The 52,796-nt window shown below is 36.5% G+C and overlaps 7 protein-coding genes and 2 pseudogenes across 7 annotated transcripts; 3 read left to right on the top strand and 6 right to left on the bottom strand.

Moving 5' to 3' along the window:
- Positions 1-1,735: 1,735 nt before the first annotated feature.
- LOC134301200 (GATOR1 complex protein NPRL3-like) lies at positions 1,736-14,396 on the bottom strand. The gene is made up of 7 exons (XM_062985803.1): positions 13,969-14,396; positions 12,206-12,275; positions 8,795-8,833; positions 7,995-8,127; positions 6,290-6,364; positions 3,700-3,853; positions 1,736-1,833 (listed from the first exon to the last, which is right to left on the bottom strand). The coding sequence occupies exons 1-7, from the start codon at positions 14,156-14,158 to the stop codon at positions 1,736-1,738; spliced, it is 759 nt and encodes a 252-aa protein (XP_062841873.1). The 5' UTR covers positions 14,159-14,396.
- An 8,933-nt stretch (positions 14,397-23,329) lies between these two features.
- On the bottom strand, positions 23,330-24,992 carry LOC134330977 (uncharacterized; annotated as a pseudogene).
- A 1,358-nt stretch (positions 24,993-26,350) lies between these two features.
- Positions 26,351-27,157, bottom strand: LOC134330973 (hemoglobin cathodic subunit beta-like). The gene is made up of 3 exons (XM_063012298.1): positions 27,023-27,157; positions 26,658-26,880; positions 26,351-26,565 (listed from the first exon to the last, which is right to left on the bottom strand). Exons 1-3 carry the CDS (start codon positions 27,112-27,114, stop codon positions 26,437-26,439), a joined length of 444 nt encoding a protein of 147 aa, XP_062868368.1. The 5' UTR covers positions 27,115-27,157; the 3' UTR covers positions 26,351-26,436.
- A 1,317-nt stretch (positions 27,158-28,474) lies between these two features.
- On the top strand, positions 28,475-29,185 carry LOC134330991 (hemoglobin cathodic subunit alpha-like). The gene is made up of 3 exons (XM_063012311.1): positions 28,475-28,600; positions 28,680-28,887; positions 28,970-29,185. The coding sequence occupies exons 1-3, from the start codon at positions 28,506-28,508 to the stop codon at positions 29,096-29,098; spliced, it is 432 nt and encodes a 143-aa protein (XP_062868381.1). The 5' UTR covers positions 28,475-28,505; the 3' UTR covers positions 29,099-29,185.
- A 2,522-nt stretch (positions 29,186-31,707) lies between these two features.
- On the bottom strand, positions 31,708-32,534 carry LOC134330946 (hemoglobin cathodic subunit beta-like). Its single transcript, XM_063012248.1, has 3 exons — positions 32,389-32,534; positions 32,024-32,246; positions 31,708-31,931 (listed from the first exon to the last, which is right to left on the bottom strand). The coding sequence occupies exons 1-3, from the start codon at positions 32,478-32,480 to the stop codon at positions 31,803-31,805; spliced, it is 444 nt and encodes a 147-aa protein (XP_062868318.1). The 5' UTR covers positions 32,481-32,534; the 3' UTR covers positions 31,708-31,802.
- A 1,108-nt stretch (positions 32,535-33,642) lies between these two features.
- Positions 33,643-34,365, top strand: LOC134330953 (hemoglobin cathodic subunit alpha-like). The gene is made up of 3 exons (XM_063012260.1): positions 33,643-33,779; positions 33,860-34,067; positions 34,150-34,365. Exons 1-3 carry the CDS (start codon positions 33,685-33,687, stop codon positions 34,276-34,278), a joined length of 432 nt encoding a protein of 143 aa, XP_062868330.1. The 5' UTR covers positions 33,643-33,684; the 3' UTR covers positions 34,279-34,365.
- A 1,733-nt stretch (positions 34,366-36,098) lies between these two features.
- LOC134330941 (hemoglobin subunit beta-like) lies at positions 36,099-36,924 on the bottom strand. The gene is made up of 3 exons (XM_063012233.1): positions 36,774-36,924; positions 36,465-36,687; positions 36,099-36,334 (listed from the first exon to the last, which is right to left on the bottom strand). The coding sequence occupies exons 1-3, from the start codon at positions 36,863-36,865 to the stop codon at positions 36,203-36,205; spliced, it is 447 nt and encodes a 148-aa protein (XP_062868303.1). The 5' UTR covers positions 36,866-36,924; the 3' UTR covers positions 36,099-36,202.
- A 1,028-nt stretch (positions 36,925-37,952) lies between these two features.
- On the top strand, positions 37,953-38,754 carry LOC134330961 (hemoglobin subunit alpha-like). Its single transcript, XM_063012272.1, has 3 exons — positions 37,953-38,100; positions 38,220-38,427; positions 38,526-38,754. Exons 1-3 carry the CDS (start codon positions 38,006-38,008, stop codon positions 38,652-38,654), a joined length of 432 nt encoding a protein of 143 aa, XP_062868342.1. The 5' UTR covers positions 37,953-38,005; the 3' UTR covers positions 38,655-38,754.
- An 8,289-nt stretch (positions 38,755-47,043) lies between these two features.
- Positions 47,044-51,819, bottom strand: LOC134301192 (hemoglobin cathodic subunit beta-like; annotated as a pseudogene).
- Between the last annotated feature and the right edge of the window lie 977 nt (positions 51,820-52,796).

Here is a 52,796-nt window from a genome sequence, read left to right as displayed (position 1 = left end):
ACTCCATTCTAGCAACTTTATTTTCTTTCTCTGAAACCACTTGAGTTTCCTTGGCTGTGTGTTTGGGATCATTGTCTTGCTGAAATGTCCACCCTCGTTTCATCTTCAGCATCCTGGTAGATGGCAGCAGATTCTTATCAAGAATGTCTCGGTACATTTCTCCATTCATCCTTTCTTCAATTACATGAAGTCTACCAGTACCATATGCTGAGAAACAGACCCATACCATGATGTTCCCACCTCCAAACTTCACTGTTGGTATGGTGTTTTTGGGGTGATGTGCAGTGCCTTTTCTCCTCCAAACATGGTGTGTGCTATGACATCCAAAGAGTTCGATTTTGGTCTCATCTGACCAGACTATATTCTCCCAGTAATTTATAGGCTTGTCCAAATGTTGTGCAGCAAACTTTAAATGAGCTTTAACATGCTTTTTCTTCAGAAATGGAGTCGTGCACGGTGAGCGTGCATAAAGGCCATGGCGGTTGAGTGCATTACTTATACTTTTCTTTGAAACAACTGTACCTGCTAATTCCAGGTCTTTCTGAAGCTCTCCGCGAGTGGTCCTTGGCTCTTGGACAACTCTTCTGATTATTCTTTTGACTCCTCTGTCAGAAATCTTGCGAGGAGCACCTGGCCGTGGCCGGTTTATGGTGAAATTATGTTCTTTCCACTTCCGGATAATGGCCCCAACAGTGCTCACTGGAACATTCAGAAGTTTAGAAATACGTCTGTAACCAATACCATCAATATGTTTTGCAACAATAAGGTTGCGAAGGTCTTGAGAGAGCTCTTTGCTTTTACCCATCACGAGATGCTTCTTGTGTGACACCTTGGTAATAAGAAACCTTTCTGTACGCCATCAATTAGGACTAAACCAGCTGATATTAATTTGCACTAATAGGGGCAGGATTGCTTTCTAAATACTGACAGATTTCAGCTGGTGTTCTGGCTTTCCATGCCTTTTTCCCTTTCCCTTTCCTTCATGTCTTCAATACTTTTTCCCTGTGTCATTTCACTTTATTACACATAACTTAATTTTTGGACTTATTTGTTTTGACTGCTTTATATGTGTGGATTACTGGGTTGTTACCAACATCTGGTGAAAATTTCATGTCAATAGTCCCATTAGAAATACATTTATTGAGAAAAATGTTGATGCGTTCAATACTTATTTCCCCCGCTGTATGTTGTAAGCCATGGATGTCAAACTCATTTTTACCAAGGGCCACATCTGCATTATGGTGGCCCCCAAAGGGCCAATTGTAACGTATCCTGCTGTGATTGCAGTCTGCCTTTTAAGTCTTGGACAATTTGTTGTTTTTCTTTGTGTTTGATGTCAAAATGCCAAATTTATACCGTATATTTATAATGTATATCTACATTTATATTGTACTCCTTTACCACAGACACGGCCTCATAACACTGCTTTAATTTTCTAACATTTTGGGATTATTTGTAAATATTTCTCAACATCATTTGTTGGAAAACTGCTTAAGTTAAACGCTGATGTGGAAACACTGCCATCTAGTAGTGGGATGCGGCCACTTTACGGGTCACAAACTCGACATGCATTGTCGGAGATGCAGTTTGTACAATTTACAGTGTATTTTAAGACAATCATACATCTTTTAAAGCTCTCGCGAGCCACATACCATGATGTGGCAGGCCGGGTTTGGCCTGCAGGCCTTGAGTTTGACACGTGTTGTAAGCTGTAACATTAATATAACATGACCAACTAGATGAATTCATACCTGTCATAGGCTTCTTTTAGGTCTCTTGCCAGTTTACACTTAGGGAGGATGTGTCGAAAGGGTGACTGCAATGTTCCATCCGCTGTAATCATAATTTGGCATGAGTATTTCAGAATGATTTTCACTTTTTTGTGTTATCTAAACAAGTAATTAAAATTAATTTATTAAGAACGATAAAAATGTATAGTGTGTCCTTGACCCAAAATCATCTACACCTTTATCATAGTTAAAAATGCTACTAATGTCCTTTTGTCATCCCAAAAATGCGAACAATGTTGTTTTTTCATCATTCCATTATAACTATTCATATCATTTAATGGTATTATTTATTTTATAGATGTAATTTACATTATGTATATTACATTATAGATGTAATTTTACAAAGATATTGTTAGCACATATCTAGCAGACGGGCTTAATAACCATCACTATATAATTCTCCCATTTCCTGGGATATTGGTATCCTTTATTAATCAGAATATCGATTGTAATTATAAGGGATGTAAGTTATTGATGTCAATTAAGCAAAACATTCATGCTCCCTGCATCTTTTTTTTCTTTTGTAAGTACTGGGCTTGTTTTTTAACTGTGAAAAGTTATTGTATATTGCATGTCTCCAAGCACTCAGCAACAGTCCTAGTTCTCTCATGAGTCCTTATTAAAAAGTGGAAGAAAATTTATAAAAGGCTAACAACAGGAAACCATTGCTATTTAAACTAATATACGTGCGCTGCCAAAGAAGTAGCTGGATGATTCCCAAATCTTTGAGGATAACGTTCTATGAATAGAAATGTAGTTTAAACTATGAAATGGAGTATTGACCCTTTGAGCCCACCTTAAACATGTCTCATTTAAAACTGTTTTACAAAAAAGTGTGGACTAAAATTATTCCACATCAATGTAAAAGACTAATATCAGATTATATGTAGTGTTTGACTGCAGTCATTGCTGCTAACAATTGTGCAAACAGGTGTTAAGAAAAGGGGGCAATTACTTTTTCACAAGAGTAATAAAGGTGTTGGGATAACTTATTTCCTTAAGTAAATGAGGATGTTTTTGTTTGTGTTGTTTTACTTAAGTTCCCATGGTAAAATACAATGTTTTGTTTAGTAATTATGCAAGGGCCGAGAGGAAAAAAAGAGATCATGAATTGTAAGTCACTATAAATAAGCAAGCCATTTAAAATCAAGTTTTTAAGTTTAAGTTTTTAAGGACCCGATGAATCTTGTGGGGCTGTGGGAAAGGACTTAACAATTACTTTTACAAATACCACACAGATCTGGTTTAAATGCAGTGAAAATCATGCATATGTTGTTAGCCAGAGGTGTCAAACACATTTTCAGCGAGGGCCACATCTGCATTACGGTGGCCCTTAAAGGGCTGATTTTAACGTATCCTGCTGTGATTGATTCTTGGAGGCAAATTATGTGTTTGATGTCAAAATGCCAAATTTATACTGTATATTTATAATGTATGTCTACATTTAAATTGTACTCCTTTACCACAGACACGGCCTCATAACACAAAAGACGTACCGGTTGTATTCACTTTCCAATCTTTCATTAAATTATCTTCTGTCTGCTTCAATTTTCTCTTCTTGTACATTTTGGGATTATTTGTAAATATTTCTCAACATCACTTGTTGGAAAACTGCCCAGTGAAACGCTGATGTGGAAACACTGCCATCGAGTGGCAGAATGCGGTCACTTTGCGGGTCACAAAATCGGCATGCATTGGTGGTGCAGTTCATGTACGATTTTACAATGCATTTTAAGACAAGTTTTTAAGTTCATGCGTATAAAATCATAAAAATCATCAGGCATTATCTAAATCATCACACATGACCAATAGAATAAAGACAGTAGGAAGAACCAGTAGGTGAAGGACTGGAAGATGTCTGAATATTAGAGAGGTTAAGTAGTGCAATGTGTATGCTGTGCAGTCTTACTCTCAGTCATGGTGGTGAGCTCATCCTGTACAGCCAGCATCAGTTTGGCCTCTCTAGTGAGGTACTGGCAACGGCGTTCCTCATGCTGCAGGGCAATGGCGAGACGTCTTGACAAGTTGTGCATGCAACTGATCACGGATGGGTCTGCATTGGCCTGCATTGGGGGGTGGGGTTAGAAAAGGCTAAAATTATTGGTTACAATTACAATCATGCTCACGATTCATTGTCTGAATACTGTATCAGGTGAAATATTGTAATACAACCTTTATTATGACCTAAACGCTATACACCGATCAGCCATAACAATAAAACCACCTCCTTGTTTCTACACTCACTGTCCATTTTATCAGCTCCACTTACCATATAGAAGCTCTTTGAAGTTCTACAATTACTGACTGTAGTCCATTTTATGTCTCTACATACCTTTTTAGCCTGCTTTCACCCTGTTCTTCAATGGTCAGGACCCCCACAGGACCACCACAGAGTAGGTGTTATTTAGGTTGTGGATGATTCTCAGCACTGCAGTGACACTGACATGGTGGTGGTGTGTTAGTGTGTGTTGTGCTGGCATGAGTGGATCAGACACAGCAGCGCTGTGTTTTTAAACTGGAGTTTTTAAACACCTCACTGTCACTGCTGGACTAAGAATAGTCCACCAACCAAAAATATCCAGCCAACAGTGCCCCGTGGGCAGCATCCTGTGGCCACTGATGAAGATCTCAAAGATGCCCAACTCAAACAGCAGCAATAGATGAGTGATCGCCTCTGACTTTACATCTACAAGGTGAACCAAATAGGTAGGAGTGTCTAATAGAGTGGACAGTGAGTGGACACAGTATTTAAAAACTCCAGCAGCGCTGCTGTGTCTGATCCACTCATACCAGCACAACACACACTAACACACCACCACCATGTCATTGTCACTACAGTACTGAGAATGATCCACCACCTAAATAATACCTGTTCTGTGGGGGTCCTGATCATTGAAGAACAGGGTGAAAGCAGGCTAAAAAAGTATGTAACGAAACAGATGGACTACAGTCAGTAATTGTAGAACTACAAAGTGTTTCTATATGGTAAGTGGAGCTGATAAAATGAACAATGAGTGTAGAAACAAGGAGGTGGTTTTAATGTTATGGCTGATCGGTGCATATACACTATATGGCCAAAAGTATTCGGACATCTGACTATGAGTTTCTTGGACATTTCATTTTAAAAATGAATATTATTAGTGATCTTTTCAGCTCCAACAACAGCCACTTCTCTGACAAGGCTTTCCACGACACTCTGAAGTATGTCTGAGAAAATTCATGCCCATTCAGTCAAAAGAGCATTAGTATGGCTGAGCACTGATGTAGAAAGCCTCAATTAATGTTCCAGTTCATTCCAAAGCTGTACAGTAAAGCTGAGATCAGGGCTCTGTACAGACACTGGAGTGTCTTTAAACCAAGCTTTTCTTCATGTCTTTACAGACTTTGCTTTGTGCATGGGGGCACATGTATGGTGGAACAGGAAAGACACTCCCCTAAACTGTTGCTAAAAAGTTGGAAACATACAGTAATTTATTTTATATAATTGCTTTATTACACCTGTGAGTAATTGTTGTGGCTGAAACATTAACTCAACGATTAGAAGATATAGTGTGCATATGAAACAAATATGACTAGCTCTGTAAAAGCCTTTTAACAGTATTAAATTACATTCTAGTTTTGACTGTCTTGCAGAACAGCTGCAGACTATTTAAAAAATGACTAAGCATATAACGTTTTTTTATACACACACTAATATTACATAAATATGGTTACATAAACATGAATTTATTTTTTAAGATATGTATTCCCATATAGTTAGTCCAGTTATCATGTTTTATAATAAATAGTAATAATAATGTAAAAAAAAAAAATTACACAATTTAAGTCCATTAATGTTATTATTTACTGTAGTAATAATAATTATTATACTATATCATTATTTTATGCAAATTTATTATGCGATTACTGCACAAAATGGCATATATTTTATTTTAAATAATTATCAAGAATTTTATTTAAAATACTAAAATATTAATATCTAAAATATAAATTTAAAAACACAATTTAATTGAACAGGCTTGCAGTTATGGGGTGTTTTTGCTGAGTCACTGTTGGCGTGGTACATAAGGGTGTGGTATGAGGCAGGGGACGAGGGCATGCAGGCCTTAGATATGGGCATGGCTGAAAGTTTTGCACAGTTGTCCAAGTTGAGTAAGCACTATATTCTGCTGAGTCAAGGTGGCACAGTTGGCATGAATGAAAACAGGTCAGCATGACTGAGCAGGGAATGCAGTTCTGATAGAAGTCTGCTGGGGGCTTATCAAAATCCACTCCCTTTCTTGGAACAGACTTCTGATCCCAGAAGTAACTTGAGTAAAAAAAAAAAAAAGCTGATAATTTTAAGTCAAAAGGCGCAATTAAAGTTGTATCAAAAATATGCACATACATTGAATTCTAAACATATACATGAATAAAACTGGGCTGATCTAAACAAGTTACATCAATCTTTTGAAATGTATTATTACCATTTAACAATGTGTCATAATGAAATTTCTTACCCTTAATGCGAACACAACACTAAACAAGATCATGGTAGGCATTTCTCTTTTTGGCGAAGGGTCTGTTTTGGAAACCTAAAAAACGAGAATGCAATAACAGTTTTGTAATTAAAAATGATTCCAGGGCTATATAATTCTGTCAGATTAAAATGTAGTAGTTTTTTTTACTGTCCAAAACTATTCAGAGCTAAGTACAAATACACTGTCCTAAATATATTTAATAACATATTACTTAACAGTACATAAAAACATTTAAAAGTAATGTAATGACATTTAAAAATAGTGCATTCATGCTACTGGCAGGCTTTGGGTGGGTGTTGATATTTGGGTGGGTGTTGATACATTTCTCGTTAACACAGCATGCATAAAGGTTGAGATAAACAAAATAAAAAAAGTGCAGTGCATTGCTGTTAAAATACAATTATCTTTAAACAGATGTTAAAACAGCATCCAAAACAATGACTATGCCACTGTGTTAATTACATTTCGAACTGTCATTTCTAGGGGCAGTTATCTCTAACCACCTTTCAGTTTTTAAATTCCTGTAGGTGGAGCTCTTATGCTGAACATTCTTTTGCCTCTCCAACAGAGGGTTGAGGGTAAAAGACTATTAAAATATAATAATATTAATATAAATTCTTTTAACCCTTGTGTGTTGTTCGGATCAAACTGACCCGTTTCAAATTTTTACAAAAAGAAAAATGGTACAAGTATACATCCTTTCTACCTGAAACTCAATTGCCTTTGCCTATTTTCTGTGATAAACATGTACAAAAATAATTTACCACACATGCTACTGTACCCCACACATTTACATCCTTCATATGGTCTTCGGGTCAATTTGACCCACATACACAGAGACAGACAGAAACATGCCAGAGACACACAGAAACATGCCCACAGACACAATCATGTTTTACATTCATGACATGACAGGTCGTTACTCATTGCACAAGGTTCATCAGTTCACAAGGTTATATCAAACACTCTTGTACAATTTAGTGTCTCCAATTCACCTCACTTGCAAGTCTTTGGACTGTGGGAGGAAACCAGAGCACCCAAAGGAAACCCACGCAGACACGGGGAGAACATGCAAACTCCACACAGAAAGGACCCGGACCGCCCCACCTGGGGATCGAACCCAGGACCTTTTTGCTGTGAGACAACATAATTTTACATTTTATGATAATCTATGCACAGAGAAGCTGCTTGCTCTCACTTTACCGTCTGTAATGTGTCCACCTGCAAACCACATCAAATATTTTCTCGCACTATATGCCTAACACCTGCACCTCAAGGGGGTGGGACAAAAGAGATAAATACCTCTGCATTATAGTACTGTCTTTTTCCCAAGCACCGCCCCTGTTGCAAGGACTATGCCTCAGTTGTTCATTTGCATTTCATAAGATAAAAGTGAAAAAGTTCAAAATAATAAATGTTAATGAAAACATTGACCCACTTCATTTTTTCCAGGATAAGCATGATTTATGACACCCAAGTCTTGAGTATAGTGGATTTATAACATTAATTATAAACTTATAATTCAAACTTATGACAAAAAATAATCAACACTTCCATTGTTAATTGTGTTCTAGTAGAGATCAAAAAATCAAAATGTCCCGGGTCAATTTGACCCGAGGGATACCAGAGGGTCCCAAAAGTAAAGACCGCACAAGGGTTAAAAAGGCTATGTCTTTTCTCTAACCTGAATGGAGTGTGGGGGCTGCAGGAGCGTTGGGTGCCCCACAAATCTCACATTGTCGATCTTCAGTTCAAACTTTTTTCCACACATATCTGACTTAGTGGCCAATATGGTTGCAAGAATAATGTCTGAAAATCTGTGGGAAGGAACAAATAAAAGCATTAAGACAACAGCAAACAACATCACAGGTGTAAACCTGAAATCCATTTATCAAACAGGAAATTAAGCCCATTATTTAGACCTTGAAAAATATTCATTCTGGCAATGAGAGAAGTCTAAAAAACACTGAGCAGAGAAGAACCGTGCATGCTCTGCTCATGCTCTGTGCATTAAAGATATTTAATTAAGAAGTGATTTAAACCCCAGAAAGACTCAAGGGTGCAAAAAGACAACAGCCCCATGTATACCTTAATTGTCAGACTGTGCATGGTAAAATTGAGAGATGATCTTTAATAGATTTTTTTTTATTGATTGTTTTTATTAATTAGTGGAATATTCAAGTACAAAATGTTTAATCAACATAAATTACATAGACATACACCTACATTCAAACAATTTGGAAAATTCATTTTCATTCATCTGTTTTATTAATTAGTTTAAAATTATCAGCAGTCACTATTAAACACCATGATTTCTGGAATTGTATTTGACTGGGTTTTGTCTGTAACACCCTCAATTAGACATGTGTACTGTGTACAAAACTGTATATGCACAACTAGATGACAACAGAGATGAAGGGTAAATTAATAAAGACAGGGTGTTCTAGGAAAAAGAAAAAGTGGTTTAGAATAGTTTTATCTTACCCTGCTACCAACTGTTCATCAGTTAGTGAAGTTTGTTCTCTGAAATTGGAATATGGCCATAAAAAATAAAGACAACAAAAAGGAAAAAAAACAGTTGACAGTATGCACAAAAAAGAATGAGAAAGGTGCATTTGGGTACAATTTAGTTGTTACAACTACTGTGTAAACTACTGAGACAATTAAAATAATTTGTTAACTTATGCACCCCACGACACTGGCCATTTAATTAGAATATCCAACATGTTTGTATTTGATGAATACAGGGTCTTTGGGGGACTGTGATTACTGACTGAAGGGATGTAAACACAACAAGGACTTCAGCCAGTTTCTGTGTTTGTGATGTCTCAGGCAAACAATAAACTTGCTTTAATTTAATTGTTTTACCAGTTTAATGTTTATCATTTTTAGACATGTTTACATTATTTGTAATAAAAAAACAGCACAATTGATAACCAAATTCATTAAAATTGACTTACAAGGACATGTAATTAAGTAATCACTTTTCCAGTTTGTTTTTTGGTCCTCTCTTCCTGTAGCTGCTATTTAGTACTACTATTACTACTACTATTATTATTATTAATAATACAGTAGCATAGTAAAATCCTGCTGATATTTATCTTTAACAATAACTACCTGTTGCATTTTTGAGGTTTGTATCAGTTATGCAATACTGACATTACAATAATTAAAATACACCAAATTGCCAAGTACATGTCATGGACATCTGACCATTTACATTTTCTGCATTTAGCAGACGCTCTTATCCAGAGCGACTTACAGAAGTGCTTCCATAGTAAACATTTCATTTCTCAAGTTTAAGTAAACAACAGTCGAAGAACACAAATCTGCTGAAACCTGTTAGAACCAAAGTGGGGTTTTTTTTCTTTTTTTTTTTGTCTGGAAATGGAGAAATGTTAGTAAATAAGTACAAGTCAGCTCAAGTGCTTAGTAAAAAGGTGGGTTTTTAATCGTTTTTTAAAGACAGCAAGAGACTCAGATGTTCGGACAGAGACATGACCATTTCAAAACAAATTCAAAGTTGGCCCCCATTTCTGAGGCTATAGTCCTTACTGTTCTGGAATGTATTTTGGAATGTACGTCAGGCAATGCTGTTAAATGAGAAGGCCTGGCTCACAATCAAGGTTTGGGTTCAAAGGTGTTAAGATCAAAGCTCTCTATTTGAGCCAATGGAGTTTTACCATATCAGACTCGTCATACCATGTCTTTAATGTCATTGCGCTTAATGACAGTCACATAAGTAAAAAGCTTAGACACAAATACAGGCACGAGAAAAAAGCACAACTTGCTTCAATTCTGTTTTTACAATTGGCCTTAGCAAGGGCTACAAACAAATAATCTCAAAAGACAACTATAAGAAAACAATACATTTCAATATGAAGTAGTTTTCTTTACACAGAGTAAACCAACATTGAGAATCTGGGTGGGGAAAAAATAATTACACCCTATAACTCAGTGACATTAAAAACCTCCTTTTAGTAACAATAACTTGAAGTAAACTAGCGGTAAAGTGTAACAGTTTCTCTTATAATTTAGGATACATTTTCCATTTAAAATGAGAAAGCCTTAAATCACTTTTCTTTACAATATTGCTTTACAGTTCATTGATGTTTATGGGCATTTGTTTATGCACCGCTCTCATAAGATGCAGTCACAACATCTAATGAGATTGATGCTTGTGTACTGGGAATAATTGTACTGTTTCAGAACCCAATTTTGACTAATCTTAGACTGCTGCTTTAATAGTATTCTGGAATAAAGTGCAAAACAACTCCAAATCACTGCCCCCTCCACCACTGTGCTTGACAGTTGATTTCACAGGCATGGAAAATCTACTGACTAGAGACTAGAGAAACATTGTGCAAAATTGAAAATTGATTTAAATAGATAAATATGGTACAGGGTGATAAAGTACACAAAGCAACAAATGAGCCATAATCAGTAATTGCATAAATCACAAGTTTTGTTGATTTTCTGATTGATAATAAGCTCCCTGCAGGGAGCACATACACATTACACCAATCAGCCATAACATTAAAACCACCTCCTTCTTTCTACACTCACTGTCCATTTTATCAGCTCCACTTACCATATAGGAGCACTTTGTAGTTCTACAATTACTGACTGTAGTCCATTTGTTTCTCTGCATGCTTTGTTAGCTCCTTTCCTGCTGTTCTTCAATGGTCAGGACTCTACAAAGACCATTACAGAGTAGGTATTATTTAGGTGGTGGGTCATTCTCAGCACTGCAGTGACACTGACATGGTGGTGGTGTGTTAGTGTGTGTTGTGCTGGTATGAGTGGATCAGACACAGCAATGCTGATGCAGTTTTTAAACACCTCACTGTCACTGCTGGAATAAGAATAGTCCACCAACCAAAAATATCCAGCCAACAGCACCCCGTGGGCAGCACCCTGTGACCACTGATAAAGGTCTAGAAGATGACCAACTCAAACAGCAGCAATAGATGAGCGATCGTCTCTGACTTTACATCTACAAGGTGGACCAACTAGGTAGGAGTGTCTAATAGAGTGGACAGTGAGTGGACACAGTATTTAAAAACTCCAGCAGCGCTGCTGTGTCTGATCCACTCATACAGCACAACACACACTAACACACCACCACCATGTTTGTTTGTTTGTTTATTAGGATTTTAATGTCATGTTTTACAATTTGGTTACATTCATGACAGAAACGGTAGTTACTTATTACACAAGGTTCATCAGTTCATAAGGTTATATCGAACACAGTCATGGACAATTTTGTATCTCCAATTCACCTCACTTGCATGTCTTTGGACTGTGGGAGGAAACCGGAGCTCCCGGAGGAAACCCACGCAGACACGAGGAGAACATGCAAACTCCACACAGAAAGAACCCAGGACCTTCTTGCTGTGAGGCGACAGTGCTACCCACTTAGCCACCTTGCTGCCTCACCACCATGTCATTGTCACTGCAGTGCTGAAAATGATCCACCACCTAAATAATACCTGCTCTGTGGTGGTCCTGTGTGGGTCCTGACCATTGAAGAACAGGGTGAAAGCAGGCTAAAAAAGTATGTAGAGAAATAGATGGACTACAGACAATAATTGTAGAACTACAAAGTGCTTCTATATGGTAAGTGGAGCTGATGAAATGGACAGTGAGTGTAGAAACAAGGAGGTGGTTTTAATGTTATGGCTGATCAGTGTGTTTATACAGCATAAGAGAGTGTAAATCTTCTAATCATTTTATAAAATGTAATACCAAAATCCCTTATATAGTATGTATGAACATGAACATAGTTGGTACTAATTTAAACACATTTTTGTTACTCTGCTACAAATTTTAATTAGTTTTTTTTTTTATGTATAAAAAAAGAAAACAAAAAGCAGTCAGTTTAGGGTGCACTACCTTGAGTCTCCATCTTGGTCCTCTGTAGCATCACTTGTGGTCCTTAATGCATATGCACTTCTCTGTTTCGCTTTAAAGATCAACAAAAAACAATAATCAGGTTTTAGTTGTTAATGTTACAGTCACTGTGACCAATGTTCTGCTATGTTCAATGGTAATACACAGTCATTTAACATTTAATAATACTTAAATTATAATACCTAGAAACCCAAATCCCAAAAAACACTTCTTTTGTAAACTAATATACTTCTGTAAGAAACATAACATTAACCCAAAAATAGGTCTACTTTGGAAAACCTTTGTCAAAAAACGCACTTTATCTACACTTTTAAGTTAAATTAAGGCTTTACTATGCGTGGTGAAAGCCATATATTAACAACATCCAGGACCACTGACAGCTTTTCTGGGCTTAATCTCATTTGAGATTAATTAATGTAAAGTCGAAGTGTATGCTAGGTCCTTCTTCCTTCTTTTTTTTGGAAATAAGTGACACTGTGTTCTCTGGTCCAAGAGAAAAGCACCATTCTAATTGTAACCAATAAAACCAAAAGTCAGCATCTGTCATGGTATGGAAGAGGGTTAAGTACCAGTAACATTTGTCACTTGCACATCTTTGCGGGTACAATTAAAGCTGAGGGGCACGTACACATTTTGGAACAAGATATGCAGCTGTCTAGATGCCTGTTTAAGCTGGACAATGCCATATTCTGTAAAGTGATAGGTTGTGTCCACAATCGCATATTAAACGGTACGTACTAGATTCGAGGCAGTATGCACTGTTCGGCAGGTAAAGCAGTAAGCTCTTTCAGTATGCAAGTGTGCAGTATGCACACAACCTTGTACATACTGCGTCCGCCATCTTACCAACGTAACGTGATGCATGACGTCTCATCGCCACAGTTATAACAATTTTAAAATCAAAATTAATTTTGTCGTTCTCCACAAAGCTACTAATAACGGTATTCAGGGTTGTACTAAATCACAACACTTTTAATGTTTGTCTTACTCTGCTTTTCCACCTCCTTGTTTCTACACTCACTGTCCATTTTATCAGCTCCACTTACCATATAGAAGCACTTTGTAGTTCTACAATTACTGACTGTAGTCCATCTGTTTCTCTGCGTGCTTTGTTAGCCCCCATTCATGCTGTTCTTCAAGGGTCAGGACCCCCACACAATCACCACAGAGCAGGTATTATTTATGTGGTGGATCATTCTCAGCACTGCAGTGACACTGACATGGTGGTGGTGTGTTAGTGTGTGTTGTGCTGGTATGAGTTTTTAAATACTGTGTCCACTCACTGTCCACTCTATTAGACACTCCTACCTAGTTGGTCCACCTTGTAGATCTAAAGTCAGAGATGATCGCTCATCTATTGCTGCTGTTTGAGTTGGTCATCTTCTAGACCTTCATCAGTGGTCACAGGACGCTGCCGGCTGGATATTTTTGGTTGGTCGACTATTCTCATTGCTGTGTCTTATCCACTCATACCAGCACAACACACACTAACACACCACCACCATGTCAGTGTCACTGTAGTGCTGAGAATGATCCACCACCCAAATAATGCCTGCTCTGTGGTGGTCCTGACCATTGAAGAACAGCATGAAAGGGGGCTAACGAAGCATGCAGAGAAACAGATGGACTACAGTCAGTAATTGTAGAACTACAAAGTGCTTCTATATGGTAAGTGGAGCTAATAAATTAGTAAGTGAGTGTAGAAACAAGGAGGTGGTTTTGTCAGTGTGTATGGTTGAACTTACTTGCAGCTGATGAAGTGTTTTCAGACACTTTTAGAAATGGATATCTGAAGAGCAACTTGTTACCGCGGCTCCCTGAACTAACCAAAATCACGCTTATTGGACTGTTTTTCTCTCCATTTTTATGAAAAGTAACGTCTGGTGGCTTGCACATTGTCTTGGGATCCAAGTCTATTGAGGACTGTTTGTACATTTTGTTATAGAACCGTAAGGTCTAAATCAAGCATACAAATCCCCGTTAGTAAAAACAGTCTTGCCATCAGAACAATCCACCGGTAACCTCCTGGCTAGTGCAGACTCGTCATTTAGGAATCGTAATTTCTAAAGACTAAATGCCTACAGCATGCGAATATACATGATATGAAAATAAAAGCCAATGAAAGACAGCAGACTGTCTTATATATGCTAAGAAAAATAATTTACAGGACGAACATTTTGATCTCCGTTAAGCACGTTTCACGAGCTGTATTCTGACTACACTTAGCACTAGCGTTCCATGCTAAATGTTGTGAGTAACACTTTAGCGTGATGTTGGAGTCACAAGCATCAAACATTAGTTCCACTAATAACGTTCCGCAGCTTAAATTCACATTTTTTGTAAATACAGTACTGACGTACTAAGATAATTTCGAAACATTAATTTCAATAAAATCACCCTATTAGACATATTTAGTTACATTAATTTAATACTTATGCAAGTCTATGAAACTGCAACTCTATTAAAAACTCGTGTCCTTGTTCTCAGTGTATCACAAAAGTGAGTACACCCCTCACATTTCTGCAGATATTTAAGTATATCTTTTCATGGGACAACACTGACAAAATGACACTTTGACACAATGAAAAGTAGTCTGTGTGCAGCTTATATAACAGTGTAAATTTATTCTTCCCTCAAAATAACTCAATATACAGCCATTAATGTCTAAACCACCGGTAACAAAAGTGAGTACACCCCTTAGTGAAGGTCCCTGAAGTGTCAATATTTTGTGTGGCCACCATTATTTCCCAGAACTGCCTTAACTCTCCTGGGCATGGAGTTTACCAGAGCTTCACAGGTTGCCACTGGAATGCTTTTCCACTCCTCCATGACGACATCACGGAGCTGGCGGATATTCGAGACTTTGCGCTCCTCCACCTTTAAAGATTTAAAGTAAGATCAGTCAAATGGTTGAGCATACCATTAAGGCGTTAAACAACTGTAAAGCTTTCTATGTTGTATCTTCTGAAGACATTGAAATCATTAACACCTCTTTTTCATGCGCCTAGAAATAAACACATTTACACATAAAACATATACATTTAAAGGGTAAATTAGAGGTTGCCTTTTTTCATACTCTGTTTAGTCCATTTACCTCTGGTTGAGTCATTAAGCAATGTTGAGCAATGCATTCTGCAGGCCAAGAAACACCTCACCAATTAATAGAAAATATGTTTGGCCCATAACCCCAACCCACCCTCTCACACACCTTTTTTTAATTAAACCACAGTCTATTCCTTCACTATCTTTTATACTTTCACATATCATTATTTTACATTAATTATTTAATTCATTCATTCATCTATTTATTTAATTCATTAATTTATCCATTAACCATTTATTTTATTAATTCACTCATTCCTTTATTAATCCATTATGTACAGATGATTATTTCTACCAGATAGCACAGTCACAAATGGGAAAACATAATCCTTTCCCATACATTAAAATACATAGGGTAAGACGATAAGGTTAGTTCTGAATAAGAAGAACATGCGCTCACTCTGTAAACCTTAATGTCTTACCATATGTATTAATATCTTATATTCTTAATTCGACAAATGCAACTACATTCACATAAATACATTAAAAAGTCCATTAAGAACTACATGTTTAAAGCACTTGACATTTTGAATGTTCGTTTAACAAGATTAATGTAAACTGTCTGCTTACATGGCGTTATGACCATCCTTTAACTGCGTAGTCACCAACTGTGTAGTCACCAAAAACTTCACTTCTACCACACGTCTAAAGGTGTAGTTGGAACTACACAGTTGCAAACGATCGGTGGAACTATGGTTTTGAGAAATAACGCATAACGATGTTTTGAACTATTAAAGTTACCAACGTAGTTACCACAGTAGTTCGAACTATGGTTTTGGGAAACACTTGCATCGCAACTGCATCGTTCCAACTATGTAAATTGCTAACGTAAAATGCTTTTTGGAAACGCACCCCTGTTATGCCTAGTTCACACACTGCGGTAAAGTTAGTTTTATATTCGACATTCGTTTAACATTCGCCATTCCGATCTATATAAATGGTTCAAAAAACACCTAACACCTACTTATTTTACGATTTCTTGCACAGATTTAAGTGTACTACATACTACAAAAATTATTATTTTATTACAAAGGACATGGATTACTGGAACCATGTCCTATGGTCTGATGAGACCAAGATTAATTTGTTTGGTTCAGATGGTCTCAAGCATGTGTGGCGGCAATCAGGTGAGGAGTACAAAGATAAGTGTGTCATGCCTACAGTCAAGCATGGTGGTGGGAATGCCATGGTCTGGGGCTGCATGAGTGCAGCAGGTGTTGGGGAGTTACAATTCATTGAGGGACACATGAACTCCAATATGTACTGTGAAATACTGAAGCAGAGCATGATCCCCTCCCTCCGGAAACTGGGTCACAGGGCAGTGTTCCAGCATGATAATGACCCCAAACACACCTCTAAGACGACCACTGCTTTATTGAAGAGGCTGAGGGTAAAGGTGATGGACTGGCCAAGCATGTCTCCAGACCTAAACCCAATAGAACATCTTTGGGGCATCCTCAAGCGGAAGGTGGAGGAGCGCAAAGTCTCGAATATCCGCCAGCTCCGTGATGTCGTCATGGAGGAGTGGAAAAGCATTCCAGTGGCAACCTGTGAAGCTCTGGTAAACTCCATGCCCAGGAGAGTTAAGGCAGTTTTGGGAAATAATGGTGGCCACACAAAATATTGACACTTCAGGAACTTTCACTAAGGGGTGTACTCACTTTTGTTGCCGGTGGTTTAGACATTAATGGCTGTATATTGAGTTATTTTGAGGGAAGAATAAATTTACACTGTTATATAAGCTGCACACAGACTACTTTTCATTGTGTCAAAGTGTCATTTTGTCAGTGTTGACCCATGAAAAGATATACTTAAATATCTGCAGAAATGTGAGGGGTGTACTCACTTTTGTGATACACTGTATATATATATATATATATATATATATATATATATATATATATATATATATATATTACAGTGTATCACAAAAGTGAGTACACCCCTCACATTTCTGCAAATATTTTATTATATCTTTTCATGGGACAACACTATAGACATGAAACTTGGATATAACTTAGAGTAGTCAGTGTACAACTTGTATAGCAGTGTAGATTTACTGTCTTCTGAAAATAACTCAACACACAGCCATTAATGTCTAAATGGCTGGCAACATAAGTGAGTACACCCCACAGTGAGCATGTCCAAATTGTGCCCAAAGTGTCAATATTTTGTGTGACCACCATTATTATCCAGCACTGCCTTAACCCTCCTGGGCATGGAATTCACCAGAGCTGCACAGGTTGCTACTGGAATCCTCTTCCACTCCTCCATGATGACATCACGGAGCTGGTGGATGTTAGACACCTTGAACTCCTCCACCTTCCACTTGAGGATGCGCCACAGGTGCTCAATTGGGTTTAGTCCATCACCTTTACCTTCAGCTTCCTCAGCAAGGCAGTTGTCATCTTGGAGGTTGTGTTTGGGGTCGTTATCTTGTTGGAAAGTTTCGAAGGGAGGGGATCATGCTCTGTTTCAGAATGTCACAGTACATGTTGGAATTAATGTTTCCCTCAATGAACTGCAGCTCCCAGGGCCAGCAACACTCATGCAGCGCAAGACCATGATGCTACCACCACCATGCTTGACTGTAGGCAAGATACAGTTGTCTTGGTACTTCTCACCAGGGTGCCGCCACACATGCTGGACACCATCTGAGCCAAACAAGTTTATCTTGGTCTCGTCAGACCACAGGGCATTCCAGTAATCCATGTTCTTGGACTGCTTGTCTTCAGCAAACTGTTTGCTGGCTTTCTTGTGCGTCAGCTTCCTTCTGGGATGACGACCATGCAGACAGAGTTGATGCAGTGTGCGGCGTATGGTCTGAGCACTGACAGGCTGACCTCCCACGTCTTCAACCTCTGCAGCAATGCTGGCAGCACTCATGTGTCTATTTTTTAAAGCCAACCTCTGGATATGACGCCGAACACGTGGACTCAACTTCTTTGGTCGACCCTGGCGAAGCCTGTTCTGAGTGGAACCTGTCCTGGAAAACCGCTGTATGACCTTGGCCACCATGCTGTAGCTCAGTTTCAGGGTGTTAGCAATCTTCTTATAGCCCAGGCCATCTTTGTGGAGAGCAACAATTCTATTTCTCACATCCTCAGAGAGTTCTTTGCCATGAGGTGCCATGTTGAATATCCAGTGGCCAGTATGAGAGAATTGTACCCAAAACACCAAATTTAACAGCCCTGCTCCCCATTTACACCTGGGACCTTGACACATGACACCAGGGAGGGACAACGACACATTTGGGCACAATTTGGACATGTTCACTGTCGGGTGTACTCACTTATGTTGCCAGCTATTTAGACATTAATGGCTGTGGGTTGAGTTATTTTCAGAAGACAGTAAATCTACACTGCTATACATTTACATTTACATTTTCAGCATTTAGCAGACGCTTTTATCCAAAGCGACTTACACAATGAGCGGAACACGATGAGCAATTGAGGGTTAAGGGCCTTGCTCAGGGACCCAACAGTGGCAACTTGGTGGTGGCGGGGCTTGAACCGGCAACCTTCTGTTTACTAGTCCAGTACCTTAACCACTGAGCTACCACTGGCCAGCTCAGTGGCTATACAGTGGCTATACAAGTGGCTATACCACTGGCTATACAAGTTGTACACTGACTACTCTAAGTTATATCCAAGTTTCATGTCTATAGTGTTGTCCCATGAAAAGATATAATGAAATATTTGCAGAAATGTGAGGGGTGTACTCACTTTTGTGATACACTGTATATATATACACTGGTGCTGGTCATAAAATTAGAATATCATGAAAAAGTTGATTTATTTCAGTAATTCCATTCAAAAAGTGTAACCTGTGTATTATATTCATTCATTACGCACAGACTGATATATTTCAAATGTTTATTTCTTTTAATGTTGATGATTATAACTGACAACTAATGAAAACCCCAAATTCAGTATCTCAGAAAATTAGAATATTGTGACAAGGTACAATATTGAAGACACCTGGTGGCACACTCTAATCAGCTAATTAACTCAAAACACCTGCAAAGGCCTTTAAATGGTCTCTCAGTCTAGTTCTGTAGGCTACACAATCATGGGGAAGACTGCTGACTTGACAGTTGTCCAAAAGACGACCATTGACACCTTGCACAAGGAGGGCAAGACACAAAAGGTCATTGCTAAAGAGGCTGGCTGTTCACAGAGCTCTGTGTCCAAGCACATTAATAGAGAGGCGAAGGGAAGGAAAAGATGTGGTAGAAAAAAGTGTACAAGCAATAGGGATAACTGCACCCTGGAGAGGATTGTGAAACAAAACCCATTCAAAAATGTGGGGGAGATTCACAAAGAATGGACTGCACCAAGAACCACCACGCACAGACGTATACAAGACATGGGTTTCAGCTGTCGCATTCCTTGTGTCAAGCCACTCTTGAACAAGAGACAGCGTCAGAAGTGTCTCGCCTGGGCAAAAACAGGACAAAAAGGACTGCTGAGTGGTCCAAAGTTATGTTCTCTGATGAAAGTAAATTTTGCATTACCTTTGGAAATCAAGGTCCCAGAGTCTGGAGGAAGAGAGGAGAGTTGCTTGAGGTCCAGTGTAAAGTTTCCACAGTCAGTGATGGTTTGGAGTGCCATGTCATCTGCTGGTGTTGGTCCACTGTGTTTTCTGAGGTCCAAGGTCAACGTAGCCATCTACCAGGAAGTTTTAGAGCACTTCATGCTTCCTGCTGCTGACCAACTTTATGGAAATGCAGATTTCATTTTCCAACAGGACTTGGCACCTGCACACAGTGCCAAAGCTACCAGTACCTGGTTTAAGGACCATGGTATCCCTGTTCTTAATTGGCCAGCAAACTCGCCTGACCTTAACCCCATAGAAAATCTATGGGGTATTGTGAAGAAGAAGATGCGATACGCCAGACCCTACAGAAGAGCTGAAGGCCACTATCAGAGCAACCTGGGCTCTCATAACACCTGAGCAGTGCCACAGACTGATGGACTCCATGCCACGCCGCATTGCTGCAGTAATCCAGGCAAAAGGAGCCCCAACTAAGTATTGAGTGCTGTACATGCGCATACTTTTCATGTTCATACTTTTCAGTTGGCCAACATTTCTAAAAATCCTTTTTTTGGTCTTAAGTAATATTCTAATTTTCTGAGATACTGAATTTGGGGTTTTCATTAGTTGTCAGTTATGATCATCAACGTTAAAAGAAATAAACATGAAATATTTGAAATATATCAGTCTGTGTGTAATGAATGAATATAGGCTACAATATACTTCTGGATTGATGCATGAAAAGTTAATTGTGCGCCAATTTATAAGCTTGATATGCAATAGATGGCGAATGCAAATGTATATTTTAATACCAGTAATTTAGAGATCTATTGGTTATTAGTTTTTAACAAATGTTTTCTTAATGAATGATTTGCTTTTTGTGATGTAATAATGAGAAATTATATGATAATCGGATTCAGTTTTTAACTGGCGGTGCCTTTTCACAGGCTGAGTCAACAAAAAACGACTTAAACCTCGTTCGTAGTTTCGGAGACTTAAGAGGGCTTTTGGGGAACACTCGCAAAATTGGCGTTCTTAAAGTTACGTCGTTCTTAAAGTTGTTCTTAAATCTCTAGGATCAATCGTTATCGAGAAACGCACCCCTGACCAATAGCTCGTCAGATGTAGTCACCTTATACAATATGAAAAAACATGCGTATATAAAAACACATATTTACATTTATATATTACTTTATATATTTATTCGAAAATGTATTTTTATAAATTTTCTCCTCACGTTTATTTATTTAAACTTGGCTGCCGTTTGTGTACATATTTTTTGTATTAATATATACTGTTCGCATGGGCGGATCTACCGGGGTGGCATAGGGTGGCAAATGCCACCCTAAAAGAAAGCCTTGCCACCCCTGCTGCCACCCCAGTTGGCAGCAACGAATAAAAAAAAAAGTTATGGCCAATTTGACATTTACGAGCGCGAATCTCCAATGTCCGACTGCAGTGAACGTAGCACGAGATAACGTCAGAGCTGCGCGAAGCGAGGGAGCCAGGAGACACGGGAGGAAAAAGGTAAAAACTGATTAACTATCTATCAAGAAATGAAATTATAATGAAAGCACAGTGCTAGTATAGTCGCAATGCTGATTTTGAGATGATAAAAATCAGGTTGAAGAATGTTATTTCGCTAACTATACATGTAATGTTAGCTAGGTCTGACGTTAGTTCTGTGTAAAGTAGGCTATAAAAGCTAATATTGATTCAACGTCTGTCAAGGAAAACATTGTAAAGTTACTTTGAATCTTACAGAAATGAACCTAAAAATACTCTCCCAGGCTAAAATGTTAGTGTGTGTTAACACAGTCTGATGGTTATAACTAATCAATGACTGTTCCAAATTGATGATGTTTTTACTAGTTGTTATAATGTATAATTAGTTCAGATGTAATGCAGTTTGAATCTTTCCTCCCCTCCATTTTCTAGACGTATCCAAGTCCAGGTGTGAGGTGCCAGTGCAGCCAATGCGAGAGAGTTTCCCTACAGGGAGGAGCAGGGTGAAGCTTCCACAGCGACTGGTACAAATCTCATCCCTGGTTAGAATACTCGCAGTCGAAAGATTCAGCTTACTGTTTATAACTGTAGATAAATTCATTAAGCGTTTTGCTGAGCAACATGGAAATCGCCGCATTCAGCTGTTTACATTTACATTTTCAGCATTTAGCAGACGCTCTTATCCAGAGCGACTTACAGAAGAAGTGCTTCTATAGTGAACATTTAATTTCTCAAGTTTAGGAAAACAACAAAGAACACAAATCTGCTAAAACCTGTTAGAACCAAAGTGCCTTTTTTTTTTTTTTTTTTTTTTTTAATGGAAAAGAATGGAACAAAATGTTAGTAAATAAGTACAAGTCAGCCTAAGTGTTTAGTAAAAAGGTGGGTTTTTAATCGTTTTTTAAAGACAGCAAGAGACTCAGATGTTCGGACAGACAGAGGAAGTTCATTCCACCACTTCGGTGCTAGAACAGAGAACAGCCTTGATGCTTGTCTTCCTTTAGTCCTGGATGGGGGCTCAAGTCGAGCGAGACTAGAGGCTCGGAGGTTGCGTGGTACAGAGCGGGGTTTGATTAGGCCACGAAGGTAGCTTGGGGCTGGTCCATTTTTGGCTTTGTAGGCGAGCGTCAGTGTTTTAAACTGAATGCGTGCAGCTACAGGAAGCCAGTGAAGAGAACGTAGCAGTGGGGTGATGTGGCAGTGTTTGGGTTGGTTAAAAACCAGACGTGCAGCTGCATTTTGAATGAGCTGTAAGGGTTTAATCGTGGACATGGGAGCTCCAGCCAGAAGGGAGTTGCAGTAGTCCAACCGTGAGATTACAAGTGATTGCACCAGAATCTGGGTAGCTTCCCTGGAGAGAAATGGACGAATCTTCCTGATGTTGTACAGGAGGAACCGGCATGATCTTGTCATGTTGGCTATATGAGGAGAGAATGTCAGCTGGTTATCAAGGACAACACCAAGACTTCTTACCTTATTAGATGGTCTGATCTGGGAGTCATCCAGAGAAATTACTAGGTCCTGGGTTGGAGACTGATCTCCAGGAATGAGCAACATCTCTGTCTTGCTGGGATTAAGTTTTAGATGATGAGCCGACATCCATTGTGAGATATCTTGCAGACATGCTGAGATGCGAGCTGAGACTTGCGTGTCTGAAGGAGGAAATGACAGAACGAGCTGAGTGTCATCTGCATAGAAGTGGTAGGAGAAGCCATGGGAGGCTATGACCTTGCCCAGAGAGCGGGTGTAGATAGAGAAAAGAAGTGAGCCAAGTACAGAGCCCTGAGGAACACCGGTTGAGAGAGTGCATGGGGGAGATATGGATCCCCTCCATGACACTTGGTAGGAGCGCCCTTCCAGGTAGGAGGCCATCCATTGCCATGCTGAACCTGTTACTCCAAGGTTGGAGAGAGTGGTCAGGAGAATGCTGTGATTTACTGTGTCGAAGGCTGCAGAGAGGTCAAGAAGAATAAGGACAGATGACAGTTTGGCTGCTTTGGCAGCATGAAGCTTCTCAGTAACAGCTACAAGTGCTGTTTCCGTAGAATGCGCTGCCTTGAAGCCAGACTGGTACGGATCGTGGAGGTCATTCTGAGTGAGAAAGGCAGATAGTTGGTTATAGACAGCACGTTCAAGAATTTTGGATAGAAAAGAGAGGAGTGAGACAGGTCTGTAGTTGTTAATGTCTGTAGTGTCTAGTGTAGGTTTCTTAAGAAGGGGAATGACCTGAACCTTCTTAAAAGCAGTAGGGACAACACCTGATGTCAGGGAGTTGTTGATGATGGGTGTGATGAAGGGGATTAGGTCCTGTGAGATGTCTTTGAGGATGGTGGATGGTATAGGGTCAAGTGCGCATGTAGTGGGATTGCTGGATGAGAGGAGCTGTGTAACCTCATCCATGGTGAGTGGGGTGAAGCTGGTGAGTGTGTTGGTGGGTTGAGAGTCAGTTGAAAGTGGGTCAGTCGGAGAGAAGGATTGATTGATTCTGTCGATCTTGTCCTGAAAGAATGTTGAAAAGTCAGTAGCAGTGAGAGAGGCAGAAGGGGGAGGGGGAGGAGGGTTTAAAAGAGAGGAAAAGATAGCATGAAGCTTACGTGGGTCAGCAGCAGATTGTTCAAGCTTGGCTTTGTAAAAAGATGTTTTTGCAGCAGTCACGTCAGATGAGAACCTGGACAGCAGATCGTGGTAGGAGTGGAGATCAACACTGAGCTTAGATTTCCTCCACTTTCTCTCAGCTGCCCTTAATTCTCTTCTGTTGCTGCGCAGTGCATCTGAAAGCCAAGGAGCTGGGTGAGAAGGTTTTCCTCGTTTGAGGGTAGGAGGACAGAGCTGATCGAGGGATGTTGAAAGAGAAGAGAGTAGAGTATTAGTTGCGGAGTTGAGTGGAAGGGTAGCAAGCATGTCAGGGTTAGGTAGGGAAGTTAGGATGTTGGAGATTAGCAGGAAGGAAGATAAAGAGTGAAGATTGGGGCGTGTTGTAAGGGTGAAAGTGTGGTTGGAGGTAGGAAGAGTTGGGAGACAGTGAGAGAAGGACACAAAGTGATGGTCAGAGAGGTGGAGTGGGGTGACAGTGAGGTCCAGAGCAGAAGCTGGACGGCTGAAGACCAGGTCCAGAAGATTGCCTCCTTTGTGTGTCGGAGGGCTGTGGTTAAAGAGGAGGTCGAAAGATGAAAGAAGAGGAAGAAGGCAGGAGGACTGAAGTGTAGGGAGATTAAAGTCACCAAGAAGAGTTAGAGGAGTTCCATCTGAAGGGAAGAAACTCAGAAGAACATCCAGCTCTTCTATGAAGTCTCCCAGTGCGCCAGGTGGTCTGTAGATGACAATGATATGAAGAGTAATCGGAAAAGTAACAGTAATAGCATGAAATTCAAAAGATGAAATGTTAAGGTGAGAAACATTCACAGTAGTGAATTGCCATTTCCTGGTCAGGAGCAAACCTGTACCACCACCCCTACCAGATCCTCTCGGTGTATGAGAGAAGGTGTAGGCAGAGGATAAGGCTGCTGGTGTTGCTGAGTTCTCGGTGGTGATCCATGTCTCAGTCAGTGCCAGGAAGTCAAGGCTGAGAAAGTGCAAAAGCTGAGATAAAGTCAGCTTTCTGGACGGCTGATTGACAGTTCCAGACCCCACCTACCACCACTGTTTGAGACTGTTGCAACAGTTGGGGGTAGATGAGGTTGCTGGCGTTGCTGTTCCTATAATGTGCCCTCTGATGTCTGCAGGGTCTGTGAGATATAAGCACAGGAATAATTGAGTAGCACATGCTGAGAAAAAGTTTGATAGATTAAACAATGTCAGAGACTGATAGTACTTACCCAAGTTAGTTTAGATTAGTAGAAAAAACCTAGTGATAGAGAAGACCAGTCTGTAGCGGAGATTTAATTTTATACTAAGCTTAGCCCTGCCCCTCAATTCACACCTAGGCCTCTAACAAAAGGCACCTGAAGCCACTTTAACCAATCAGCAAAACACAGATTATTGCATCAGACTATTTTTTAACAATAGTTAAATGCTACTTAAATGCTACTTCAATTCTAGCAATGTTAATAATCAAAGTTACAAAGATAACAAGTCTAGAACAAGTTACAGCAAAAAATATACACTTTAACCAGAAGCTTACCTTACCCAGGAATACAAATGAACACTAAAAGTTACAAGCACTACAAGCACACAGCTGTTATAGTGTTGTTGTTTTTGTTGTTGTTTTTAATGTCTCTTCTTTTGTATATACAGTATAAATCTGTTCAAGCTACTGAGGGACAAATGGGGGGAATGTGTGTTCTGAGTAAACAATAAAAGCGATGTCCAGTACCTTGTTTGAGTGCCATGACCGATTTATTTCCACAGTGTATTTATGCTCACCTTAGTACAGCTCAGTCCATAGATCTTCATGGGTAAGTTTTTCTTTGGATAGTTTCTTCTTGTACAAATGCTGCCTGCAACGCTGCCACTCTGACACAGTCAAAAACTGTTTGCTTTCCCTCTCACACATCTGCCACTCATCACCTGTGTCTTACCTTAATGCCTTTCCTTTGATAATGCCTCACCTACAGTAGTGTTACCATACTTCTATCTCCTATTAAGTGAGATCACATTGTATGGTCACTTATTTCTAATATGAACTGTTTCACATGAAACCTTAAATGCAAGACATTGATTGCATGAGATTAAGTTTGTCTGTATGAGTAAATGGCAGCCCGTGCCCTTTTGTAGTGTGTACATACTATTTCTCGTCAAACTGTGATAACTGTGATTAAATTCAGTATAAATATGTCTGCCATATGTTGCCACCCCTCAAAAATTCCTGCCCCCTCTTGCCACCCCATAAATATTTTTCTAGATCCGCCCCTGACTGTTCGTATTAATATAGATTTTTGGTTTGTCATTCTTTCCCTCACCTATAAAAGAATTGCGCCGTCTACTATAGGATACATTTGCTTTTCATTGTAAAAATAAAAACATAGAAATCTGACGTCACACCTGTTTATTAGATCATTTATTATTTATTGGTCATCTTATGTAAATCCATTAAATGCACAGTAATGCCAGATGCTGTATTGGTGGGAAGTTTAGAAGTAGCGGCTGCTCAGAGCGGCGACCACAACTGCCAAAAACTTATGCCATGCAGCCTGAACTTCAGGGGTGAAAGCTGCTCCCAATTTGGCCGCAATCACGATAGTAAGACAATCGCCCAACAGCTGTAAAATAGAAAACGTCATGTTAGAACGCAAATGAGATCATATAATTTAATATAGCCTACTTTGTTTGATTTCCACATAGATTGACGTACCCTGAAGTTATCGGGGTCCACGTTCAGTTTCTCACAGTGGAGCTGGCTCAGACTGGAGTAGGTGGCTTTGATTTTGTCCAGGTTTTTCACTGCCTTGTCCATAGCGTTCAGCACAACTTTGCCATGTGCAGCAACCTTAGGGTTTCCACTAATAGCAGCTACGCTGCTCAAATCCCCAAATTTACTGAAATATCGCTGAGTCCAGGGGTAGACGATTAGCACTCTGTCGTAAATAGAAGTAGATTACATTAAAGTTAAGTACATTACATTTCGTAAGGCTGAATCACATGCATATTTGTTCCTGTTTATCTAATACATACTAAAGACATATTGTAATGACTACAGTCCTCTATAGACAGCGTTACCTTGCCAGAGCCTGGGGTCCGATTTCATCGACACTGAGTTTGCCCCAGACACCTGTAATGGCGCTGCGCTCGGCATCTGACCACGCGACCATGTTGACTGATTTTGCTTAGCTTTGAGTTTTGCAGCACTAACAGTGACTCTCAAGCGCTAGTGGAGCGATGGCCTGACTTTTTATTTGCTCTTTATCTCCGCCCACATCAATACGTAGAGACCTGATTCAAACGAGAGTTTATTCAAAATTAATAAACTGAAATGCTTTATTCACAAAAGTATTTAGACCCTTTGCTGTAGAGCTGGTGGTCAAAAGCATCATGTTTGATTAAATTATTTTTAAGATGTGTTAAATTAAGTCCACCTGTTGTTTGATTCGATTGGACATAATTTAGAAAGAGGGTAAAATGGTCCACAATTTACACTGACTGGCCAGAAAGAAACAATCCATGAAGTCTGTGGATCTCTTTAATGAAATTATGGCAAATATAGATCAGAAAATTAATTTAAAACAATATCTAATGCTTTGAGTGCTTGAGTGTATTTTTGCAATGAGTGTATTTTGAAGCTTAGCACAACCTTGAACCATTCTCGAACTAGCCCTATCTGTGCAGCACTATATCTGACAAAATTTGGACTGCATATTACCTGGATAATCTCATACATATGATGAAACATGGTGGTGGCAGCATCATACTATAGAAAAAAAACGTGTAAAACTGAGGGGCATAAATGCAGCAAATACAGAAAAAAATTGAATGAAATGTCTTTCAGAGAGCACATCTTTCAACAGCCAAAGCATTATTGGAGTGGTTTTAGAGCAAGTATTTGTCTGTCCATAAGTGGACCAGACAAAGCCCATACTTCAACACCAGTATTGAAACAGTTTATTTACCACAAGCATTGAAAAAAGAATATAAATTATTATTATTATTATAGTGGTATGATAGTAGTATTGTTTTTGTTGTTGTAACCCTTGACATGTTACACCAATTCATATTTTATCTTATTTAGCACTTATTTAGCACATGGCTCTGACTTGCCTGATAAGGCCAGTTTGACTGCCATATCAAATGTTATGTATTAATGCTCGTTTAAATATAATAATTCATTTTTAATCTTTGAGTATTTCAGATGATCGTTTAAAAAAAGCAAACAAACCTCACAAGTCTTAAACTATGAACAGACGCCAACAATGAAGTGCGTTTAACTGCGTTAATCAACGACGACACAGTTCTGAACTTTTTAACGATTTAGAAACAAACACGTAAATTATTTTTTCTTTTAATGACCAAAAATTATAAACTTGTCTATTGGGTTTAACTAACATTAAACGCAAAACGACTTCTGAACTTTGTAATTACTGAGGTAAGCTGTTTGGGGTGGGCTTGCAAGCATTGCTGGGTGGGGCACATCTAGAGACTATAAGAATAACCTGCTGTTGCCACAGTTTATGTTCTCCTTCTCTATCAAACACCAGGAAACACCGAAATGAGTCTGACAGCTAAGGACAAGGCCCTGGTCAAGGGTTTCTGGGGTAAAATCTCTGGAAAAGCTGACGCTCTTGGTCATGAGGCTCTGGCAAGGTAAGGAGCTCAATGTTATATATTTAATTTAAATGACAATACAGTGTTTGAACAGAAAATAATAATAACCTCTCCACAGAATGCTCGTTGTCTACCCTCAAACCAAAACCTATTTTGCCCATTGGCCTGACACATCTCCCGGATCTGAGCCAGTCAAGAAGCACGGTCATACTGTGATAAGCGCCGTTGGCGATGCCGTGGGGAAGATCGATGACCTTCTTGGTGGACTGAGCGGCCTGAGCGATCTGCACGCTTTTAAGATGCGCGTGGATCCCAGCAACTTCAAGGTAAGCTTTGCTCACAGAAACGTCTGTAGTACACATGCAACAAACAGTTAATAAGTTCTGGATGTTTTCCTGTTTTCCTCAGATTTTGTCTCACAACATCCTCGTGGCTTGTGCCGTGAACTTCCCTGGTGATTTTACTCCTGAGGTGCACGTCTCTATGGACAAGTTTCTCTGCGCCTTGTCTGCAGCTCTTGCAGATAAATACAGATAAATAAGAAATGGTCGTTGTTTATGGCTCTATATGTATTATTAAGAGAGCTGTTTAAAACAATACTACAATAAAGCCATTCTATTATGATGCGTCTCTTGTTTAATAATCACTGCGCACGTGCAACCCAATAAGTCCATTAAAAGACATCTAAGGACGATGAAAATATTGACACAATGTTAACTGTAGATCAATTAACAAAAAATACGCAACGAATTGTCAAAACAAATAATTTAATTAGGTACAGTTAGTTTCTTACTCAGTTAAAGGCCAGGCTTGGATGTTCAGTTTTTAATAACATTTCTTTTTTTAATGCTCTAAAAATCTTGAATTGGGCTACGATGGTGGCCCATCTTGATTAAATACATTGCATATTTTCTTATTAATAATAACTTAATAACCGATCTATATAAGAATAAAAACACATGACATAGACAGTATAAAGGAAAGATTACTGTATGATAGACCACTAGGCTTATATGAGATACATGACATGTGGACCAGATATACGTTGTCTACTGACCAGTCTCGTTGGATCTACTATTGTGTTGGTCACCACAAGAATGCAGAAATAAATGAATATAAAATAAATACATTAAAATACAGAAGTAAATAAATTGAAATAAATGAAAATATATATGAATGCATTTATTACAGTAAAGGCCAATAATCTAAAATCACTTGTGAAAATGCGTCTATTTGGCATGCTATATTACCAGTGAATCAGCAAAACAGTAAAAGTTAAATAATTTTTAAAAAATACGTACAATTTATAATTTCTCAGAGGTTTGTATTACTGAAATGCAAGCGTGCAAAATCATGTGCATTTTACAAAAAATTACCCTTTTACTTAAATTAATATACCAATTTAGTTGATTTGTAATGAAGAAAAATATTACATTTGAGCGCTATTAAAATTTTAGCGCACCTTTAGTTGGCATTTTTAACTCAGGTTTGTCCCTCGTTTATATATTAATGTAATCCATATTATTTTCATGCATTTGTTAATGCATGCTTATTTTCAAACTATTCAAAATATATATAAACAAGTGGTATGCAAACTGAGTTAAAAATTACTAAATAACACAGAAAGCTAAGTTCTAAAGACAATTTATATTTTCTTTTTATCTTTATTCTTGACTTTATTTTATTTTACTAAATAAGTGGAGCCTTGTGGTTATTTTCTTAAGGATGTATTACAATAATAATAATACTTATCATTAATACAAAAAAATTATACTTTTATTGATGTCGAGTACATTTTAGAAGGGCTTAGATTTAATCGTGTGTGTTTAAAAATGAAATTGTTTTAAAAAGCAAATATTTTGGGGAGTCAAACACTCAAACTCACAAAGTGGCCGGTTCCAGCTCTCTTTCCAAAAGCTGTGGCGAAATCTCCGAAGATTAGGTTTCCCGGTCCCAGTGGTTTCTAATGTCTTCTTTTTTTTGTATGCAGTGGTAGTACCCATTTTCTTTATAAAACGATTGAATTTCAGCTTCACTCTTATTACAACCGTTTAAATGTGGTAAAATGTTTTATTTTTTAATAAATTGTGTTTTTGTAAGATGTTTATGCTTCAAAATATTTTGTTTATTTTACTGTTTAAAAAAAGCTTTTAGTGCTTTCACCTTTTAAAAGTGTTTTATTCTAAAACAGTTTTATGCATTACTCCTTAATAATACATAATCTTGTTGAAGTTGCTCATTTCCCCACATTGATTCAAACGGTTGTTGTAAATTCAATAACTAAAACTCTTAAAATATTCCCTATTTTTCCGTTTATCAATTTGCCTAGTGTGTTCAATTTACCTTAACCTATTAGTAATGTATTACAATGCGTTCACGTATACCGTTTTTATGTAGCTCCTGTTTAATTTATTTTTTCAACCGTTTATAACCAGTTTATTTAAAACAAACAACGCTTTTATCTGTATCTTAGAAGACAATCTAAATAAACTAAATTACAAATGTTTGACTTAAAAATGTTTTGCCATTTGGCTTTTAAATAAATGCTAAGATCACACGCTACATTTTCATTGTTACATTTACTTAAGTAACTTTACTTGAGGGAGTAATTTAAACTGTGAATGTTTTCACTCGTATCTGAGTAAATTTGCAGTTTCAAATATACTTGTAATAAAAGTATATTGCATATAAACGATCCGATAGTGTCCCAAAAAGACCAAATTTGATCTCCCGTTTAATTGATGCTTAGATTGTGTGTGCTGGAGTATCGTTATATGTATGTTTATATTCAATCGTATTCTGATAGAAACCTTAAATTTAAACTTATTTTTGTTAGCATCACCTATATATGCTTAAAAAGACGGTGTTTACGTGTTGAGAAAGTGTCGAGAAGAAGTCATCAAGGTTTCCCAAAAGTTATTAATTGCTACAACACGAAATTTAATCAGATTCGGCTTAAAGGTAAGATCTCATTTGTGTGCATCTCTTCGATGTTTAGACTCGTTCAATAATGTTTGTATTTTAATATTTTTGTCACCCTTTAATCCTATGTAACTAGCTATTTGTATATATTTATAACTTTTTTATTAATACTGCTTTTCAATGTAAAACCAAAAAACGTAAAAAAACGTAAAAAGACGTTACAATTATTTGCTACATCACTTAAAATTTATTGGTTTCATTCATGTAATGTAAATCCATTAAATGCGAAGTAATGCCAGATGCTGTATTGGTGGGAAGTTTAGAAGTAGCGGCTGCTCAGAGCGGCGACCACAACTGCCAAAAACTTATGCCATGCAGCCTGAACTTCAGGGGTGAAAGCTGCTCCCAATTTGGCCGCAATCACGATAGTGAGACAATCGCCCAACAGCTGTAAAATAGAAAACGTCATGTTAGAACGCAAATGAGATCATATAATTTAATATAGCCTACTTTGTTTGATTTCCACATAGATTGACGTACCCTGAAGTTATCGGGGTCCACGTTCAGTTTCTCACAGTGGAGCTGGCTCAGACTGGAGTAGGTGGCTTTGATGTGGTCCAGGTTTTTCACTGCCTTCTCCATAGCGTTCAGCACAACTTTGCCATGTGCAGCAACCTTAGGGTTTCCACTAATAGCAGCTACGCTGCTCAAATCCCCAAATTTACTGAAATAACGCTGAGTCCAGGGGTAGACGATTAGCACTCTGTCGTAAATAGAAGTAGATTACATTAAAGTTAAGTACATTACATTTCGTAAGGCTGAATCACATGCATATTTGTTCCTGTTTATCTAATACATACTAAAGACATATTGTAATGACTACAGTCCTCTATAGACAGCATTACCTTGCCAGAGCCTGGGGTCCGATTTCATCGACACTGAGTTTGCCCCAGACACCTGTAATGGCGCTGCGCTCGGCATCTGACCACGCGACCATGTTGACTGATTTTGCTTAGCTTTGAGTTTTGCAGCACTAACAGTGACTGTCAAGTGAGAGCGATGGCCTGACTTTTTATTTGCTCTTTATCCCCGCCCACATTAATTCTTACCAGAATCAAGGAGATTGTTCAGAAGTTGTTGAAAGAGACGTTTTGTTTTGTTACAGTTTAGGCACAAACACGTCATTATCTATGAATCATCATTTGAATAACAGAGTATGTTGAAATTTATGAAAATAAATAAATATGTCTTTACTAATACATATATAAATAAATAACGACTTTACATCTATCAAATTAATGCATATATATTAATTATAAATATTTGGCTATTTGTGTGTAACATGTCTTTAACATGTATTACCAACGAGTTTATTTATTACGTGTGTGTGTGCGTGTGTGTGTGTGTGTGTGTCTGCGCGCGTGTGTGTGTGTGGTGTGTGTGGTGTATAGTATATATATATATATATATATATATATATATATATATATATATATATATATATATATATATAAAGCTTGTAGCAAATAAATAAGGATGCAAATATTTTACCATTAAAAAATGAAATTGTATATTGTATACGTTGACTCAATTCTTACTTCAACGGTAATCCAATGCCATTTTTTATCTAATAGACCTGTTACACCCAATACTTTTTTTAATTGGGCACACTTATCTGTGATAAACCAGGATGTTCCGATCGACTTCAATTGGCTCATGACATGCTTTTCTAATATAAGATCAGTTTCAACTAGCCTAAACGTCAATCAAATGTACATTATTAATGCTCGTTAAAATATAAAGCTTTTTTATTTGTAAGCACTTAAAAATACAAAAAGCAAGCCCAAACATCACCTTACTAATCCGAGATATAAAATGAAAAGTCCAAATACTTCTACAATTAAGAAAAACGATCTTTAAAATTATATAAATACTTAAAACATATGCTATAATAACAGTAAAGTAATGTAATAATTTTTATTAGGATACCATGGAAAGCAAAAAAGTCTTTTTTGACAACGAATTTTAAAATTATTTATTAATTTCAATTAAAATTGTACACAAAAAAATAATATAACAGGCTGTTTGATGTGGGCTTGCCAGCATTGCTGGGTGGGGCACATCTAGACACTATAAAAATACCTTGTCTTGTTTTTGCCACAGCTCATGTTCTCTGGTAATTCAATAAAGTACATTCCAAAATGAGTCTGACAGCTAAGGACAAGGCCCTGGTCAAGGGTTTCTGGGGTAAAATCTCTGGAAAAGCTGACGCTCTTGGTCATGAGGCTCTGGCAAGGTAAGGAGCTCAATGTTATATATTTAATTTAAATGACAATACAGTGTTTGAATTGAAAATAAAAAACAACCTCTCCACAGAATGCTCGTTGTCTACCCTCAAACCAAAACCTATTTTGCCCATTGGCCTGACACATCTCCCGGATCTGAGCCAGTCAAGAAGCACGGTCATACTGTGATAAGCGCCGTTGGCGATGCCGTGGGGAAGATCGATGACCTTCTTGGTGGACTGAGCGGCCTGAGCGATCTGCACGCTTTTAAGATGCGCGTGGATCCCAGCAACTTCAAGGTAAGCTTTGCTCACAGAAACGTCTGTAGTACACATGCAACAAACAGTTAATAAGTTCTGGATGTTTTCCTGTTTTCCTCAGATTTTGTCTCACAACATCCTCGTGGCTTGTGCCGTGAACTTCCCTGGTGATTTTACTCCTGAGGTGCACGTCTCTATGGACAAGTTTCTCTGCGCCTTGTCTGCAGCTCTTGCAGATAAATACAGATAAATAAGAAATGGTCGTTGTTTATGGCTCTATATATATTATTAAGAGAGCTGTTTAAAACAATACTACAATAAAGTCATTTCAAAACGATATGTCTGTTGGTCAGTAATTACTGGCAGGAGCAATTAAAAGTCAACATAATTTTGACAATTAAAAACATTTAAATAAACATTTAGATAAACATTTAAAGATTATACATATGATTGATGTCTACTTTACCAGCACAAAAACAATCAATAATAAATAAATGCATAATTAAATTCTACAAGCTGCAGTTAGGCCAGGCAATTTAAGCCTTATTTTTAAAACAAAAAATTCTTAGACTTAACAATAGTTACTTCATTGAGTGATCTATTCATTAAGAACTCAATTTCCAGTCTTTTAACAAGTAAATAGTTTAAATGCTCTGAAAAATCCAAAAACCTGCTTAAATCTGCTTGACTGAAATGATGGCTCATTTAATTTTCCTCAATACAAAAAATTGATTACCTAAAAAAAAAATTCTTACAAAAATGCCAATTAAAAGTATTGTTTTTATTTGTACCAAATATATTTTCATTTTAGTTATGCCGTGTCAACACGTTTCAACAAAAAAGCAAAAAAAAATTTTTTAATTGGAACTATTTCCTGAGAAGTTTCAGTGCTATTATATATGCCAGTTGTGTTGATATAAACGTAAAAAGAAACTGTACAAAAAGCAATGTTGACAAATACGACAACGAGTACTATGTGTCTCCAATATTATACCAAAATACGTGCTACTGTAAGTTTATTTTAGTAGGGTAGTCGATGAACGAAACAACAAAAATGTTAATACGTAGTAGTATTTAATAGTTTTTGGATTTACAACAAAATGTCATAAGTACAATAAGAAGGGGAACATTTTATTAATTTAATTGCAATCTGTGTAATAGGCGCAATCTTTTCTGTTCCAGTGCTGCTCACTTCCACAAGATTTTATATAAATATTTACAAAAATGCCTACCACAAGAATATTATATTAAGTTTGTTTCTGTTACTTGTGTGTATGTATGTATGTATGTATGTATGTATGTATGTATGTATGTATGTGTATATGAAGACTATTAAATGCCACTACATATTAAAATTATTGTTGTTTCGTTCATCGACTACCCTACTGAAATAAACTTACAGTGCCACGTATTTTGGTCTTATATTGGAGAACTATAGTACTTGTCGTATTTGTCAACATATATTATGAATGTGTTTTTATTATGTATATTTTATTAATGTACAAATGTGTTGGGGATATTACAAATGCAAGAGTATACCGCAGTTGTTCGATAGAAACGTTCACATAATTGTACCTCAAAAAAGTAAAAATTGAAGAAGTCGTTTTTTAAACATATTAATAGTTAAATGTTGAATGTAAATACTCTGGATATTAGAATTTGTTGGTGTAAGAAAGCGTGTACTGTATTTGCGCGGTACCATTGATGGTAAATGTATGAAACAGCTGATTGACAAAAGAGCTGAACAGTATTTGCTGTTGTTTGCACCTTTCCTATTACAAATCATTAATACTTTCTTATTTGACAGCAGTCCATGTGCAATACATGTTAATAATTGTGCAATATTTGGTTAACTTTCTTTAAAAATACTGTTTATATTTTTGTAATTTTTACTTACTTTCTACTTTTTCATATATGTGTACATATGTGTAAACACTTTGTATTTTTTATATTTTATATTCTTGAAAGCTGCTGTAACACTGCAAATTCCCCCCCGTGGGATAATAAAAGGCTATCTTATCTTATGTCATGTGCATATGTTTTAGAAAGGAAAACAGAATAAACTGAAGATGGAATTTCTTGGCAATTTTATTTATTTATTTATTTTTGCACCGAAAACATCATGTACTGGATCTTTGTATTCGCTGTAAACATCTTTGTATTTTAATAATTTCTTAGTGGTATTGCCTGCCCAGAGCTGACACAACGCAGTCTAAGAGTTTCTGCCAAGCTTCCTGAACCTCAGGAGTGAAGACGGAAGGTCCAAGCTTCATGGCTACACATACAGTGATGCACTCTGCAAGAAGCTGTGAATAAAAATCGGTTTTAATTATTTTAAGCACAAGTAGCATGATCTATCAACATATGCTAAAATTCAACTCTAGCGTTAAAATGTCGTTACATTTTTTATTGTAATTTAAGTGTAATTAGACGTACTTTGAAATTGTCGGGATCCACGTGCAGTTTTTCCGAGTGAATAACACTCAACTGTGCGTAGCTTTGTTTAATATTATCCAGGTTCTTCACAGCTTTCTCCAAACCATGCATGACCACCTTGCCGTGGGCAGCTACCTTGGCGTTTCCTGTAATGGCTGCGGCATTAGACAGATTACCAAAGGAAGCGAAGTACCTCTGGGTCCATGGAAACACAATCAAAACCCTAGACAAAGACATCCGTTATGTTTACAGTGAACAAAAAAGTCAATGCACATTTATCTGATGTTTATAAATATGATGTTTGCCTACCTTGCTAGTGCCTGTGGTCCAATTTCGTCAACGCTGAGCTTTCCCCACACATCACTGATAATGTGGCGTTCGGCATCTGTCCATTCAACCATCGTGGAATCTTACTGATTTTACCAAGCGCAAGAAAACTCTCCTATAAAATTTTGACTTATTTTGCGCAACGAAGCTTAATTTATTAACACTGGCAATCCACGCCCTAAACAAAAAAACTGGATTAGATCCGAACGTAGGGCAGCTCTAAAAAGATAGGCGCCGTGCCAAACATCCAAACTTTTTTTTTGAAACATGGTCAATTGGGCGTTTTTCAACTGCAGTAATGACTAAAAAATTTGCCAAGACAAACAATTAAATAATTAAATGAACGATTATATTTACGATGTGCACATCTGAGATCTATATATATATATATATATATATATATATATAAACCTAAATGTAACAACGAAGAAACGAAAAAACTATATTAATAATAAAATAATAATAATTCATATATTTGAATGACCAAAATGTGCCAAAACTAACCATTTAAATAATTAAATGAACTATTACATTTACAGTTTGCACCTTCGAGACACACACATACACATACATACATTTACATAAATGTAAATATATTTTATATATACATATATATATATATATATATATATATATATATTATACATATTTTATATATACATACATATATTTAAATATATATAACCTATAAAAATATATATATAAAATATATATATATATATACTGTATATATATATATATATATATATATATATATATATATATAAAACCTAAATGTAACAACGAAGTAACTATGAAACTAAATTAATAATAAAATAACAATAATTCATATATATGAATGAATGACAATTAGCCAAAACCAAACATTTAAATAAATAAATGAACGATTAAAATTACAGTGTGCATCTTAGGAGACACACACACACACACACACACACACACACACACACACACATATTTAAAAATTATATATTTTTAACCTACATGTAACAACAAAGAAACTATGAAACTACATTATAATTAAATGTGTCTTTATTAACACCAGTTGGGAAAAGATCCAAAACTGTCCGACCAGTCCAAATACAGGGTGGGGTTTAGGTTTGATATGGCAGGGTGTGCCTCATATCAGGCTAAATAAAAACTGGCACTTCGAACACGCATCAAGTTATATCTCTGACATTGTTTATTGGGTGGAAAAACGGATCAGTGCAGAAATGAGTCTCTCGTCTAAAGACAAAGCTGCCGTTAAGGATATTTGGACCAAGGTCGCTACTAAAGCCGATGACATCGGACACGAAGCACTTGCCAGGTGAGCTAAAGGCTACATTTTTAAGCAACCAGTGTAGTGCATCTTACACCTTTTAGAAGTTATATATCTCATCTGACGCTTTTTTAACTTTTTTGTTTGATTCATGCACTTTTATGCAGACTGTTTGTCGTCTACCCCCCAACAAAGACATACTTTGCCCACTGGTCGGATCTTCATCCCGGATCACCTAATGTGAAAAAGCATGGAAGCGTAATTATGAGGAAAGTTGGAGAGGCTGTTGGCCATATTGACGATCTTAAGGGATTTCTGAGCCCTCTCAGCGACTTGCACGCTTTTAAGCTTCGAGTAGACCCTTCTAATTTCAAGGTAAAAGACTTTCATGGCACTATTTTTAAACCAACCGTGTAATAATGAACAGTAATAATTAAGTTACTAAATCTGTTATTTGCTTTTCTTTATAATAGCTCCTGGCCCACACCGTCATCGTGAGCATTGGAATGTACTTTCCTGCTGATTTTACCCCCGAGGTTCATGTGTCTGTTGACAAGTTTTTTCAGAACCTGGCCCTGGCCCTGGCTGAGAAATACCGCTAAATGAAGAAGCAACTACATAAAAATTCGAAAAAAAATATGACACGTCAGTTTTTTAAAAATAAATACTGATAATAATAAACACAATAAAATATTAACAAAATGTTGTTGCTTTTTATATTTACTCATTGCATCAAAAACTAAATGTGTAACACACCTAACTTTTATAGTAACCCTAATGCTGCATTCATGTTGCATACACCATGCATAAACGGGGTGCGTGATAAAAAATAAAAAGAATTAAATGCAGGGGCTTAAGTGCAGTTGTACATCGTTATGTCATGAAATTTTGCCACAACACTAAACTGCAAGCTAAGCAGCAAGGACAAGGTCATTAGAGAGCTTTAGCTTTAATCTGCGTGTATGTTGTTTGCTTTAAAATGCCTTTGGGAAGAAGACGCTGCTGAAAAGCCTAAAAGAGATTAACACATTACCAGTTATACTTTACTACAATATCAAACAGTTTATGGAACTGTAAAGTAAAGAAATTTATGTTAAAAACTTTAAATCAGAAACCCAAACCATCTTACCGTGTCCGTGTGTTATCTGCAAACACTTGACCACTATAAAGTTAAATAAACAGCATTCATTTTTAGCATACGCTTTTATCCAAAGCGATTTACACAATGAGCGGAACACGATGAGCAACTGAGGGTTAAGGGCCATGCTTAGGGACCCAACAGTGGCAACTTGGTGGTGGCGGGGCTTGAACCGGCAACCTTCTGCTTACTAGTCCAGTACCTTAACAACCGAGCTATCACTGGCATTCGTTCGACCATTAGTCATTACAGTAGAAGTAACACGTAATACTTACTACTCATTTTACTATTTTATAGGCAAATAAAAAATTTGCAACACACTGCAATTACAACTTTAAGTTAAACTCAAGATTACGTTAATTCTGATTAAGAAAAAAAAGAACTAAAGACTCTTCAAGCTCCCTCTGCAGCTATCGAGTACAGGACCGTCATAAACCTAACGTATTTTGTATTCTTGCATGATTTTTTTACTGATGTAAAACTAACTTCTATATTCACACTTCAGTGTTCCTCACCTATACAATCCGTATTTTGAATATAACTTTGTATTTGTTTTATAATAATTTTATAATAAAAAAAGTAAATAGGGTGAAGTCCGGTAATTTTGATATAATACTTTTTGATAGACTACCATTACAACCCACCTAAAAATCTGTGGAGTACCTTAAGTGTTACTTTCAAAATTTGTTATAGATCTCTGCCATTTATAAAAAAGTGAAGTGCCAAGTAAAATACTTTAAAAACTTTGGACTTTCAAACACATTCCGATTTCAAGTTCAAGTAAAATGGGATGGATGGTAGGTTAAATGGGACAATGTCAATAAAGTTAAAAAGGACACCAAACGGAGTCACGTGACGCGATGAAGGTGAACGCTGCGTAGCGGGGAGCTCCGTGACGCGTCATTATTTTTATCCTTTTGAAACTATCCGAAAACTGTCAGAAGTAATTTTTTTTTGCACACAACAGTGAATTATAATTTAAAGATGTCAAAACAACCGAAGATTAATACATTTGGTGAATGTAAGAGGCAATTACGCTCGCGCAAGGCCCCGAAGCAAAAACTAATCAAGATGGCGAGAGCGAATATGAGGATGAACAGACCGATATGGCCCAGGATATCGCCAAAATATATGACACTCTGAAACAAATGGCGAGTGCACTTGAAGGTTTGGCAGCGGTTAAAAAGACTACTGTTTCGATTGAGGGAAAATTATCAGCTCTAATAACCAGGATAACGGACGTGGAAAAAAGACTTGAATTTCTTGAAGATACAAACCGCGAGATAAATGATCAGGCCGCAATTAACCCACCACCAGCTAGATCAGAATTAGCAGTTCTCCACTGCGGTAAAGTTAGTTTTATATTCGACATTCGTTTAACATTCGCCATTCCGATCTATATAAATGGTTCAAAAAACACTTAACACCTACTTATTTTACGAATTCTTGCACAGATTTAAGTGGGCAACATACTACAAAAGCTATTTTATAATAATTTTAAGGTTAAATGTATTTATTTAAAGAAAGATTAAAATGAAACCGCTGATTAAGCGTCAACTTCAGCTAAAGCGTTAGGGAGCGTCATCAAACTAACAGAAAAACGTAGGAAACATTTACTATGCACTTATTACAGAGAAAAAAATCCATTAAAGTCTTGTAATGTATTCATGGATTCATGTCAATCTATTTTTTATAAACACAAATTATTGTATCTCACAACCTACAAACCTTGTTTTATAGATACTGTTTTTATATGTCAGTTTTTTTAATTTAAAATTAAGATAAAAAAATCCATGATATTTTGATATTGGAGACAAATAAATCTATTCAACTATGATATGATTTAATATAATAAACGCAAACTATTTTTAATATACACATATTAATGTCCCTCACATCCTACAAACCTTGTTTTTTAAATAATACTTTTATTTTAAATTTATTTAAATTTATAGTTTATATCAATGAATACGTAATAAGTGTTTATAAGAGATACATCTATTAAACTCTTACATGATTTAATAAAAGAAATCCAAACTATTTTTAATATACACATATTAATGTCCCTCACATCCTACAAACCTTTTTTAAATAATACTTTTATTTTAAATTTATTTTAATTTATAGTTTATATCAATGCATACGTAATAGGTGTGTATAAGAGATAAATCTATTTAACTCTTATATGATTTAATATAATAAAACCAAACTATTTTTAACATACACATATTAATGTCCCTCACATCCTACAAAAGTTGTTTTATAGATACTACTTTTATTTTTAATTTATTTTAATTTATAATTAGGATCAATGAATCCATAATACTTTTATATTGGAACTAAAGAAATCTTTTAAACTCTTACATGATTTAATAAAAGAAACCCAAACTATTTTTAATATACACATATTAATGTCCCTCACATCCTACAAACCTTTTTTAAATAATACTTTTATTTTAAATTTATTTTAATTTATAGTTTATATCAATGCATACGTAATAGGTGTGTATAAGAGATAAATCTATTTAACTCTTATATGATTTAATATAATAAAACCAAACTATTTTTAACATACACATATTAATGTCCCTCACATCCTACAAAAGTTGTTTTATAGATACTACTTTTATTTTTAATTTATTTTAATTTATAATTAGGATCAATGAATCCATAATACTTTTATATTGGAACTAAAGAAATCTTTTAAACTCTTACATGATTTAATAAAAGAAACCCAAACTATTTTTAATATACACATATTAATGTCCCTCACATCCTACAAACCTTCTTTTTTAAATAATACTTTTATTTTACATTTATTTTAATTTATAGTTTATATCAATGCATACATAATAAGTGTGTATAAGAGATAAATCTATTTAACTCTTACATGATTTAATATAATAAACCCAAACTATTTTTAATATATGCATATTAATGTCCCTCACATCCTACAAACCCTGTTTTATAGAAAATGCTTTTATTTATTTTTTTTAATTTATAGATAAAATTGTTATATACATAATACTTTTATACTGGAACTAAATAAATCTATTGAACTCTGATATGATGTAATATAATAAACCCAAACTATTTTTTAAATACACATATTAATGTCCCCCACAACCTACAAACCTTGTTTTATAGATAATGCTCATATTTTTATTTTATTTTAATTTATAGTTAAAATCCATAATAATAAATCCATAATCAGTGTGTATAAGAGTTAAATTTATTAAACTCTGATATAATTTAAAATAATAAAGTCAAACTATTTTTATTAATTACATATTAATGTCTCTCACATCCTACAAACCTTGTTTTATAGATACTGTTTTTATTGTTATTTTATTTTAATTTATAATCATGATCAAAATATCCATAATACTTTTATACTGGAAATAAATAAATGTTATGAACAATGTTTGTAGGATGTGAAGGACATTAATATGTGTATATAAAAAATAGTTTTACTTTATTATAGTAGATTATTTCAGAGTTTAATAGATTTATCTCTGATATACAATTATTATGTATTTACAGATATTAACTTTAATTTAAAATAAATTAAAAATAAAAGCAGTAATTACAAAACAAGGTTTGTAGGATATAAGGGACATTAATATGTGTTTTTAAAAAATAGTTGTATTTTATTATATTAAATCAAATCTGAGTTTAATAGATTTATCTATGATACACACTTATTATGTTTTTTTTTATTATGGATTTGAACCATAAAATAAAATAAAATCTAAATAAAAGAAGTATCTACAAAACAACTGTTGGATGTTATGGACATCAATATGTGTATATAAAAAATAGTGTGGGTTAATTATATTTAATTATATCAGAACTTAATAGATTTATCTCTTGTACACACTTATTTTGGATTTAATGATCTTAACTATAAATTAAAATAAAAAAAATTAAAGCAGTATCTATAAAACAATGTTTGTAGGATGTGAGGGACAATAATGTGTGTATATAAAAATAGTTTGGTTTTATTATATTAAATCTTATCAGAGTTTAATAAATGTATTTAGTTCCAATATAAAGGTATTATGAATGTACTAATTTTAACTATAAATTAAAATAAAATTAAAATTAAAGCAGTAATTATAAAACAAGGTTTGTAGGTTGTGAGGAACATTAATATGTTTATATTAAAAATAGTTTGACTTCATTATATTAAATTATATTAGAGTTTAATAGATTTATTTGTGTCCAATGTAAAAGTGTTGAGGATTCAGTGGTCTAAAGTATAAATTAAAATAATAAAAAAAATAAAAGCAGTATCTATAAACCAATGTTTTTAGAATGTGAGGGACATTAATATGTGTTTATCAAAAAAAGCTTGCCTTTATTATATTAAATCATTTTAGAGTTTAATAGATTTATCTCTGATATACACATATTATGGATCAATTGATCTTAACTATAAATTAAAATAAAATTAAAATAAAAGCAGTATCTACAAAACAAGTTTTGTAGGATGTGAGGGACATTAATATGTGTATATTAAAAATAGTTTGGGTTTATTATATAAAATTATATCAGAGTTTAATAGATTTCTTTAGTTCCAATATAAAAGTATTATAGATTCATTGATCCTAACTATAAATAAAAATAAAATAAAAATAAAAGTATTATTTAAAAAACAATGTTTGTAGGATGTGAGGGACATTAATATGTGTAGATTAAAAATAAATTGGGTTTATTAAATTAAATCAGGTAAGAGTTTAATAGATTTTTTAGTTCCAATATAAAAGTATTATGGGTTTACTAATTTTACCTATAAAATAAAATGAATTAAAAATAAAAGTATTATTTAAAAAACAAGTTTTGTAGGATGTGAGGGACATTAATATGTGTATATTAAAAATAGTTTGGGTTTACTATATTAAATCATGTAAGAGTTTAATAGATTTCTTTAGTTCCAATATAAAAGTATTACGTATTCATTGATCTTAAGTATAAATTAAAATAAAATAAAAGGTATCATCTATAAAACAAGGTTTGTAGGTTGTGAGATACATTATTTTGTGTTCATAAAAAATCGATTGACATGAATCCATGAATACATTACAAGACTTTAATGGATTTTTTTCTCTGTAATAAGTGCAGAGTAAATGTTTCCTACGTTTTTCTGTTAGTTTGATGACGCTCCCTAACGCTTTAGCTGAAGTTGACGCTTAATCAGCGGTTTCATTTTAATCTTTCTTTAAATAAATACAATTAACCTCAAAATTACTATAAAATAATTTTTGTAGTATGTAGTACACTTAAATCTGTGCAAGAAATCGTAAAATAAGTAGGTGTTAGGTGTTTTTTGAACCATTTATATAGATCGGAATGGCGAATGTTAAACGAATGTCGAATATAAAACTAACTTTACCGCAGTGTGTGAACTAGGCATAACAGGGGTGCGTTTCCAAAAAGCATTTTACGTTAGCAATTTACATAGTTGGAACGATGCAGTTGCGATGCAAGTGTTTCCCAAAACCATAGTTCGAACTACTGTGGTAACTACGTTGGTAACTTTAATAGTTCAAAACATCGTTATGCGTTATTTCTCAAAACCATAGTTCCACCGATCGTTTGCAACTGTGTAGTTCCAACTACACCTTTAGACGTGTGGTAGAAGTGAAGTTTTTGGTGACTACACAGTTGGTGACTACGCAGTTAAAGGATGGTCATAACGCCATGTAAGCAGACAGTTTACATTAATCTTGTTAAACGAACATTCAAAATGTCAAGTGCTTTAAACATGTAGTTCTTAATGGACTTTTTAATGTATTTATGTGAATGTAGTTGCATTTGTCGAATTAAGAATATAAGATATTAATACATATGGTAAGACATTAAGGTTTACAGAGTGAGCGCATGTTCTTCTTATTCAGAACTAACCTTATCGTCTTACCCTATGTATTTTAATGTATGGGAAAGGATTATGTTTTCCCATTTGTGACTGTGCTATCTGGTAGAAATAATCATCTGTACATAATGGATTAATAAAGGAATGAGTGAATTAATAAAATAAATGGTTAATGGATAAATTAATGAATTAAATAAATAGATGAATGAATGAATTAAATAATTAATGTAAAATAATGATATGTGAAAGTATAAAAGATAGTGAAGGAATAGACTGTGGTTTAATTAAAAAAAGGTGTGTGAGAGGGTGGGTTGGGGTTATGGGCCAAACATATTTTCTATTAATTGGTGAGGTGTTTCTTGGCCTGCAGAATGCATTGCTCAACATTGCTTAATGACTCAACCAGAGGTAAATGGACTAAACAGAGTATGAAAAAAGGCAACCTCTAATTTACCCTTTAAATGTATATGTTTTATGTGTAAATGTGTTTATTTCTAGGCGCATGAAAAAGAGGTGTTAATGATTTCAATGTCTTCAGAAGATACAACATAGAAAGCTTTACAGTTGTTTAACGCCTTAATGGTATGCTCAACCATTTGACTGATCTTACTTTAAATCTAAAAACTTGGCTAAAAATAAGCTGTATTTAAATAATCTTGTTTGGGCCATATCTACTTCTATGACAATGTATAATATTATTAATATAATAATTCTAATTATACACAAAACTTCTTCAAAAAGTAAAAAAATAGAAGAACTAACTATTTGAATGCATTTATATACTGTAGGTATTAAAGTATCGGTCTCTATGTGGCTGGCCCAAGAGGATAAACGAGTGTATGGCGCACCGCTTTATAAACCGTATTTAAAAACTCAATTACTTGACTGGGGGTTCGCAGTCTGCTCTTATAATACAATTAACATGACGTGATATCAGCTGCCTTGCTTTCACTTTTTAAAAGTGTCTTTTAAAACAGGTTAATGCATTCCTATACTCTTCAATAAAGCATCATCTTTAGCATCAAGTTTCTCATTTCCCCACATTCAAACGGTTGTTGTAAATTTCAACTAAAACTTAATATATTCCCAATTTTTCCGTTTTTCAATTTACCTTAGGTGTACAATTTACCTTAACCTATTAGTAATGTATTATAATGCGTACAAAGACATTTTAAAGGTTCACGTATACCGTTTTTTATTAAATGTAGCTCAATTAAATAATTAAGTTAATTTATTTTTTCAACTGTTTATTTCCAGTTTATTTAAAACAAACAACGATTTTATCTGTATCTTAGAAGAAAATCTAAATAAACGAAATTACAAATGTTTGACTTAAAAATGTTCTGCCATTTGGATATTAAATAAATGCTAAGATCACGCGCTACATTTGCATTGTTACATTTACTTAAGTAACTTTACTTGCAGAAGTAATTGTAACTGTGAATGTTTTCACTCGTATCTGAGTAAATTTGCAGTTTCAAAAAAACTTAATAATAAGAAAAGATTACATAAACGATCCGATAGTGTCCCAAAAAGGAACAAATTTGATCTCACATGTTTAATTGATGCTTAGATTGTCTGTGCTACCTATCGTTATATGTATGTTTTTATTCAATCGTATTCAGATAAAAACCTTGAAAAACTTAAATTTAAACTTATTTTTGTTAGCATCACCGATATATGGATAACGGTGTTTACGTGTTGAGAAAGTGTCGAGAAGAAGTCATCAAGGTTTCCCAAAAGTTATTAATTGCTACAACACGAAATTTAATCAGATTCGGCTTAAAGGTAAGATCTCATTTGTGTGCGTCTCTTCGATGTTTAGACTCGTTCAGTAATGTTTGCATTTTAATATTTTTGTTTCCCTTTAATTCCTATGTAACTAGCTATTTGGATATATTTAACATTTTTTATTAATACTGCTTTTCAATGTCAAACCAAAAACGTAAAAAAGCAGACGTTACAATTATTTGAAGTTTTATTTATGTAATGTAAAGCGGCTGCTCCGAGTGGCGACCACAACTGCCAAAAACAGCTGCCATGCAGCCTGAACTTCAGGGGTGAAAGCTGCTCCCAATTTGGCCGCAATCACGATAGTGAGACAATCGCCCAACAGCTGTAAAATAGAAAACGACATGTTAGAACGCAAATGAGATCATATAATTTAATATACTTCGTTTGATTTCCACATAGATTGACGTACCCTGAAGTTATCGGGGTCCACGTTCAGTTTCTCACAGTGGAGCTGGCTCAGACTGGAGTAGGTGGCTTTGATGTTGTCCAGGTTTTTCACTGCCTTGTCCATAGCGTTCAGCACAACTTTGCCATGTGCAGCAACCTTAGTGTAGAGCAACTGTCTATTTATATATTTTGCTAGACAAGTGCACTTGGAAGTGTGTGCCCTTATTTCCTTCTCTGCGTATGTGATTGGAACGCACCCAGCTCACTCACATGTTCTGCGTATCTGCAAGCTGATGTTGCAAATAATAAATCAGTTTTGTTGTAGTTAAAACGGAGTCCTTTCATGATTCATAGCACTCGACATAGTGTCAGAAGTTAGTGGATAAAACGAAAGGAAGAGCTTACACCGCAGCATGGCAGGAGAGTTTCGCAGACCGGACTCCCTCGTATTTAACGAGAATATCGCTGAAAACTGGCGCATCTTCGAGCAGGAATATGACATATTCATCGCAGCTGCACACGCAGACAAACCGCTACGAACACAAGCGTACATCCTGCTCAACCTTGCTGGCCCAGAAGCAACAGAACGCGAACGCTCGTTTGTTTACGCGCCAGAGGTGAGAGAACAAGGTGATAACGGCAATGTTATAACTCCAGCAGAGAACAGAGAAGACCCTGTCTGTCTGAAGAGAAAATTCCGTGAGATTTGCGCCCCACAAACGAATGTCACAATGGAACGTCACAAATTCAACTCAAGGTCTCAGAGACCAGGTGAGTCCATTGAATCATATGTCAGTGATCTCAAAATCAAAGCTAAAAGCAGCAATTTTGGTGTTTTACAAGAGGAGCTCATCAGAGATAGACTCGTGTTTGGTATCAGTAATGACAATCTCAGAAAAACCCTGCTGCGTGACACTGAACTAACCCTTGCAAAAGCCATAGCAACATGCCTGATCCACGAAGTAACAGAGCAGCACACTAAAACTCTGGCAATGCCACAGCAGTCTGCTACTACCGTTGACAGTGTACAAAAATCACCTGTGCAACAATGGAAAGACGGTCACAAGCAAAAATTTCGACCTCAAACTAAAGCCCCACGTAACATAAGAAATTGCAGCAACTGTGGAGGCGACCATGCAGCTAATAGAGAGAAATGCCCTGCTTTTGGCCAACAATGCAACGGTTGTAAAAAGTGGAACCATTTAAAAAAATGCTGTAGGTCCACTCACAAGGGACAAAGTAAATATAGACCTACAAAGTTGGTTCATCAAATCGAGCCAAATGAAACCAACAGCACTGGCGAGGAATCATTCTTCATTGATGGTGTCATAGTTAAACAAAATGTTGACGCTGCTACAATCAGTTAGAATGAACTGTACAGCACTGTTTGCATACATGGCAAAACCATTGATCTTAAGGTTGACACTGGAGCTAAGTGTAATGTGATTTCATATGATACATTCAATCTTGTACGTCAAGGAGAACAACTTGACATCTCCAACATTGCAAAGTTAATTGCATACAGTGGCTATGAGATCAGCACTTTAGGAGCAGTCACATTATCATGCTATTCTGCAGGTCAGAGCTACGATTTACAATTCTATGTAATAGAAAAAAATGCACAGCCACTACTAGGCTTACCGGACTGTTTGCGTATGGGACTCATAACGCTAAACAAAGAGGTTCACCAGCTCAACACCTCTGACAGCTCTGATTTCACAAACAAAATCTTTGAGGATTATGCAGATCTTTTTAAAGACGAAGTAGGCAAACTTCCTGTCACATACTCAATGAAAATAGACCCCACAGTGCAGCCAGTCTTCCGACCAGCAAGACGCATTCCATTAGCCATGCAAGACAAGGTCAAAGTAGAGCTACAGAGAATAGCAAATCTAGGAGTCATAACTCCTGTATCAGAACCTAGCGAATGGGTTTCATCAATGGTAGCGACGCATAAGAAGAACACTGACCATATTCGAATTTGCATAGATCCTAGAGATCTTAATGTGGCCCTGAAAAGACCACATCACCCAATGCGTACTGTTGAAGAAGTTGTAGCCCAAATGTCAAATTGTGTTCTTTTCTCTGTGCTAGATGCAAAAAGTTCCTTCTGGCAAATATCGCTAGACCACAAATCATCACTGCTCACCACATTCAGTACCCCCTTTGGCCGATATAGGTTCCTCAAAATGCCATTTGGAATAAACTCAGCCAGTGAAGTATTCCAGCGCTCAATGGAACAAATTTTTGCAGGATATCCATGCAGTCATTGTAGATGATATCTTGGTTGGAGGTAAAAATGAGCAGGAACATGATGAAAACTTGAAAAAGGTTCTTGATCGTGCCAGACAAGTCAATCTGAGACTGAATCAGCTCAAATGCAAATTTAAGCTCAAAGAAGTGAGTTACGTAGGCCACATATTCAGAAGTATTGGTCTGCAGGCTGACCCTTCCAAAACAAAAGCGATCAGTGAGATGCCAGTACCAACAAATGTCACTGCACTCCAGAGATTCCTTGGGATGACAAACTACCTTGGTAAATTCATTCAAAACTTCAGCAAAATATCTGCTCCACTACGCCATTTGACACATAAGAACTGTGAATGGTGTTGGCTGAAACAGCACCAAGATGCATTCGATACACTGAAGAAGTGCATATCAAGCCCACCTGTCCTATCATATTACAGTGTTGATAAGCCAGTCACATTGACCTGTGATTCATCACAATATGGTCTTGGAGCAGCATGCTTACAGGAAGGCAAACCAATAGCCTATGCCTCACGCACGCTAACAGAACCAGAAATGCGCTATGCGCAGATTGAAAAGGCGTTACTTGCTGTTGTGTTTGCTTGCAGTAAGTTCAATGATTACATCTTTAGCAAGTCAGTCACCATTGAAACAGACCATCAGCCTTTGGTGACGATATTAAAAAAGCCAATTTACACCGCTCCTGCACGACTCCAATGTATGATGTTACGACTACAAAAGTACAACTTTAACTTGGTGTATAAGAAAGGCAAACAAATGTACATAGCTGACACGCTATCGCGAGCACCAAGCCCTTCCACACTGCAACACCCAAGTGAGGAAAACACCTTTGAGGTCATGAACATTTGTGATATCTCCTCATCCCGTCTGGAAGAACTTAAACAGCACACTGCAAAAGATGCTACACTACAGTTGCTGAGCGACATCATCAGGCGAGGATGGCCAAGCAGGATGCACAGTGTACCACCCACAATTCAACCATTCTACCCCTACAGACATGAGTTGATCGTGGATGAAGAAATTGTGAGAAAAGGCCACAAGGCAGTGATACCACAATCATTACAGACTGAGTACATAAAAATTGTACACGGGACACCCAGGAACCGACTCAACAAAGCGTAGAGCTAGAGGTATAATCTTTTGGCCCACCATGACCAAAGACATTGAGGATCAAACTCAGTCATGCTCAATCTGTAACAGTACCAAACCACATCAGCAGAAAGAACCACTACATCTACACAAGATCCCAGACTTGCCGTGGTCAACTGTAGCAGCTGACATCTTTGAATGGAACAGCCAGCATTATTTAGTGCTCACTGACTCCTACTCAGGATGGTTTGAAGTTGACTTTCTCTGTGACTTAACCTCAGCAACAGTCATTGGAAAACTGAAAAGAAATTTTTCTGTCCATGGATCACCACACATCTTTATTTCGGACAATGCAAAACAATTCATGAAGTCACCAATTCAAAGTCTTTGCTGCAACTTGGGATTTCGTGCATAAAACTAGCAGCCCAGAATATCCACAATCCAATGGCTTGGCAGAGCGAGCTGTTCGCAGTGCAAAACAACTGTTGGAGAAGTCCAAACGAGATGGCACTGATGCTTACCTCAACTTGTTAAATCTCAGGAACGTGCCTCGTGACTCCATGCTAGGCTCTCCAGCACAAAGGCTTTTATCCAGACAAACCCGCACAACACTACCTATCCACAGATCCCTACTTGTACCATCTTCACTCTCAACCAGCCAAATTCATGCACAACTCCAGAAAACACGATTTTGTCAAAAGAGAATCAAGACATTTAGTAATGTCAAAACTTTTATATCCACCCTGTTGCTCTAGAATATGTTTAACTGCCAGTTTTAGTACATAACTTTACTTTGTAAAAACAAGTTCTACAGATGCTGTATGTAAATTGCAACAACTTTTCTATGTGTTCAAAATGCAACTCATTATTGCTAAACTAGTTCTGTTATGTTAAGTACTAGGCTAGGAAAAAGGGATGTAGAGCAACTGTCTATTTATATATTTTGCTAGACAAGTGCACTTGGAAGTGTGTGCCCTTATTCCCTTCTCTGCGTATGTGATTGGAACGCACCCAGCTCACTCACATGTTCTGCGTATCTGCAAGCTGATGTTGCAAATAATAAATCAGTTTTGTTGTAGTTAAAACGGAGTCCTTTCATGATTCATAGCACTCGACACTTAGGGTTCCCACTAATAGCAGCTACGCTGCTCAAATCCCCAAATTTACTGAAATATCGCTGAGTTCAGGGGTAGTCGATTAGCACTCTGTCGTAAATAGAAATAGATAGACATTAATATACATTACATTTCGTAAGACTGAATCACTTGCATATGTGACAGGTGAAACATGGTGTCTCCCTGCTGAGAGTTTTTGCTTATATTTGACGCTGTGGATAATTAGTGAGTATGACGTGGGTGCTTATAGAGTTTTTAAAGTGGTAGGTTACAGGTGTATAGGTCCTACCAGTAATTAATATGTAATTCATTAGTAATTAATTAGTGCATTGAGACATAATTCCACTTAAATGTAATACTAAACGGAGTTATAAGAGATTTGTCTTATATATACGTATATATATATATATATATATATATATATATATATATATATATATATATATATATATATATATATATATATATATACGTATATACAGGGGTTGGACAAAATAACTGAAACACCTGGTTTTAGACCACAATAATTTATTAGTATGGTGTAGGGCCTCCTTTTGCGGCCAATACAGCGTCAATTCGTCTTGGAAATGACATATACAAGTCCTGCACAGTGGTCAGAGGGATTTTAAGCCATTCTTCTTGCAGGATAGTGGCCAGGTCACTACGTGATGCTGGTGGAGCAAAACGTTTCCTGACTCGCTTCTCCAAAACACCCCAAAGTGGCTCAATAATATTTAGATCTGGTGACTGTGCAGGCCATGGGAGATGTTCAACTTCACTTTCATGTTCATCAAACCAATCTTTCACCAGTCTTGCTGTGTGTATTGGTGCATTGTCATCCTGATACACGGCACCGCCATTGGATGCACATGGTCCTCCAGAATGGTTCGGTAGTCCTTGGCAGTGACGCGCCCATCTAGCACAAGTATTGGGCCAAGGGAATGCCATGATATGGCAGCCCAAACCATCACTGATCCACCCCCATGCTTCACTCTGGGCATGCAACAGTCTGGGTGGTATGCTTCTTTGGGGCTTCTCCACACCGTAACTCTCCCGGATGTGGGGAAAACAGTAAAGG

This window comes from Trichomycterus rosablanca, chromosome 2, assembly GCF_030014385.1.
Source record: "Trichomycterus rosablanca isolate fTriRos1 chromosome 2, fTriRos1.hap1, whole genome shotgun sequence".
In the NCBI taxonomy this organism is placed as follows: domain Eukaryota; kingdom Metazoa; phylum Chordata; class Actinopteri; order Siluriformes; family Trichomycteridae; genus Trichomycterus; species Trichomycterus rosablanca.
This window is presented reverse-complemented; position numbering and strand designations above follow the sequence as displayed.

Coding starts and splice junctions, on each gene's coding strand:
- LOC134330961 (XM_063012272.1), top strand. CDS start 38,006: ATGAGTCTCTCGTCTAAAGACAAAGCTGCCGTTAAGGATATTTGGACC. Junction 38,101..38,219: donor GGACACGAAGCACTTGCCAG/GTGAGCTAAAGG, acceptor ACTTTTATGCAG/ACTGTTTGTCGTCTACCCCC. Junction 38,428..38,525: donor TAGACCCTTCTAATTTCAAG/GTAAAAGACTTT, acceptor TCTTTATAATAG/CTCCTGGCCCACACCGTCAT.
- LOC134330946 (XM_063012248.1), bottom strand. CDS start 32,480: ATGGTCGCGTGGTCAGATGCCGAGCGCAGCGCCATTACAGGTGTCTGG. Junction 32,247..32,388: donor GGACCCCAGGCTCTGGCAAG/GTAATGCTGTCT, acceptor TATTTACGACAG/AGTGCTAATCGTCTACCCCT. Junction 31,932..32,023: donor TGGACCCCGATAACTTCAGG/GTACGTCAATCT, acceptor TCTATTTTACAG/CTGTTGGGCGATTGTCTCAC.
- LOC134301200 (XM_062985803.1), bottom strand. CDS start 14,158: ATGTACAAACAGTCCTCAATAGACTTGGATCCCAAGACAATGTGCAAG. Junction 8,128..8,794: donor GATGAACAGTTGGTAGCAGG/GTAAGATAAAAC, acceptor TCCTTCCCACAG/ATTTTCAGACATTATTCTTG. Junction 1,834..3,699: donor GCTCACCACCATGACTGAGA/GTAAGACTGCAC, acceptor TTATGATTACAG/CGGATGGAACATTGCAGTCA.
- LOC134330953 (XM_063012260.1), top strand. CDS start 33,685: ATGAGTCTGACAGCTAAGGACAAGGCCCTGGTCAAGGGTTTCTGGGGT. Junction 33,780..33,859: donor GGTCATGAGGCTCTGGCAAG/GTAAGGAGCTCA, acceptor ACCTCTCCACAG/AATGCTCGTTGTCTACCCTC. Junction 34,068..34,149: donor TGGATCCCAGCAACTTCAAG/GTAAGCTTTGCT, acceptor TGTTTTCCTCAG/ATTTTGTCTCACAACATCCT.
- LOC134330991 (XM_063012311.1), top strand. CDS start 28,506: ATGAGTCTGACAGCTAAGGACAAGGCCCTGGTCAAGGGTTTCTGGGGT. Junction 28,601..28,679: donor GGTCATGAGGCTCTGGCAAG/GTAAGGAGCTCA, acceptor ACCTCTCCACAG/AATGCTCGTTGTCTACCCTC. Junction 28,888..28,969: donor TGGATCCCAGCAACTTCAAG/GTAAGCTTTGCT, acceptor TGTTTTCCTCAG/ATTTTGTCTCACAACATCCT.
- LOC134330973 (XM_063012298.1), bottom strand. CDS start 27,114: ATGGTCGCGTGGTCAGATGCCGAGCGCAGCGCCATTACAGGTGTCTGG. Junction 26,881..27,022: donor GGACCCCAGGCTCTGGCAAG/GTAACGCTGTCT, acceptor TATTTACGACAG/AGTGCTAATCGTCTACCCCT. Junction 26,566..26,657: donor TGGACCCCGATAACTTCAGG/GTACGTCAATCT, acceptor TCTATTTTACAG/CTGTTGGGCGATTGTCTTAC.
- LOC134330941 (XM_063012233.1), bottom strand. CDS start 36,865: ATGGTTGAATGGACAGATGCCGAACGCCACATTATCAGTGATGTGTGG. Junction 36,688..36,773: donor GGACCACAGGCACTAGCAAG/GTAGGCAAACAT, acceptor GTCTTTGTCTAG/GGTTTTGATTGTGTTTCCAT. Junction 36,335..36,464: donor TGGATCCCGACAATTTCAAA/GTACGTCTAATT, acceptor TTTTATTCACAG/CTTCTTGCAGAGTGCATCAC.